Genomic DNA, 72089 nt, shown 5'->3' on the forward strand with positions numbered 1-72089 from the left:
TACTAAATACACCAATCCTTTCTGGAGATGCAAGGAATATTCCCTCTCTAAATAATACATAGTAACAACAATTGCCACAGACAATTTCCATCATATTACAATCCGTCATATTAAAATCTTTATTCTTCGCAAAATTACCAATGCAACTGTAGAAATATGTAAACGAATTCCTTATTTATATACTCTAAAGTACAGTTAGTGTGTCCGTTTTTAATATTTCCACTAGCTTGTGGCTCGTCGTGTTGATATGTAGAAAGAAATTGTGTTTAAATAGTTAAATTAAATTCTTTAATTTAAAAAATCTTTTTAGTAAAAATACTTTCTATCTCTTCAGACCCTTGAAAGAGAAATCTTACCAAAATCCTTCGATATATTATTGTGTATGACGTAATTTACAGGTAAATGTATTCGCCTTTGTCAAGTACATGCATACACGTCAACTAAAACTGCAGTTTTCACAGTGAATGGACAATTTCAGGGGAAATGAAACGTCAACTATTCCGGTGTTTACAAAGACACAAACTGTAGGATTGGCACTGTAGGAGAGCCACAGAGAGCCCAAGGCCAGTCAGTCGGACGGTGGACCACGTCCAAAATGACGTCACTATTCAATTAATCGGCAGCATCGCCAGCGTTGTTTTCCGATAGAGAGGAAAGAACGTTCCACACCACGAAAGTTCCAATACACCACTGTTTTCAAACAATGCAAATAGAATGTTAGTAACTATGTTGTAGTGGAGAAAACTGCTATACTACTATCCATCCGATATCTTAATTTATAAAATACATTTTATGACTAAAATTTATGGCGAATGACGTAAGATGTGTAATTTCTTATGTGAACTCTAAGATACTTTATGCATAAGTATGTAGCGGCAGACTACTGACAAAGTAGACACATTAGTGTTTGTTTACTTGAGGAAGTAGCCCATTAAATTTGATGTGAATAAAAATAGTTTTTAATAACCCAGAGTTCTTCAAATAGCATATTCTTAGCAACTGGCGACACAATGTTTTCCCCCCAAAATCCTACATTTATCATCAAGTCATTCATACGTCCTAATATTCTAAAAACAATAATAAAAATATTTGAACAAATTTTATTGTCATCAAGTTGCATTATTTTTGGATTGTCTTAATGTCAACTCAATACCTAAGGACTGGAAAAGTTACTGAACACATTTAAAAAGGTTTGTACAAATCATATTTTGACACTTGCGCACAATCTCGCACATTTGCTACAATTACTAACTGACAATGCCTTGATACCAAGCAAAGAATAATTTTCATGAACACGCTACACCTAAATCCTTGTTGACACGACATTCCATTTTTTCAGATAGTCCCTGAATATTTTAGCAGCACAGTGCGCCCACTACAAAACTTGAACAGCAGCAGCTGTTAATAATTAATTAGCCGGGGACGGTATAGAAGCGCAGTACAATCACCAACAACCCCGGGCCAGTCGACCTAATCAACTGTCGCTAATAGATCCAAACAAACATCCAAGTTAAAACAACCCCGCCTTAACCCCCCCCCCCGCACCCTCGCTCATCACAACACTGATTGCAGACCACTAATTGCTTGTTTTCCATTTTGCATTCAGTTAGTGGACAGTATTACGTCATGCGCACCTCGCTGCAGGGGCTGCAGTTGAAATTAGAGGAGAACACCAAACGTAAATTTAAGAACAATAATTAACAACCTGTCCTGTCGGATTTCCAACACTCACGATTAACTGTTAAAACTTAAATTAACAACTACAAATAAAAAATAATTATTTATTTTCAACATTAATTTATCTCGTGTTATACAAATTGACAGGACTTTGGAAATGTGTAGACCTCAGAATCTGGTAATCGTGCTCAGGCGACCAGCTATAAGTACAGAAGCTAGTACGATTATTATAACAGTTCGGTATTCTGTTAAAAACAATTTGATAAAAGCCGTATCGCCACGTCCTGAGGCTTGCAAACTAATACAAGATTATGCAAGCGCCGAGAGAGCTCTTGCTTTTATATATTAATATAAAAATAAATTTATGATAATACGCTTTGCATAACATGAACATTTATTTGATTGCACAACCAAGACTTTAATTTAAAGACGAACATCTTTCTACTCACACATTTTCAAATTTAAGACTGTTAGAAAGCTTAAGTCTTAAAAACTAAAATGCCTCACACACATTTTAATAACTTCAGGAACCAATACTTGTCGGGTTCTTCCAGTGTTATGTTTTCTATTACGATATTACCACTTCTTCCATAAATATACTCATGACATTAAAATTACAGTAATTGACATTAAAGTATATATGTAATGGATAACATGTTTAATGTGCAATACAAATAAAGCATGTTTTCGTAAACAATTGATTTTTGCTTTTCTAGGTTTTATCAATGTGTAATATTAAATTACCTCCCCAATCAAAAATTCCGTATTGTATGTATCAAATTAAAAGTTTCGTAGTAATGTTTGGCCACACACATTTTTAAAACAATAAAACATTTGAAAGTAATATTTTAGTTCAATATATATATATATTTATTTATTTATATAAGGTTACACAAAAATATTTTAAATGTTTTAACTTTTTTAATTGATTTACAGCTAAGAAAAGACAAGCTGCAGATAATCCAAATTTCTTAGAAACATCCTTACAAAATAGCAACATCTTTAAGATTAATCAATTTAACGGCGAATCTGACAATGATTTGTAATCTTTTCATGAAATTTGTTCAATTACTCGGTTTCCCCAGGAGTTCAAACTATAAGCCTACACCATCTTTAGAACTTCCAAGGTAAAAAATCTTCGCAAATTTACGTAAAACATCAAAATGCCAGGGATAATCCTAGCGCGAGCACTGTCAACACAATTGTCCCAGATCAGACCTAAACCCAGGCGAGGCACATCCTTAGTAAGGAAGCGTTCTTGCGAGAAAACGTCCACAGTTTACAACAAAAACTCTAGGTGAATATTCAAAACGTTTTAGAGAATAACTCCGTAGAATATGAATTATTCAATGTCCCCAATGTTTTCTATGTTCTCTAAATCTCCATTTTATCTCTAAAATCATTTCTCCGCAAATTAGTATTTGTCGAATTGGCCTAGTCCAAAATTATCAATAAACGTGTTTACCTTACAATATTAATAAAATAATTGGTCTTAATTCTACTAAATAAATGCTCAAGGGCTATTGACCAAATCCGACAGTCACTAAATACAATTATCGAGCGAGTAGTAGGAATGTTTTCTATGAAGTAACAAACCCATCTACTTAAAACTATCAGGAGATCATGTTGTCATGAATAAAAATAAAACGAATAGTGAACAACCTTATTTTAAACCACTTTCTGGCGATGTTTTCAAGATCAAAAAACATTTTTTAATTAACTACGATTTTAAGGAGAACGACGTAGTGGATGAGCTACTTCATTAAACATTACCAAACAAATGTTGTATACGGTCTGGATGATAACTGATCAATATAATTCGTTATGATCACAAACGAAATGATTTAGATGGATCTTTTTAAATCTCATTCTGAGACCAGATGCTTCTAAAATCTTATTCCAAGAACGACAGAGGTAATCATACCACAGAGAAAATGTTGTACAACAGGATTACTTAACACGAATCGTAACCGACATAATCAGAGAGTATTAAATAATATGCGACCGCTTTACACCGATAGTATACTCGAGTATTTACGAACATGGAAACTGTTGCTGCACAAACATTGACAGGTTTTACTACTCTGAGGCAGCTCAGCTCAGCTGTGCGTTTAGTGATTACTTCATTACGAACACAATAACGCCCAACACCGGCACTGTTGCCGTATACTTGTGTATACAAACACTGACGGGATTTACTACACTGAGGCGACTCAGCTCAGCTGTGTGTTTAGTGATTACTTCATTACGAACACAATAACGCCCAACACCGGCACTGTTGCCGTATACTTGTGTATACAAACACTGACGGGATTTACTACACTGAGGCGACTCAGCTCAGCTGTGTGTTTAGTGATTACTTCATTACGAACACAATAACGCCCAACACCGGCACTGTTGCCGTATACTTGTGTATACAAACACTGACGGGATTTACTACACTGAGGCGACTCAGCTCAGCTGTGTGTTTAGTGATTACTTCATTACGAACACAATAACGCCCAACACCGGCACTGTTGCCGTATACTTGTGTATACAAACACTGACGGATTTACTACACTGAGGCGACTCAGCTCAGCTGTGTGTTTAGTGATTACTTCATTACGAACACAATAACGCCCAACACCGGATTAGCGATGCACTGTTGGCCGTATACTTGTGTATACAAACACTGACGGGATTTACTACACCTGAGGCAGCTCAGCTCAGCTGTGCGTTTAAGTGATTACTTTCATTACGAACACAATAACGCCCAACACCGATGCACTGTTGGCCGTATACTTGTGTATACAAACACTGACGGGATTTAGTACACTGAGGCAGATCAGCTCAGCTGTGTGTTTAGTGATTACTTTCATTACGAACACAATAACGCCCAACACCGGCACTGTTGGCCGTATACTTGTGTATACAAACACTGACGGGATTTACTACACTGAGGCGACTCAGCTCAGCTGTGTGTTTAGTGATTACTTCATTACGAACACAATAACGCCCAACACCGGATTAGCGATGCACTGTTGGCCGTATACTTGTGTATACAAACACTGACGGGATTTAGTACACTGAGGCGACTCAGCTCAGCTGTGTGTTTAGTGATTACTTCATTACGAACACAATAACGCCCAACACCGGATTAGCGATGCACTGTTGGCCGTATACTTGTGTATACAAACACTGACGGGATTTACTACACTGAGGCGACTCAGCTCAGCTGTGTGTTTAGTGATTACTTCATTACGAACACAATAACGCCCAACACCGGATTAGCGATGCACTGTTGGCCGTATACTTGTGTATACAAACACTGACGGGATTTACTACACTGAGGCGACTCAGCTCAGCTGTGTGTTTAGTGATTACTTCATTACGAACACAATAACGCCCAACACCGGTATAGCGATGCACTGTTGGCCGTATACTTGTGTATACAAACACTGACGGGATTTAGTACACCGAGGCAGCTCAGCTCAGCTGTGCGGTTAGTGATTACTTCATTACGAACACAATAACGCCCAACACCGGATTAGCGACGCACTGTTGGGCGTATACTTGTGTATACAAACACTGACGGGATTTAGTACACCGAGGCAGCTCAGTTCAGCTGTGTGTTTAGTGATTACTTCATTACGAACACAATAACGCCCAACACCGGATTAGCGATGCACTGTTGGCCGTATACTTGTGTATACAAACACTGACGGGATTTAGTACACCGAGGCAGCTCAGTTCAGCTGTGCGGTTAGTGATTACTTCATTACGAACACAACAACGCCCAACACCGGATTAGCGACGCACTGTTGGGCGTATACTTGTGTATACAAACACTGACGGGATTTACTACACTGAGGCGACTCAGCTCAGCTGTGTGTTTAGTGATTACTTCATTACGAACACAATAACGCCCAACACCGGATTAGCGATGCACTGTTGGCCGTATACTTGTGTATACAAACACTGACGGGATTTACTACACTGAGGCAGCTCAGCTCAGCTGTGTGTTTAGTGATTACTTCATTACGAACACAATAACGCCCAACACCGGATTAGCGATGCACTGTTGGCCGTATACTTGTGTATACAAACACTGACGGGATTTAGTACACCGAGGCAGCTCAGTTCAGCTGTGCGTTTAGTGATTACTTCATTACGAACACAACAACGCCCAACACCGGATTAGCGACGCACTGTTGGGCGTATACTTGTGTATACAAATACTGACGGGATTTACTATATTGAAACGACTCAGCTGTATACACAATGCTTGTATATATTCAAAAGGTGCAACTATCTGGCGGACAGCTATTCGTATCGTACTATTGTATACAACCACCGAGCACTAGATGCATACACTGTACAATTACGCCACGGTTTACGCTTTTATACTAGTGTTGCTGAACCTAATTCTCAAAAGGTAAAAAATACGGCAATCGTTTCGAATTGTCCCAATTACACTATTATTATTATCCAGTATTTTTAAACGTTTATAACCACGGGCTAGTTGGTTCATTGCGATATAATTTTCAGTCACTTGCTGGTCACTCTACAAAGAGGCAGGTGATAGAACGGTATCGTCGGATTACAAACATTCCACGTTGTTCACTGCGACCGTCTTGCTTGTGTTGATTACCAGGAATTTCAACTGCTGGCGTACCACAGGTTACCCTCTTGTCACGTACAGGATATTTGCGAAAGTCAACACTCAAAACAATTTTCAAAAAGTGGAAAATTGTTCTCCAAAGAGGACTCACACTTACTCCAACTAGGTGACCTTATCTCGGTAGCTATAAAACAATACACACAGAAAGGGTCAACTCATATGTTCTACCACGAACAAAGTATTTACGACATTTGCCTGAAATGAAACATGCAGCTTGTTCAAAAAGACGTTCTACAACCCTCTATAAATTTAAATGATGCTTTATAACTTCACTTGGCTGTCTTTGGATCTATTGTATGGAAGTAGCTTCGCCGAGTACGCATTCGTTTTTGTGTAAGTATATCTATAACACTTGCAAATAAATCAGCTTTAGTCGTTATATAATAAATCTTACTTTAATATGTATTTATTCAGTAAACGCTGAGATTTGGTGATCGATATTGTAATATCAATACATTCCTTCTAACGCACCAATATACACTATGAAAGACAGAAGCTCTTTAATGGTTTCGATTAACAGATTTGAAACCCTTAAATTCTGAATACTCTAAACTGGATTAATTATGGAAGAAGTCGATTATATTGTAATTGATTTACATATTATATTAATCAATCTTAAGCAAAATGCAATTACCAACCCCACAAGCCGTTACGAATGTGCTACAGAAGAAACGAAATGATGTTTACATGCAAATACTGTACGTAATTTGTTCCTATATGTTTTACTCTTGCGATGAAAATCATCGGTATTAGTTATTTAATCCAATGGATTTGAAAAACGACAGAATAAAATGCAGACCAAATCGGATAAGGAAGTACACGTGTGATGATGTAAAATGTTTGCCAACTTGAGGGTAGCCGTGTGAGGTAGTCAGCACAAACACTACAAACAAGTGCCACACACGTTCTCTACTGCGTATACTCGTACTATTTACTGTAGTACTGGCCGACGCTGACTCATTCTACTGACTCACACACCACACAATAGTGACTGGCAGTAGTCTTGAGCAGTGATACCAACCGACCGATATGTAAATCCTAACACCGATTTTTACCACATAAATCTGTTTTAAGGGTTAAACACTATTTATTTGAACTACATTTAGATTTACAGTTATATTACGTTACTCTGTCACAAGCATATTCCAATAACGGAATCTTAATCAAGAAATAACAACAAACATGATAGACACAGTCTTTCCTTTATTTATCTTCGGTTGCAAAGAGAATGAAAAACCGCATTTGTTACCTTCTCCAATTAAAAGCATAATTGAGTGGTATTCTCAAAACTTCTCAAAGCTAGGTAAAAGTAAAATGAGAGTTTACACATGGATGCATGTGCGTTGTTTCTTTCTGAATAGGTGGATAATAAACAGTGAGAAGAAGAGGAGAAACAGCGCGGAATACATATTTCGAAAAATGGTCTTATAAGAACCCTTTTTTTAACATTTAAAAATCTAAATGCATGTTTATTCCGGACATTAGATTGCAGATATCCTCGTTCCTAATACAAATTGACCTATAGCTATATTCCCTCTATCCACATATTATAACGATAGCTCTCGTTACAATGGCAATGTGCATATCCCAAGGAATGTCAGTAATGAAAATATAACTCTCTTGAGAATCGGGTGACACTATTCTGTAAAGCTTCTGTTCTGAGAAAAACCAAGCTTCGAGCATTTCGAAAATAAGGTTTACAAAAGAATTGCCTTACCGAACGACTACAAAACATTGGCTAATCTTTATAAGAAATAATAATAAAAAACTGAAAAGAACATTAAATTCCAGAGAACACGGGAGGTCTGCTGCGAGTAGGAACTCCACATTCTTCATGATCTTTATCAACAATTCAATGACTAAGTTAACAATCTGTTTACTGAATGCGCTGTGAGAAATCATTGTAAGCCAACTTGATAAAACACGCATTTCATTTTAAACAAAAACCCACATTGCTTGTACGTAAAATTTAAAATTATTTACGATCACTCCTAATTATTGGCAAAGCAATCACAGTAATGTCAAGTAGTACCCTTTCCTAGTTCCCATGTTCCAATCTAGAGTATAGCACCAATATTCTCAAGTCCCCAACCACAGTGAAAATGTTTAGCTTGGAATCTACATTTCAAAATAGTGATATGCACAGGATTTTTATATTATTATTATTAAATATAACACCCGGATGATTTGCTAAAAAAGGGGACCTCTTTCCTGAATTTTGATTGAAATTTATATTACACGTCAGACAATTTATACTAAAGTTCAGATGTACCACGACCTCTTTATGATACATAAAACACGTAGTCATTTATAGTACTAGTTACACCGTGTAATTAGTAATAATATAATGATAAACGTACTATTGCAGCAATATGCCGATTAAATATAATCAAGCAATGTATAGACCAATGTTTCTTTATACAGATGATAAACTTGTGTTAGCTTCGAAGACTTTATCTTTATGTAATTGGACTTATTACTTTACACCTATGGTAATTATTGTTTGTTTATGCTGAAGTTAGTTTTGCATACCATTAAATATGTTGCACAAAGCCGCACCGTTAACGAACTACCAGGCAAGTACAAGTGAGCTAGCAGGTAGAGAAGGCTTTGGAAAACGGCTTTTTACAGCCGAGTAAATTGGCAAAACTCTAATGTTATATTAAGCCATAGGAAAATAAAGCTTTCAATAAAGTTGGATAGATTGGATAAAATCGATTTACTACATACATTAAAAACGACGGAAACGCAATCAAATTTAATACATACATAATTTATTGTGATCGAAAATTGACTGAATTAAAGAGCATATATAAAGTTATGTGTACAAAAAGATAGTAACATTCGCCACGACGCTAAATAAAAACGGCAATAAAACTGTGACTATCAGTTGCTCAATGCAATCATCACACTAAGTTGGCTGTTAGCGGGCAATATCAATTTCCCCCTCTGTCGACATCAATTTAACGTATTTCACTTTATGCGGCGCCGTGTTTCTTTCTCTGTGCTCATTGAATCGTTCAATTCGAATATTGGTTCTTTTTGTTGAGGGAAAAACCCCAACGCAGAGAGCTGATTTTTACCGACTAAAGGTTATGTAGATTGATTTGAAAACCAATTAACAAAAACAACACATATTTCAATAAGTGTTTCGTAAAATATGAAAAATGGAAATACAAAATTTGCTATTGATAAAATTAACGAAATTATCGTAGACAGACTATATTTATAATAGCACAAATTATTTGTTCTTGTGATAATAGATTTTCATTTGTCTCTATTATTTCTCCCTCCGACTCATTCTTACTTACTAAACAAGATATGTCCTCGAATGTAGCTACTTCTACGTCTTCACGGCGTTTCAGCTGGGATTCATTAAATTTCATTTTTTAATGTTTTTTTTTTCGTTTCAGCACACATATAATATTATTGTTGTAGTTTCAACGCGATAATTTCATAATCTGAAGTTAACTCAAAGGAAACGTAATTATTGACTAAGGAAATGATTGATTTGTTTATATGGGACCAAAAATTTGTGTTTTGAAAAAAAAAATCATTCTCATTCGTTGTTTTTGCGCTGTTACCCACCAGGTACTACGATAAGGACAGAATCTGATGAAGGTGCTTCAGCCCAACCATGTCACCGGGAATTTAAAACTCTACTAGGTAAAAAACGTGAGTAATTCCACTACAAACACTGGCTGAACACCTTGTCTTACAAATGAACAATCAAGGTACATAATGTATCAGGTCTAAGATGTGCGGAGATGCACGTGATCCACTCTAATACGAGACGTGCCGCTTCTTACTACACGGGGACACATTACAGGGTGTTAGTGTGCTTGGGTAACTCCCTCCTCCCCAACTACATCCTACCCTAACGACACGCGACACTGTAATGCCTATAAGCCATATCAACTGAACAATGTTCTCTTCGGGTATTAAATACAAGTAACAATTTTCGTAATACACTCAACACAGGTGGACTACAATGATTCCTTGTTCGTCTTCAGTAATTAGAACCTTCTACTCACAACCCGTTTAATGCATGACACTTGTAATAACATAAATACAAGTAACAATCTTCGTAATACACTCAACACAGGTGGACTACAATGATTCCTTGTTCGTCTTCAGTAGTAATTAGAACTTCTACTCACAACCCGTTTAATGCATGACACTTGTAATAACATAAATACAAGTAACAATCTTCGTAATACACTCAACACAGGTGGACTACAATGATTCCTTGTTCGTCTTCAGTAATTAGAACCTTCTACTCACAACCCGTTTAATGCATGACACTTGTAATAACATAAATACAAGTAACAATCTTCGTAATACACTCAACACAGGTGGACTACAATGATTCCTTGTTCGTCTTCAGTAATTAGAACCTTCTACTCACAACCCGTTTAATGCATGACACTTGTAATAACATAAATACAAGTAACAATCTTCGTAATACACTCAACACAGGTGGACTACAATGATTCCTTGTTCGTCTTCAGTAATTAGAACCTTCTACTCACAACCCGTTTAATGCATGACACTTGTAATAACATAAATACAAGTAACAATCTTCGTAATACACTCAACACAGGTGGACTACAATGATTCCTTGTTCGTCTTCAGTAATTAGAACCTTCTACTCACAACCCGTTTAATGCATGACACTTGTAATAACATAAATACAAGTAACAATTTTCGTAATACACTCAACACAAGTGGACTACAATGATTCCTTGTTCGTCTTCAGTAATTAGAACCTTCTACTCACAACCCGTTTAATGCATGACACTTGTAATAACATAAATACAAGTAACAATTTTCGTAATACACTCAACACAGGTGGACTACAATGATTCCTTGTTCGTCTTCAGTAATTAGAACCTTCTACTCACAACCCGTTTAATGCATGACACTTGTAATAACATAAATACAAGTAACAATCTTCGTAATACACTCAACACAGGTGGACTACAATGATTCCTTGTTCGTCTTCAGTAGTTAGAACCTTCTACTCACAACCCGTTTAATGAATGACACTTGTAATATAACATAAATAAACGCAAATTTAAAATTCCGAAGACATAAAATATATTACAGTTTGTTTACATACTAAATCCAAACATAACATTATAGTTTGCTTTTACTTATCAAATCTAAATTTAATTTTTTGTCACCTGTATTCATAAATATGCTTAGTGTTTTGAGTCGCTTTTAACACAAACAGTCGTATATTTTTAATAGCTTTTGTATTTTAAAGTGTAGGCTAAATACATAATTTTGTAAGTAAAACTACACTTTAATAATAGCAATGATTTCAAGAAAAATTAAGACCTTTACATGGATTTTCCTGAAATTTGAATTTTTCATGCAATCTTTGATATATCCATGTGATGCCTATAGAGTAATTTTTATACAACCTATTGGCAACGTCGTAATACAATTTTAGGATAAAACAGTCAACTATGTACAGGAGTATAATTGTCTATCAGTGATGAGTACGTGTATTATTAAAAGCTATTTCTTGGCTCAGTGTGTTTAGAATATAGACCTATCTACCTATAACACCGCAGGCTGAAAACGCGAATCTCACAACAAACGAAGGCAATGCACCCGACGGGTAGTGAACAGAAAATGAAGCCAACAAAATTGAGTTTATCGATACGATAAAGAGAACGATATCAGAGTGTTAAAACATCGATTCAGGAACCATTATCCAATATACAGCCAGGAAACCGAGCTCAAATGCCACTTCAGAACCGAGATCAACAATCGAGTAAGCAAACTGCTCTCAAGAACAAGATTCCTCGACGGTTACTAATCAAATGAACTGCTTGCTTGACATTGACTATCGCAATGAACACTGCCGTACACTCCAGACAAGGCTACTGGAGGTGTGCGTAATAAAACGAATGGCAAATTGGCAATCGACTAGGTACAGGTTTTCAGGGCCGTACCTACATGCAGGTAACTGGCGGGGGTATAATATTCTGTATGTACCCGTGTACGGGGTATACACGTGAGTGCCAGCACAATGGCACGTTGGATTGACGCGGGCACGTGTTCGTACATGCCCAATACCAACACTATTCCTGGACACGCATTATTCAGTGTTACCAACAGCTACAGCCATAAACACCATTCCTCTCTGAACAAGGATACCCATTAATGGATTTTGAATATCATCTGGCGCAGGGGTCTAACCAATTTAGAAAGATTTGGTAGGACAATTGACTACAAAGTTTGAAATGCCAAAGAGTACCATTCCTTACTGCAAATGAACTGTCTAGCATAAAATATTTAGGACACAAGTAAGAGTATAACCCTTTTTACCAACCAATTTTAATTTATTAAAAATTAAATCAGGCTATTCCCACGTATAAACATTTTACAAATGTAAAAAGTCTTTTGACAGGTATTTTACCTCCCAATCACATGTACATTTGCTTATTTAAAAACATATGTAACGGAAACGGTCGAATACAAAATAATTTAATCAATCGTAAAAAGTAAGGGCTCTGTGGTGTAGTGGTAACATGCTCGCCCGGCAAGCGAGAGAACCGGGGTTTTTTTTGTAATTTTTGCGATTCAATGTTTATTGAAAATAAAAACAGACTATTGCCATGCACACAAATGTAATAAATGCATATATTTATATATTTAAGTATATATTTTTAAACAATAATGAACGTTTAATAGTTAACGTTCGCTGAACGAATTCACTATTAAACGTTATCACTGTTAAAAAAATTCCTTCTACACTTAAGTTGTAATGAAGGAAAGCACGGGCAAGCTTGCTGAATTGCATAATTGCATTTAAAACTGCAATAAACACACAAGGGGATAGGAGTGTGACAGGTCAGTCCAGTACCTACATCTGTGACTTCCGAGTTTGCCCAAACGTTTAATACAGATCCAAGTTGTCATTGCACAAAACAATATACAGTTGTGGAGAGTCCTGACCATGCATTCTGGCAGACATTCCTACTACCTGCTGTACAAAAATCACAACTGAGATATATCTCTTAGGTAGTACAAATATATGATCTAAATATCAGAGATATACAACCTAAGAAGCCGAGGTATATAACTTAAGCAAAAACGATATATCATCTAAGTATATTATAAACGTAGGGTTATCTTTATAATTAATAACAAATGGGATTTAGTATATAATCTATATCCGAGATATGAGACCCAAACTAACTAAAACACGAGCAGATTCCACGGACGGTAGTCATACACGATACACCACACTGTACTTCTACACAATTCATTTGCGTAATGTTACACCCGAGATTGGCTTGTGTTACATAATATCTAAGAATGTAGAACATTTCGTACTGTACGAATCTATAGGTTCTTTAGAATTGTAGAACTTTGTGATCTGTTCGATAAGTTCTAGCGGAAAGATCGATATCCAGGTTGCACCGCCAATAACTAACTCTACGCTTACTTTTCCCATTACACACGTACTTTCCGCTATAGACCGTTCACCCTAAACACGAACCGTACGGGTGGATAGGAGAAATGAATGGTGTCCCTCATATTTTGAAATAAACGTAACTTGTATGATAAAATCTGACACACTAGGTAATAACTGAACATCCACTAAGGTAATAAATAGTTAATTGCCAAAACGGATGGAAATGATTATGGACGCTTTTGGCGACTGTATCATCTGTAAAGTATGCACGCTCGTGGGCAGAGTATGCCGTACCAATGAGTCCGTAACTACCAGAAATCGAAGAACAGGGGACCCAAAACCAGTAGTTACGGCCCTGTTATCGACACTGACCTGCATAACGTCTCTCTGTACCCCCCCCCCCCGTCGTAGTGCGCAACACCCCGCTCTGATCCGCCGCTTCTATTTACGTCACCACATTGTTGGCTAGCCGACAGGCGTTTGGACAAAATAAAACTTCGAATTAATTCGCGAATAAAGAAAGTGGCGCGCCTCTCCTTTCTTCAAATAATTCGCAGAGAAATATTCTCGTTTTAACTTTACGCCCCGCCACGTTGATGCTTCCAACTTCCAGCACATGTCTACAGCACAGATATTTTACGCTGCGGATCAGCTCCTCACATCACAAGATCATTATGTTTCTGCATGTAGCTTTTCTGCCCAGACACTGTCCCTACCACTGGGCGTCCCTACCATACAGAGTGGTACCATATTCAGACTGTTGGAAGCAATTGCCCGTTTTCCCGCCGATCCCGCGAAGCACGATACGTGCTTATTTATTGTTGTTCTGGAGGATGTGCTGAAGAGTACACGATCCTCACGATTCTATTTGAATTGAAATTGAAGTTTGAGGATATTGAATTGGAGTTTGTTGACAGTACTGGACTAGCCTATCACATGAGATGAATCATATTAATGATTTTACACGTTTTCTCCCAATGAATAATATATAGAGTGTCCCACGAGTAACCCGATAAACCTTGCTGGTGGTATTTTCTTCAAAGTAATGAAGAACATTTATATGAATAACATTCATTAACTAAACAGATATTTTCTTTCTTATTTTTCGTATATGTCGATTTAATGAAACATTAATTTTTGAACCATGTGTTTGTTTATTATTGGCCTATTTCACATCACTCTCTTCAAAATTACATTAATTATAAGTTTTGGTTATAAAGTTTGCGTGTTTAGTACCCATTTAATGAAGTTAATGTACTTCAAATCTAAAGAAAGCATGTTTTTCCGGACTGAATTTTGCGTATTTTGTCTGATACCTCAGAAATATGTGGTCTTACAGTTCTGGAAAGTATTTTATTTAATTTGCCATTTAATTTTACATAAAATTCGATAAGTTTAACAACATCTGTTTCGCTTTATTTCCGTCCTTTCCTAGAAAATCGAGCGAAATCTTTCGCTAGCTGTAGCTAGTTAACAAAGCGTTTCCGGACATATGTTTATAAGAACTTTTTCTCATTATTTTGATGAGTGGAAACCACCTGAGAAGTTTGTCGGGTCACTCGTGGGACACCCAGTAACTCGGTACAGTGAAGAATTGATAATGATCATTAACTCAATCAGTTTTGCACAAGCATAGCAACACATCCAGTAGAGTTTAAGAATTCTCATCTGCACTGTAAATGTCGACTGCTAAGTGTTATTAGGTGTTAGCTTGTACATCTACATGAACACCCACACAAACATGCCATCGGTCGAGCGTCCAATTTCTTCCTTTGGATGCAAGTACGAGCTTCTATTTGACGCTCCGGTGATTGTTCTTCTCGAATATTATTCACAATGGATGGGAGAGCGTTATGGCCCGGACGTACTAAAAGGCTCCTACACTATAACATCGTTTGGTAAACTACGAGTACATACTACTTATCATAACTTTCATATCACTCAATCAGGCGTTTTTCAAGCCGCCAATGTACTACTCTGATGACAGACAAAAGCTGAGGGTCGACGTTTAATAAAACCATATATATTCATTAAGTGGTACTGCAGTACGTACTCGTGTCGCAATTAGAGGGAGATAGCAGACAAGGGGGTATCGATTGCCTCACGTTAAAACAGTACTCACAACAATTGGGTCACTCTTAAACACGCACCCTCCTTTCCTCGACCTACTCTTTTCATAGCCCACATTCAAATCAACTCGATTTAAGTCGTAAAGTAAGTGTTTCATTAACCGTATTTAGTGACGTTCTCACAATTTAGCCCACTTTTATGTCATGTTAATACCATCTAATACATCGCAGAGCGGTCTATTGATAGGATATCAATCAATTATCTAACACCACAAGAGTCTAAAATATTAATTTTATTTAGTATAATGGAATAAACCTACTCCAAAAGCCTAAAGACCGTATAAGGTAATCATTCCGTATTTTTTTTATTTTGCAAGCTTCAGGGACAAGGAGGCCAATTTCTGCTTCAGAACAGGTATTACTAAAGTACAGGAATTCTATTGCTTACTAAAGTAGCTGGAAACCTAAGTAGACAATAATTAATGTAACGGGGAACCTAGGGATAAATCTGCGTTTAACGAGATATGAATAAATACTGTTTAGCTTAAACAATCCAAAACCAGGATGGGCTTTATATAAACTTAAAATTGTCTCACTGGTTCTAAGATAACTTCTAAATTGAACACTTGCATGTTAACACAAACGTCACTTCTTGTATGCTCACACTCAACATTTTTTATCACTCAGTAAAATCAAATTTAACCACGTTGGGAAGTGTGACATCTGAATTGGAACAGAAAGAACCAGATCTGGGTTCTTGGGTAGACATGAAAACATTGTAAAATGCATAGGTAAATATCTTTTCCACTGGTCACGTGTCCAATAAACAGGATTTAATTCAGATAACATTGAAGTTAGAGTAGAATACAAAGTAAAGATCGCGTATAGAACGATCTGTACTTGCGTCAATGCGTACAGAGATCGCTAGTATCGTAGTAGTAGTAACCACTTGATCACTGAGGCATTGACAGGTGGGGTGGGAGGGGGCAACTCTATTAGCCATTCTCGCTTAGTCCAATTCGTCGTTAGCGCTTCTGTTGTGTTCTTGATTCGGAGTGATAAATAACTAGCGGTCTGATGCAACTATAAAGAAGACTGACTTAAAAGCTCTTGGAGAAACCGGATAGTTTTATTTTCACTCACGTGATAACACAGAACTGGCTTGACGGCCTCATCTCGATCAGTTGTGTTTTTATAGTATACGGCAGTTATAACAATGACGTCAATGGGATTATTATACTACTTGACTCGCACAGGATTGCTTGACTTGGTTCATACATGCACTGAATGAACTTTATTTGTACTTAAAGACATAACAGAATCGGCTTAAGATAGTGTGACGTGAGTTTTCTCCACTGAACTTACGTGATACTGACCTTCTCGAGTATGCTAGTTAACTTGATAATAAATTAGTCAACTGGTGACAACATTTTTTTTAAAATTTACATATTGTACTTTTTGGGGGGATATTAATTCCGAATGGAATATTCTTTGCAACTCCACTTAAAACAATTTTTGGTAACACATACGTAATGTGTTAACCACTCACCTCAGCTCTCTCACATTCGAATCGTATTAGGTTCCTAAACCATATGTAAAAGTGTGGCGAATCGGTTTAGTAAGACGGAAACCGACAACGACATTTAGTTAATAAAAAATAATAACAAAAAATTGGACAAACTACCCCCACTACATTTGTTTACTTCAAACTCTGTTTTAGATCTCGATTCGAAAACAGTTACCATCCATAAGATTAGCTGCATTCGGATAAACTTAGCAAACAATTAACGCTTGGGAGGGGAGAGGCACAGTGCAGAACATGGGACCCAAAACGCAAATAAATAAATAAGGCCTTTATTCTTGAGCGGATTTCAGTTTACAATCTGTTTTACAAATCGACTCACGTCAAACTAATCATAACAGTACAATTCGTAAATAAACTTGTATGGAAATTAATCTACTATTAATATGGAATCCCGTGCTTTAAACTCATACTACCAAACTAAACAAGCATTTCTATACAGCCTAGAACACTAGTCAAAACTAACCAAAATGGGCTTCAAAGTGATTTGTTACAGTAATTGTTATTCAAGTAATTAATCGAGTAAGGACTCGTAGCCCCCCTTTCACCCGTTTAAATACGGCCCATGGACCGAGTGTATCTGATTTCAGCCACACCACACCTCGGAGTCTGAGGGTATCACATTGCCGGCGTGCGGTCCTCGCCCTACTGTGGATACACTGACACTACCGCAGTATCGCTCTCACCCCACATCACAGCAACTGGTATGCTCCTGGGCTCAGTGTTAGGACCACTTTTGTTTGTTAATTAAGTGCAATCAGTACATATTATCACACATTGCTGGCGTGCGGTCCTCGCCCTACTGTGGATACACTGACACTACCACAGTATCGCTCTCACCCCATATCACAGCAACTGGTATGCTCCTGGGCTCAGTGTTAGGACCACTTTTGTTTGTTAATTAAGTGCAATCAGTACATATTATCACACATTGCTGGCGTGCGGTCCTCGCCCTACTGTGGATACACTGACACTACCACAGTATCGCTCTCACCCCACATCACAGCAACTGGAATACTTCTGTGCTCAGTGTTAGGACCACTTTTGTTTGTTAATTACGTGCAATCAGTACATATATCACACATATTATCATTATGTCCACCACTATGATGATAACACATATAACGTAGTTCTCCATCTTGAACTCAGATGCCACCCGTGCCGTGGAGTAGACTAAGAAATACGGTTTTAATATTGGTAGTTGAAAAATAACCTAAGTTATACAACAGAGAGTTACTTTAACGTGACTTTGAACAGAAATTGACTTATAATAGTTGAAAGTTTTCCATTATCTAATCTAAAACGTTTGTTACGAGTCCTGTGATTCAAGGGAACATCTCTCTTATTCACTTCTAATATTGAATGAATGAATAGATAATTTCTTTATTTGTACAAGAGTGCAGAGGCAAAATCAGGGCCACGTGGTTTTTTCTTACATTTTACCTCAAAAAAGAAACTAACGAATACATAATTAAAGTTACAAAATTGACAACTTAAATACGGTTAGTGTTAATAAAACGTTAACAAATTAACATAAAAACTAAAATGTTATATTACTTTGCATAATAACATATAGTATATAACAAACAAAAATGCCTTTTAAAACCCATTCACAAGTCCACTCGCTTACAGCCACGTCCACACCATCTGTCTCAGCAGCCGCTGTCATCGGATCTGAGGAAGTTTTTTTAATGCTGAATTGAACCGCGCCCGGCTTTCAGTTCACCCTTACCTCACTAACAAGTTGATTTGCTTAATGGTACCTGGAGGGGAATTCCAAAAACTCCATGCGGTATCAATGCAGTATTGATTATATATTGCCGTTCCCGACTTACATGTCATAAAAATTAAAAGGTTTCAATATTTTCACTACTCGAAAACGACAATCCTAACAATCTGTTTGTTCCAGCCTATTTCCAGGATCCATATCAGCTTCTCATTACAGCTCCATATTCCTCACCAGAGTAACTGTATTTCAAATAAACGTTAGTTTTGTCAGTCTATCGCGCATCTTGAATTCTCTCGTTGACACAATCAAATGCTTAGAAAACCATTAGGCTACCGATTTGCAGATTAAAATTGAAAATTTGTTTAGTCGGAAATCTGAGCTGGATGAGTAATAGCGGGTGTTGGGGTCATAGTGTAGATTAGCAATCTGTTCTATAAAATTTGCAATATACAAATAAAAATACCGTCCACTTAAATATTTGTTAATTAGTTCAAAAGCGTTAATTCCTCATCCAACAATCACGGTTGATAGGATTATCTACAATACAAAACCTGTATTTCATTTACATATTATTTCTCATTGCGCATACAAAGTAAGAAATAGCTCAATTGGTCTGACAGTTAAGCAAACAAAACAAAAATAATAAAAAAATATTCTTTTATAATTACAATTCTTTTTTTTTAAATGATAGTTACTGCGGCTATCGAAATGAGCCATACATCTAAACATATACTTCTTTTTTCGTGCAGAGAAACGAGATGGAAATTTGCCCATCAAAAATGCCCAACGATCGCTACACACAATACAGACTTGCGACTGAGGCGAAGCTTACTTTGTCTGAAACAGGCTGGCCACACGAGTACGGTGCACCTAAAAAAACGCGAAGAAGAACCGATGACGGCGTTGTAGCGGCAATCAGTGTATGTCGGGTGTGAAATCCCGATTGTACGCTTGTCTGCCCGAGAATATTATTTATGGGAATTCGGAGTCGGTATGAAATTGATCTGCACCGCGCGATGATGTCGGGAAAAACCGCTCGCCGCCCGCCACACAGCTCGCCTCGTGCGCTGGGGCAGCTCACACTGCCGGCGCGACGCAAACAAAGACGGTTCAAGAGGTCAAACACGTAAAGATGGAAAGGTTTACAACTGGTCATATCAGTAATGTCGAGGAGTTCGGATTCAATCAGCATAAAAATATAATGGTGACGTTTATGTGAGGTTAGGAAGCTGGTACGAACCCGGTCAACCTACTAACATTTGTTTATTGGTCCGAGATGTTACAACAACCCTCCCTATTTTAGGTGCATTACAGATAAATAAATATTGATTTGGTGAATTCAAAATAAAAGACAAGAAGTATTAGCATGAGCAAAATGATTGGAATGTAACAGTTGACTGCAACTATAGATGTGTATTGATAAACCAGAACAATAAAGTATAAATCAATTTCCGTAGGTACTTAATTGCTGCAGTTAATCATTTAATGAAACATATAAAGCGTAAGGGGAGGTAATTAATTGACGGGGGAGAGCGATGTTTCAAAGCAGCATTGTGCCACATAGGCAATATACTCTGCCGTGCAAACATTAACTCCTTTGGTTTCATATGCTTTATATATAGTTTATCTATTTAATATTTCGTTTGTTTCTATTAGAATGTAAAAATTTCGTCTTTTTTTCTACACCACTGTCTATAATGTTTGATGCAAGGAACGGACTTACGTGCAAACGACTGATAGCCCCTTACAACTGAAAAAAATAATAGTTTCAGGATTGAATAACACAATTACCTAAGCCGCAATAACTACATATAGACGTTGCGAATGTTGAGCTTAGCTCCATTTCACTGAAATCTGATGCTTTCGCAGACTGGCGATTTCGATGTGTCTGATGTCGAAACTATGCAAAAAGTTGGATTTGAGCTTCTTCATTCATCTTCGCCAGCTATTTTTGGATCCCTTCAGACGAACGTGACTCCAGATTTCAAGAGGAACTACACCTCAACTCAATATTCACATTGAATCAACCCTTTCCCACCGTAGCTACGATATTTGTACATGTATACGATGTATACATGCTTTCAAATTACTAATTACGGTTAGTAACTAAATGGGATTGTGTCATATTGCTGCAATATTACGGATTTACTGTACCCTCAAATTTAACGTAGTCGTTGACTAGTTCAATACTGGTGCTGAAATCGACGAAAGCATTCTAAAAAATGTCGCCTTTAGATAGACAAGAAATCGAATTCATTTGGTCACTGGTAACCACAAAAAGACGAACTGAACTGAAGTGTTATACAGTAAAACAAAATTGAAACTGAAGTGTTACAAAGTAAAGCAACAACTGAAACTGAAGTTTTGCACAGTAAAGCAACAGCAGAAACTGAAGTGTTTCACAGTAAAGCAACAACTGTAACAGAAGTGTTACACAGTAAGCGACGACTGAAACTGGTGTTACACAGTAAAGGGATAAAATTGAAGTGTTACAAAGTAAAGCAGCTACTGAAACTGAAGTGTTACACAGTAAAGGGACTACTGGAAATTGGAAATGTTCACACAGTAAAGCAACGACTGAAACTGAAGTGTTACACAGTAAAGGGATAAAATTGAAGTGTTACACAGTAAAGCAGCTACTGAAACTGAAGTGTTACACAGTAAAGGGACTACTGAAATTGGAAATGTTACACAGTAAAGCAACGACTGAAACTGAAGTGTTACACAGTAAAGCGACAACAGAAACTGAAGTGTTACACAGTAAAGTGGCGACTGAAACTGAAGTGTTACGCAGCAAAGAACAACTGAAACATAAGTGTTACACAGTAAAGCGATAACAGAAATTGAAGTGTTACATTGTAAAGTAACACTCGGCGCGGGGCAGCGCATCGCCACGGTACACAAGTGTCGGGAGCAATGTACTCGCCAGGCGGCCATGGCGGTTGGTAGGTAGCCTGCAGTGGCAGTGTTTTACGCGCCGCTATCAAAATGTCCTCTGATTAACGACTCGATAACAAGAGCAGAAACGTTTTGATTTCAGCGCCTGCAATAAACACTTCAAGGTGATAAGCTTTCAGTAACACCGCCAACTTGGTGTGTGCTCCACAAGAGAGAATATTTCATTAAAACCGAAAATTGCGTTATTGAATCGGTAGGGTGCGTGCGGTAATTAAAAAAAAAAAAACACAATCCCTGAACACGTATGGTAATTTTAAAACATATTATGTTGTTCTGGGTGCGTGACAGAAAATTTAGTAGAGAAATCATTTCAAGCCAGGCGACACGAGTCGCAGACTTCAACTTGTTCAACTACCTTATTTAATTCTGTATATCAGTGTTTGTTCGTTGATATATCATAAAAGAATAGAACATATAAGACATGTCAACACTCTGAGCTCTCCTATCTCCATTATTAATGAAAATATAAAAAAAGTGCCAAGAATAAAAAAGTCTCAAAACACTTTTCTATCACGAATAATAACAAAATACAGAGTGATCCGTAAGGAAAAGTTGACCACCATATGGAAAGTTTGGAATGAATATTTTTTAAATGGTTCAAAATACAAGGAAAGGTACCCTACTTAAAGTTTGCTGTTGGATTTATCGTTTCAGAGATCAGGATGGCAGCCCATTAAAAACATCACCTTGTATATTAATTTATTATAATGCAGATATAATATGTATTGAAAGAAAGTGTATTAAATGTATTTAACATTTAAATTATACTATGTTATTTCTATTTTCAATCTGTTTATTATACTCGTATTTCTAGGAAATGCTTCTAGTTATTGCTTTGATAATCTGTTGAATGTGAATATGTTTAATTGATATAAACAACGTATTTGTTGTTGTTGTTGTAAGGTTCTATATTTTGTTTTGTTCAAATAACACTCAGTAAGAAAATTCAAATTCCTCTTTCGAAGTCTTGACTAATTTTAAATTTATGCCTACAGAATTGCTAGTGTTATTATTATTAAGTAGACCTAGTCCTTGTAATTTCTATGATTGCTGTAGAATCTCAAAGAACCTTGAAACACGATGTAAATGTTAGTCTGGCACTAGTGAACATATTGTTTCTAGTACAAATAACACACATTACACGAAATAACATTCAGAATACAAGGGTTGTAATGTATGTGACAGTGATTTGAAGAAATCGTTGGTATTTATAAAAAAACTAAATGACAAGTAAATTGTATTTGGTTATGTTTAATTGTCAAAACAAATGTTTCAAAGATTAAGGAAGGCAGTATATTTTCTATATCATAACTAAATTACATCGAAAAGAAATTGATTTAAATATAATCCTAAATTAAAAATGAAAACTTACCCAATTGCGCACATGGAAAGATTGGTCACTTACCTAAAACAAATATGTTTTTATTAGAATTCATTCACAAATACATTTTTATGAAGATAATAAGAAGAACATAACACTTATAGAAGACCGTGACAATCCAGCAGAAGTTAAACAGATTTGTTGTTGTGTAGACACCAAAAAACATAAATGTAGATGAAATGTTAGGACTAGAGACTAAAAACTTGTCTTGCTCTACTCTCATGTTTCTAGCCTACGGCCTAGGCCTTAAAAAGGGGTCTATAACAAGTAACAGTGTGTAATTGTTTTATTTGGTTTAACATGATACCTTGCCCCACGACGCAACGGACCCTTGTAAAAATAAACTTTAGACTCAGTTGTGGAAGGTTAACAGAAACTCCTTTAATAGTAAAAAAAAAACAAATGCCAATATTTTTACAACAGAATAATAATAATTTGGAATAATTTGAAAACATGAGTATTCAATAAATAAATTTAAGATTTTTGAAAAATATGCTGTCACAAACTACAGAAATTCCTGTAAGTCATGAAATAATATTTTTTTTTTATTTTGTATTTTCATTTTTAGGGCCCTTAAGACATAATGCAAATTTAACAAGCATGTACACAAGCAGAATAAATGGTAAGAGTCCGTAATAACAGTAAAGTTGAAAGAAATATCTATAAATTAAGAGCTGGCTTTAAAGGCGAACGTGTTGATTTCAGCCCCATAAGACAACATCAAATACTTTTAAAGCCCAATTATTAATTTTTCGAATATTTTATTGCTTTTGCAGGAAGAGAAGAATTTTAACTCATTTGGTTACGTATTAATTATATCTAAAAAATACGATAAAAGTGTTTGAATTTCAACATTTCTCTTTCAGGTAAAACTCAGTAATGTCGTTGCATTACAGCCGGCTCTACCTAACACCCAAAATTCTCACACATCTCTTGATATCACCATTGCAGTTTAGTATTGTAGAAACTTCAAGGCGAATACTCACACGCGGCAGCGGCAAGCTGTGGGCGAATGAGACGTTTACCACACCCGACTGTACCCACTTGCCCGCAGCCGTCTCCATTATTACCGGCAGCGACTGTACAAGGGGCTCAGTTAATTACGTTTATGGCTCTCTATACTTCGTTATCGATCTGCAATGTTGCATGCGGAGCACAGATTTTATATTTGCTCAGGGCGTGCTCATGATCGCACAGCGCTGCCTGCCTTTGAGTGGTTATTGACACAGGATAGCATATGCGCGTTTGTGACTCCAAAGTGCACTCACATACGTCGTTATCGATCTGCAATGTTGCATGTGGAGCACAGATTTTATATTTGCTCAGGGCGTGCTCATGATCGCACAGCGCTGCCTGCCTTTGATTGGTTATTGACACAGGATAGCATATGCGCGTTTGTGACTCCAAAGTGCACTCACAATACGTCGTTATCGATCTGCAATGTTGCATGTGGAGCACAGATTTTATATTTGCTCAGGGCGTGCTCATGATCGCACAGCGCTGCCTGCCTTTGAGTGGTTATTGACACAGGATAGCATATGCGCGTTTGTGACTCCAAAGTGCACTCACAATACGTCATTATCGATCTGCAATGTTGCATGCGGAGCACAGATTTTATACTTGCTCAGGGCGTGCTCATGATCGCACAGCGCTGCCTGCCTTTGAGTGGTTATTGACACAGGATAGCATATGCGCGTTTGTGACTCCAAAGTGCACTCACATACGTCGTTTTCGATCTGCAATGTTGCATGCGGAGCACAGATTTTATATTTGCTCAGGGCGTGCTCATGATCACACAGCGCTGCCTGCCTTTGAGTTGTTATTGACACAGGATAGCATTTGCGCGTTTGTGACTCCAAAGTGCACTCACATACGTCGTTATCGATCTGCAATGTTGCATGTGGAGCACAGATTTTATATTAGCTCAGGGCGTGCTCATGATCACACAGCGCTGCCTGCCTTTGAGTTGTTATTAACACAGGATAGCATTTGCGCGTTTGTGACTCCAAAGTGCACACACAATACGTCTTTATCGATCTGCAATGTTGCATGCGGAGCACAGATTTTATATTTGCTCAGGGCGTGCTCATGATCACACAGCGCTGCCTGCCTTTGAGTGGTTATTGACGCAGGATAGCATATGCGCGTTTGTGACTCCAAAGTGCACTCACATACGTCGTTTTCGATCTGCAGTGTTGCATGCGGAGCACAGATTTTATATTTGCTCAGGGCGTGCTCATGATCACACAGCGCTGCCTGCCTTTGAGTGGTTATTAACACAGGGTAGCATTTGCGCGTTTGTGACTCCAAAGTGCACACACAATACGTCATTATCGATCTGCAATGTTGCATGCGGAGCACAGATTTTATATTTGCTCAGGGCGTGCTCATGATCGCACAGCGCTGCCTGCCTTTGAGTAATTATTGAAAGAGTATAGTCTATTTAGCCACTAAAATATTTAAAATAAAACCAAAATAATAAAAAAATTGGAAATAAAATAATAAAAATTATTTAGTAGCCAATTATCTATTATCCCTTATGAAATTATAGCATGTTCTCGTTAGGTCTTTCTTTGTGCAGTTGTTACGCATAATAAATAGAACCTGATTTCCAACAACAATTTTGTTCTTATTGGACTCTACAGGTTTCCAGTTTTGGGATAATTGTTGGAAATTAGTTCAACACTATTGTTACCAATTAAAATGGCGATAGTGTTTAGTTTTTAATGTAAAGGAAAAAGACCAGTTCTTAAAGTTCGTTCTGTCAGTTCTGAGGGAACTATAAGATCGTAGCTCAAAAGGGGATCTAGAACGAAGACGGTAGTTCTCAACATACTTGTCAAAATCAACTTCATGCCCCGAGTAAAACGCAAAATCTTCGGAGAAGCTGAAACGTGTCGAATCCACAATCTCACTATTGACTATTCCATCGAGAGATGGCAGATACGATGGTAGGAGGTGGGGGGAGGGGGGCAAGGCCACAATTGCTCGACCTTGGTCTCCGTGCTCGGTTGCCCAAGTGACTCATTCCGCCTCACAATTACTGAGAGAGGTGAGATAATGGCACCTCAGCATTGATTGGGCCATCCGGCACCACAACGGTGCGGTTGTCTTGAAATTAAAATCGAATGAAAATACATTCGGATCGTAATCGAGCTCATACCATATAAAACTGCGAGGCGGTCACGAGTTCAATTTATTCCTTGAACGAATGGTTGATCATTCACAATTCAAATTAGCTTTACAGGACACGACATTACAGTTTGATACAATTATGTATTGCTGCGTTAAGCCACGTGGTGTAATTAGGATGTGTATACAACTTCAGCCTTCACTGAAGTCGTATAAACAACTTTTTAAGTTTATACCTACATATCTTACTGCTACATGTTAAAATTTCATAGGATTGTACACCGTATGTTTCTATATAAATATATTTACTCCGCTGTTTTCTCGTGGCCATACTGATTACCTATAAAACAAATGTAACATATTCGCAAACGCTCAGTCCCAATTGCTCACTCAAACCCCCATGGAGTGTGGCCATAATGTTACCCATAAGAAAAATGTAAAATGTTCCCAATTGCTCACTCAAAACCCCCTGAAGTGTGGCCATACTGATTACCCATAAGAAAAATGTAAAATGTTCTCAATTGCTCACTCAAACCCCATGGGGTGTGGCCATACTGATTACCCATAAGAAAAATGTAAAATGTTCCAATTGCTCACTCAAACCCCCTGAAGTGTGGCCATACTGATTACCCATAAGAAAAATGTAAAATGTTCCCAATTGCTCACTCAAACCCCCTAAAGTGTGGCCATAACTGTTATCCATAAGAAAAATGTAAAATGTTCCCAATTGCTCACTCAAATCCCCTGAAGTGTGGCCATAATTGTTATCCATAAAAAAATGTAAAATGTTCCAAATTGCTCACTCAAACCCCCTAAAGTGTGGCCATAACTGTTATCCATAAGAAAAATGTAAAATGTTCCAAATTGCTCACTCAAACCCCCTAAAGTGTGGCCATAATTGTTATCCATAAGAAAAATGTAAAATGTTCCCAATTGCTCACTCAAACCCCTGAAGTGTGGCCATAATTGTTATCCATAAGAAAAATGTAAAATGTTCCCAATTGCACACTCAAACCCCCTGAAGTGTGGCCATAATTGTTATCCATAAGAAAAATGTAAAATGTTCCCAATTGCTCACTCAAACCCCATGGAGTGTGGCCATAATTGGTAACCATAAGAAAAATATAAAATGTTCTCAATTGCTCACTCAAACCCCCTGAAGTGTGGCCATAATTGTTATCCATAAGAAAAATGTAAAATGTTCCCAATTGCTCACTCAAACCCCCTGGAGTGTGGCCATAATGTTACCCATTAGACTAATGTAGTGTTCGCAAACGCTCAATACAACCCGATAAGAATGTGGCCAAAATGGTTACCCATGAATTTCTAATTTCAAATGTTCGCAAACGCTCAGTCAAATTCCAAGGAGTGAGACAAGCACCATCTTTGTACTCGATGATGAATATAAATGAAGCTTCATATAACATTTAAAGTCTATTTGATCATACGGATACATACAAAAATATACAATCTCTTATGTTAGCCAACGCTTAGCCAATAAGGATAAATACATACTCGTACTAACAGCAACTGCAAACAAGACTTTAATATTTATATGTCATTTGGAGAAGAAAATTGATTACGAATAATACTGTGATAGACAACACAGTAAGGCTGTTTTTAAAAGAGGATACAAGGGAAAAAGTCAATATGATCATAAATTAGACCACGGTGCGATCCTTGTCTGCGACGGTTGACCGTACCGTCTCACCATCGCAACCAGCCGAGGACCGGCCAACAGAGACGCTAATTGGCCGAAGCCTGGGCGAATTAATCGTCCACGCTCCCGGTAATGGACAATTTCCCGCCAACTACCTACCCTTGATTTGTATTTCAATGTGGTTTAATTATTGCGCAGATATAAGTGGACTCGGAAGTGGTAATTGTTGCCGCAGTAATTGGCCGGTGTGCGGGCCAGTCCTCTCCGGGGATCCCGCTACTCACTGCTGCTCCAGACACGAGGCCTGTGGAGAGGGAGATTTACATGTGCAATAGTGGTCGGCAACATGCACTATGACCACATACAAATAATAGGACAACACGACTAAGTCTAACAATGCTTACAGAGTTTGAATCTAATTCTAGTCAAATAAGGAGCGGAAACAAAATTGAGAAAATGTTGTATAACTACAGGTAAACTGTGACCTTGCCCCTACTTTGCGGATTTTCTCGGTAACAATGTCTGACGGCTGTCTCCACGGTGTATTCTCTTGTTCAAATTCAAGTTCAAACTCATTTATTCAGAAAAATACATTTCACAAGGCAAGGTGCGTGCGGGAATGCAGTTGACATTTTAGTCTTTATGTTGGCACTCCTTCCCATTGGCATATTTAATTGTAAAGTACATTCTGCGATACTATTACCACTACTACTAATTAATTTACTCCTACATTATAATTTTCTATAGCACACCAATGACAATGTGAACCAATGTGTAACAAATATGTAATGTTTATAATTAATAAACATAAAATTAATAATACATATAACAATAAATAAGACTGACAATAGTAAACAACAATATTGACTATAAATAAAAAAACAGCAACAATTAATTAATAAATAACAATAATAATAGTAAATACAATACAGAAATCATTAACAGGCATAGCCATAATATACGAGCATAATATAATATAATAAATATAAAATAATAAATATAAATAAATTACCGTACTGCACACTGTGTAAACTAAAACTAGCAGAACTATGTATTAAATTAAATTGTGTTGAATTACATTATAAAGAGGTTACCATTAACAGCACAGAGAATTTAAAATTATGAGCTATGGCAATATTTGAATAATACAAAAATGCACAGTACCAGTTGTTATGAATTTACTGACCAAGGCTTAATATAAACTGCACAGCTTTCATATTAAATTTGGGTTTACAATCAAGAAATACACTGTTACCATATACTCTAATAACCCTGTTAAATAAAGTTAACCCTGTAAAACAAATCTGTGTTTAAATTTTTCAGTTACATAATTTGGCACATAGAGGAGATCATATTGAGCGGTTCTCGTTAATCTTGTATCTGGAGATATTTCCAGCTAGTCGACCGACTGATCGTGTACAAGTCTGCGTGTTTCTGGAGACAAAATGCTGTTTTCCAACCAAAGAGTGAGAAAGGGAGAGAGAGGACAATAGAGAGATTGCAACCCTATGCGCAATATTGTTAGTCGTATTATCTGTTTGGATATTTGGTATGTCTAGTATAATTAATAACAATAGTTTTATTGCCGTAGACAATTGCAATATTGTATGCCATGCGTCAAATCGAATACAATATATAAATAAAATTAACAAATAAGTAACCTCAAATACATAAAAAAGTAATTCTATAACACTTATAATTGTAAAGGTAAAAAGTTAAAGTGCAACACATAACGGGACCCCCAAACCAACAGAATTGATTAATACTCGTGATCCGCAAACTCACCTACAGAGTAGTATGCTCCTTGCATCAGTAGGCACCTTAACTTCCTCGTTAACAGTGGTTTATTATTTTCAACAAGTTTAGGGCCAGTTTAGCCCTTACCTCAGATAGCACATAGCTTTGTAAACCTGGAGCCTGTGCTGTACAGATCGAAACGCATCCCGCCCTCTGGTATTCTACTCATGAACATCCCTGCAACGTGTTACCTCACATTTGTAACGACAGCACAGGACGGTCTCGTGTACTTTTAGGACCAAAAAGATTAGCAAATCAGGCTCTCGGAAACAATCCCTTCAGGATTCTGCGATTCCTATATTTGCATGATTTGTATTGCTTTCTTCCGAAGGACGAAATAAGATTGTTTTGCAATTTTGTCTTCTGTACTGCAAGATTTAAAAGAGGTACTCACAGTTACAGGAAGTCGATTTGTGGCTAAAATGGAAGCCCTATAGTGCGTACAAGTCTTTATTATCTTTGCCCGAAACAAGCTTAACAGAATCTAAAAATCCGCAGTAGCCATCCTTGTAAAGTTTTATATGTCTTTACTCTAAGATCTGTTAGATGATAAACAAGAATGTGCAACAGTATGTTTGAAAAATAAGACATTGTACGTTCTATTGTCGCCGAACATGACGTTTGAAACAGGCCAAAAGACTTAAGGAGCGTTTACACCAAAGTTGACTACTAAAAGTTTTCAAAGAATGATATGTGGAAGACTAGAAGTTGTCAACTAAAAGTAGTTCTTCTCAAATTAGGAAAACTAGTGGAAAACTTATTTCCAAAGAATAGGCGCGAAAGGTTTATGCAGTAGTGTTAAGGATATGAGACGAAGAAGACGCATTTATTGCCGCCACTGCCTGTGTCATAAAGTTCAATTAGTTCACTGGTTTTGGTCCTGGTCGATTCGTCCTCACTCCAGCCTTCCATCTGGGCACGAACACAAAGAAAACACACACGAATCACCAAAAACACCTGCAGCTGAATTATTCGTGTGCACTACGATTGAGTATGGCAGAGGGGGGGGGGGGGGGGTGCAAGCCCCCAATATCAAGTCTAGGGAGCGTGGAGGGTGAACAGTACTCCACTAGTTCCCTATAAGTAGCTTTTAGTTGCCAACGTTCTTTGATCTTTATGGACAATCCACGGGAAACCCAAAATTCAGTGGAAGACAGAAAAATTTGCTGTATTTGGTAGAAAATGCAACAAATTGCCGCAACTTGTGGAACATTTAATGGAAGACTTTAGACAAGACGCCAAGTGGAACGAACGTCACTGGACGGAAACTGCCAAAATTCGAACGGAGCCAGGTGTGGTGCGGGATGCGGGCTAACCTCAAGCGCCGACTACTATCTCCCATTACATTGCCAGTGTACACTGAGATGCGGGATCGACAGCAACACCTGAAGCCCGCGGGCTGGCCAGGCGCGGCGTCAGTGCCGAAACTAGCGCGGAGTCAAGGCGGCGCGGCGCGTGGGATTGATCGGTCCGTACACATGCGGGTGCTCACCTGCCGGCTCTTACTGTCCTGGGCCGTACCTACTAGGAGGGCAGCTCCCTCTGGCCCGGTATAAAAGATATTGAAAATTGTTTGTAATACTTAGAATCTCCAAACACCGCTTCAGATCAAACACAATGCATCAACTGTGACTTCTCCAAAATGGAAATGAATACTTCAATATCGAGATCTTTATAAAAAAAATTGGGCAGATTTTGTTTTTCTTTTTTTATTAGAACAGTACTCTTTATAACGATTATATAACGCAATATGGTTGGTTCTAAAATTATGATATAGGTAAGTAAATTTTACCATATTAAGAAAACAGGATTTTCCGGACATCTGCCATAGTTCAGTGATAAAGAAAATCAGTAACACTACGTTTCGAGATCTGCAATCTGGTTGTCTTCTTCAGGTAAATAACTAACCTAACACATAATTAATTACAAACTAGGATAAAATAAACAAATCATACCAGAGCGTTGTGATACTCACAAGTCTGGAATCACAACCATCATGTTTGTGTTGTGTGTCAACTTCCCTAACTGTAAAACATGAACTTAAGAAAAAAGAAATCAAAACATTATTTATTAAAACCGAACTATAGAATACAGCTCACAACAGGTCTGCATTCGCCGATCAATATTGAAGTATCAAGAAACTTTTGTTATTGTCAGAGTAACAAATTAACATGTTTAATACTGTTCTGTAATACTCGTATATTTATAATTACTGTTTCTTTAGTTTCCTGTTCCATTGTAACAACAACGTGTATCTATTAATTGTATATTATTATAGAGTGTTCCTTGATTAAAGATATTACTGAAAGGATAATACAATTTTAAAAATTTGTAGAAACTTTACAAAAAGTACATCACTACGTTTCGAGGATTAAAATCTTTGAGGATATAATGTGTAAAATGTTATGTATTAGTATTTTGATGACACCTGAAGAAGAGGGAGGATTTCACTTCTCGAAACGTTGTGTTATTTTTTTTGTAACGTATAACGATGGCAAAAGTCCAAAATCCTATCATACTTGCAAATCATATCTATCGTCCAAAACACACGTTAAACTAAGGTTCTACTTACTAATGAATTAAAATTAATTTGGTGTTTTTTGGGATATTTTAGAACATTTAGATAACGGTGTTAAATAAATATTTGGATTCACAAATCTTTGAAATGCCTTTAGACGCACTTTTCGTGTTTGCTTATGTGAACAGCGCACAGAAAATACTTATATTCTTTCGGTGTCACCTCAAATTTAAAGTGTTACTATGATGTTGGGATAGTGACACAAAATGTTGAAAATTATCTGTGTAAAGTATTGAAACAAAGTGTCTCGTAATAACCGTTAATGCAAGAAAGACAATATAATTGTTAGAAAAGACAGCGCGTTAAAAACGTGAATCAAACCACTTCCCACTAAACGGAATTGAATATCGGGTGGCTTTGAACAAAGCAATAAAGGGTGGCACATTGAATTGGCTATCCGGTTGATATGTTACCGATATTGCAACATAAATTGCGCAATTGCTGCTTGATGTTTGACGATTTAATGGCCGGTTCTGCATCATCATTTGTAACAAATGGTTTGTAGTGGTACAGCAGTAATGGTTTTGTTTTGGACTGTACCGGCTCCGCCTTTGTGTCCGTTTTCATAATTAGTGAACATATCCATTAGTAAATAACGTCCATAAGTACGTTTAATGTATAATTGGTTTTTGGTGCGAGTTTAGAGTGAAGTTTTTGGTGGCGTTAAATTATTTTTTTTATGATCGATTAATGAATTTGATACTATAGTTTTCTTGAACTCGTTTGAAACGCTTTTTAGTGTCACAAACATTTAATAATTTTGACGAGTTTTTGGCATATAATTGAGAGACCACCAATTGGAAAAACTGACTGAATTCGTCGCTGGATGTAGGAATTAATTGGTGAATGAATGCATGTAGGCAAGTTTGCAAATTGTATGTTTGAATGAGATTTATTGTGGTATGTATGAAAACAATTTGAGCAAGTAAAAAGTTAAAATTTGACTTTTGCCATGCGTTGTATCCGGCAATAAAACTCTGATTTGATTTGATGTATTTTCTAATGAATATTAAAAATTAGAGTATAATAATGACCTTCACACTAATTCCGATCAGTTGTGGTCTACACAGTATTCAGCACTGTAGAATGGACATATATCTTCAGAAATTCCGCAATTAAAAACTAACGGTTAAAACACTTTCGAAGAAAAACCCCTGGTACCAACATAAAAAGACTCGCAAGAAAAATCGTGTTCGATAACATAGGTGTGATGACCCCTGGGCAAAGATGTCTATACTTCATTTAACCGCTACCGTCTGGCCGTGGAAAATTGGATGCGGCCAAATTATCTATATTAAACTAATTACCCCAATTAAAGTGCAAAAATGCAAATTGCAGCACTCCCTAATTGGGACAGGGTCCCCGGCAGAGCTCATCGGTCCTCGGCGTTGAGTAATCGGGCGGGGGCTCGGGAGCCGCTCTCCTGATAGCGGTGATAAGAATGGTAAAGTGTGATGGCGTGTTGTACACAGAGACCATTTTGTGTGTATATATTTATAATAATGGGCCGCCACCGCGAGCAAGTGCCCTAGGAACTTGTTCCTGATCGCTTATGATAGGCGGGCGGGCCAGGAAACGCGCAATATCGGCGGTTAATAACATGGACCGGTGTGCAAAATTAAGCCGTTGTATCATGAACAAAGTGCGGCGAAGGGAGATTTGTCAATACAGACGGAATAAAACCACCAAACGTCTTTGCTAAAATTAGTAAATTTTTAATTTAGTTTATCATGCATAAAGTGCCTTACTTCATTTTAATTTTGACGGAGTAACCTAGTAGGTATTTTGGGTGCGTGTGTTCTAGTTGTTTGTGTTTGGTAGGGAGGATCTGTTATAGAGTTACTAATGTGGGTGGTTGTGCATAGGGAGCTATGGGATTTGTGGTTATGAATTGGGGTTCAGTCTGTTTCCTCCTGTTGGTCGGGTTGTTGAAGTTGGCGAGGGGTGGTGGGGGGGGGCGTGGGCGGGTGTCAGGGAATGTTGGGGTGTTCTGTTATTTGTTGTTGGTTAGGTGGGTATGTGTCTTTATTGTGTTTTGTATGTTTGTGTGTCTTGTTTGTTGTGATTGGGGGGTGTTTTTATGATCTATGTGGTTGGTCTTTGTGTGGTTTTGGTTTGTTGTCATGGTGATGTTGCCGTTGGGTGTTGTTGCTGTCGTTCTTTTGCTTTTTGCTATTTTAATTCTATATGGGTGTAGGCTTTTCGGGGCGGTTGGTCTGTTGCGTGTGTGGACTGTTTCTGGTTGTGGTAGTTGGTTTGTTTTTCTGTAGATGAGTGGGGTAAGTGATGTGTTTTGTGTGCATGTATTGGTTGGTGTGCTGTTTGGGTTTGAGCTAGTATTCGTGGTTTCGTGATGCGTGCTGCTGGGTTGGGTTTTTGTTGGGATATTTGTGTTTTGTCGTTTAGTGGGTTGGGATTTTGGAGCTTGCTCTTTTTATGTCTGTAGTGTGGGTTTGGTTGTTTGGGTAGGTGAGTTGAAGATGGGGTGGGGATTATTGCGGGTGGGTTTGTGGTCACAGGGGTGTGTGGGTGGGGTGGGAGGGTGGGGGTGGGGCGAGGTAGGAGAGGGGGGGGGGGGGCGGTTGGGGGTGGGTGGGGCCCCGTTTTTTGTTGTTTTCGTGTGTGTTGTTTGGGTTTTATTGTTGGGTGTGGTTTTGGTGTGTTGTGTTGTTTGGTTTTTAGTGGCAGTTGTTTGTTTGTTGCTTTTGATTGGTTTTTGGATGTGTTCTGTTCGGTTGTTTTGTTTGTGATGATTGTTGATTGTTGATGGCATTAATGGTTGTTCTTTGGTGCTGTTTGGAAAAGATGCTCGCTTATGGTGTTTTTGTTAGTAGTTGGGTGGTGCTGTTTGTTGTGGGCGATTGTAGGTGTGTTGTTGTTTTATGTTGTTCTGTTTTTATGTTGTGTGACTTTGTTTTTGGTGGGTTGTTGTGTGGAATTATGTGTTTTGTGTGCGGACGAGATTTTGTGTGGTGTGTTGTTTTGGGATATGTTATTGTTGGCTTTTTGTGGGGGTGGTTCTTATGTTGGATGTTTGATGTGTTCTGTGTTCGTTGTGTGTTGTTGATATGTTCTGATTTTGTTTGTTGTTGTTGGTTTCTGTGTTTTAGTGAGTTTGTATGTGATGGTGTTTTTGGTTACAAAAGTTTTGGTTTATTATTCAATTTTAGACTTGTTATATTTTTAGGCCAACCGGATATTTTCAACCTTTACTATTTAGATAATCTACTTTAGTTTAACAGTTTTTTAGCGGTAGAAACCATCTCAATGCTTATAACACACTTAAAAAAAACAGTGGAATCAGTAAATAGGGTTACAATAGTATAATTTCCACTTTACACATCATGACAGCCTTTGCAAGAGGGATCCGCAATGTTCCAAGAGAGGAAAGAAATGTGGTAATCTTCATTTACCCTTCTAGATCGGAAGACTACACATTTTCGCTTTTCCTTCAAACACTATGATACTATTTATTAGTACATCCTTTTATTTATTTTACCTATTGAGTATGTCTTATATTATCCTAATTTCCTCGTATATATAGGCCGGCGCTGTTTGTTGGTACTTACAGTAGTTATCAATAACGGTTCTATCCGTAATTTAGTTGCGACCGACGATGACGTCACAGTTCGCTCCGCGTCACTGTGTTACGCCTCGAGAAATCATTGGGCCTGCTTCGCCTCCTCTATATACAGAGTACGACACGAGTATTCTCCACAAACCGATTATTTACCTTTTGGTTGAAGTGTCACTTGTCGAATTGGTTTTAGTAAAACTGTTAAATACGTCTTTAATCGCAAAACTGACCAATTAAACCGGCATTATTAATCATTGAATTGTTGTGTAGTTACCATAAGCACTGAGCCTATTTCTCAATATCAACCAGGATTACAATTAGATTATTGTTACTTGGTAAATAAAAATAGTCAAGGTGGTGCATTTTCTGGTTGAACACCGTCGAGATATTTTTAGATATGCCACTGGGAGGAGCTTAACACTTGGGACTCGGTCCTAGGAATGCGGTTTCCCAATGGTGAAGAAAGTGGCAACCAAAACTAACAGCCCGAATATTAAATCTGGTAACGGTTCGGTATAGGAGGCATGTCCATAAATTACGTTAGTTAAGAAAATCGTAAAACTGAAACTGATTTCGTACTCTTAAGTTTTCTTTCAGTCCTTCTAAGAACGTCAACTATATTATAAACCGGTTCTCATAAATTTCGGAAACTTAATGACAGTAAAAATTATGCCGGGTTTTTAATTACGAATTTTGAGTTCAGGTCTGTTTCACCTTCTGCTTAGTAACTTTTTTACTGCAGCGTCTGAATCTTGACCAGTCACAGACTTTGACTCCTGGAATCTGGAGTCCAAAACGTCCGTCCGAAGAGATCCATAACAAGTCGGCGACGAAACAGCTTCAAAACGAACAGCTTTAATTCGTTTCAACATCGAAGACACCTCTGACAACAAAAACATGTAATCTAGATCAGTGGTTCTCAACCTTTTTAACGCTGCGACCCCCTTTTTAGGTTGAACATTTTGGCGACCCCCTTCTTGTAACATCGTAAAGTAAGCCTTTGTATGCAAAAAGACAGCAATAATTAGTTTTAAAAAAACACTATTTGTGCTCAGTGTTTGTGTTTTATTAGGTATGATTGCGGTCACTCTATTAAGGAAAATGTATTATTTTGTAAATCTTTGCCAGACCATGCCACAGGTGAAAGTCTTTTTAAAGTGTTCATTGAGGCAACTGAACCATTTTAAATTGATTGGAACAAATGTGTTTCAATTTGTAGTGATGGTGCAAGAGCCCTTTCGGGTAAAAACAGCGGATTGATTGCCAGGTTGAAAACGTTAATGCCAAATGCAAACTGAGTGCATTGTTTTTTACATAGACAAGCTTTGGCAGCTAAAGGAGTGCCGGATGACTTGCGTCAAGTTTTGGCTGAGGCTATCAAAGTTGTTAACTACGTCAAGAGTCGACCATTGCAGAGTATATTACTTGAAAACTTGTGTGAAGAGGTAGGAGCCCTGCACAAACATTTGCTATTCCACACCGAAGTGAGATGGCTGTCCCGGGGTAACGTGTTGAGTAGGCTGTTTTCACTGAGATCAGAAATGTTGCTTTTTTAATTGACAGTAAACATGAACTTTCCCATTTTTTCAGCGATGAAAATGGTTAATAAAGCTTGCTTACTTAGCTGATATTTTTTCTCATCTCAACATTTTGAACTCATCCCTACAAGGACCAGAAACAACTATTTTGTATGCTCAAGACCGAGTAAATGCATTTGTAAGAAAATTTACTCTTTGGAATACAAGAATAAAAGATGAAGACTTTGAAATTTTCCAACTTACACAAGAATTCAAGGAGTATGTCTCAAGTATTGGTGACACATCCATTGAAACATCATCTCTCTATTTACTCATATCATCACACCATGAAGCCTTGATAAAGCAGTTGAATGATTATATTCCTGTTAAAGATACAAGTGGATCTGTGAGGATAACAAAACCATTTTCCGAAAAAGCTGAATTGAATGCTGGCCTCCACGATGAACTGATAGATATATCAAGTTATCAGTCATTGAAACTAACTTTTGACGGTTTTTTCCCGACAAGTTTTGGCTAAGTATAAAGAAGGAACACCCAGAATTGACCAAAGTAGCATTGAAGATTTTCATACCTTTTTCTACTCCTTACAATTGTGAAAAAGGATTTTCCACAATGGTGAATTTAAAAACCAAACAAAGAAATCGTTTGGCACTGGAAAATGATATTATTTTGTGTTTGACAAAAATCAACCCAGACATTCTACAGTTAGTTAATTCAAAGCAGGCTCAAGTTTCTCATTAAGTCATTCTGCTGGACTTAAAAAAAATGTATTTTTTGCAATGTATTTTGTGTAGTGTGCCTTTTTTAGAATAAACAAATTTTGTCTCACAACAATAAGGCCTACGTTACGGTACAAGCGGCGCGGCAGGCACCATCATTTTTAGCAGTGATGTTGAGTCATTTAGAGCTCCATTTGTTCCTTTTTGTTAGTTATAGTTGTATTTTAAAATAGTATTGATTAATTGTAAATTGATTAAATATACTTATTGTATTTAACAAGCGGACTCAACTCAGTTTCTAAATAAGTACATGGTCGCTTCATTTAATATTCGCCGCTCATATGGTATATATGGCCTGAGTTTTTTTAGTTTTTTTTTCATTTATCACCTATCTCGCGACCCCCCCAGACCCGTCCCGCGACCCCCCTGGGGGTCGCGACCCACCGGTTGAGAACCCCTGATCTAGATGAAGAGGTGTCCTCATTGTCTCATCAATGAGACAATTACTCAGTTGAGCAATCGAGTTTTCTACACATAACGTAGCTGTGGTGGGAAGGGTTGATTCAAAAATGTCAAACGCTGCACTTACTGGTAGGTAAATGCAACATGCGAATTGAATCCACCCTTCCCTTCATAGCTACGATATCAGATTTAGTCTTTTACGTATAAGAACTATTAATTATCAAAAGAAAGGAGTTTTATAAGAACTATTAATTACCAAAAGAAAGGAGTTTTATAAGAACTATTAATTACGAAAAGAAAAATAGGTTAGTAATTGAAACTCTAATAGGAATTAAAATAGCGCATTTGAATGACAGGTTTAACATAGTCTGGATTTTCCAAACATTGTCACAAAATTAGATTTTTAATTAATGTTCCGAAGTCAGCTCCATCGTCTTCAATTATTTGAAGTCGGCAGCAGCAGGCCATATAAGTTGTCAATATCAGTGTTATGTCTCTTACTCCTTCTGACAAGGTTATAATCAAAGTGGTTGAATGTATGGACAATTTCTTTATTTGTACATGACGTGCAGAAGCAAAATTAGGCATAAGTTACAGGCCAATTGTTTTTTTTCCTAGGCGTCTTCTTACCCATGAAGAAAGGTTTTACCTCATATTAGGAAACTGTCTTACAACAACAAAATCTAGGGGAAGAGTTTGATATGGATACACTGTTGCCGTACAGGTTACAGAGTATCGGGTGGAATCATTCCCACCCCCCCCCCCCCCCACCCCCCCCCCCCCCCACCCCCCCCCCCCCCCACCCCCCCCCCCCCCCACCCCCCCCCCCCCCCACCCCCCCCCCCCCCCAATCTACACTGAAAAATACAAATATTAAGAACTTTAGCTGAAATATTACAACAACGATGATTGATAATCTGGGATGAAAGTATCAAGGCTCACAAAGGCAGCAATGAAGCTCCACATACAACTCTCTAAGATCTCAGAGATTCGGTTGTTGGAGACTTCATACAGGAAATCATCTTCATCGTGGCCACATACTTACTGGCCCCACGCAAAACCCGTATTGCATCTACAATCCATCAAGGAGACTATGGATGGTCTCTCACAACTATTAACAAATCCCAAGGGCAGTCATAAAATTAGAAGGAATCGATTTAAGAAAAGACGGTTTCTGGTACGGACAACTCTATAATGCTTACTCTAGAACGGGGAACACCCAGAACTATTTCTATCCACCAGGGCAAAACAAAAACATAGTATACAAAGTAGTTTTGACGTAATATAAATATAAAATTAAAATTCACCTTAACATTAAATCCACTTTTAATATAGTTTATTTAGTAAAAATTGTTACTGAGACTGTAGCTGAATATCAGTGTAATTATATTCTATTTATAATTTATTCATACGAGCACGCTAGTTAGTAGGTCGATTTGAAATAGTAATACCAAATTAAAAAATAATCTAATACCCTGTAGTTATTCTAGCAGTTATCAACTTCTTATGCTATTTGCACTCGATCTGTAAATTAGTACGAGTGATAAGCTTCGCTAATGTTCAGCCAAGTATACTTTTTAAAAGTATGTATACGGTATGTAACAAAATCTTGATGTTACCGCCGCATAGCAAAATACTTTTTCTCCTTCATGTACAGCACTCAAATTACTAGTGCATTTACAAAAATCCAAATTACAAAACACTACAAGTAAGCATGTAAATGAGAATTGATATTATTCATGAATGGAAAATGGTTAACATTTCCTTCTGGAAAGTGACATAAGTTTCTATATGAAAGCAATTATTATATAGTAAACACAAGTACTCGATATCTAATACGTAACTATAAGAACTATGTTTAAATTTACATGCCAAGCATTGGTAAAATATATAATGATGCCATGTTGCATATGAGTACAAATATTGAAATCCAATACGCTCAATAAGGATATATTTAAGGAATCGATCACTCATGAATAGTTAACAGATCGTGAAGGAAAGACCATAACTGTAAAAGTTTCCACTGCCGCTGCCAATATTCCAATAATAAAAATAAAACTACTGAAGACTGACATTTAATTCAAACGGTCATTTATAGTCTTATCGATATTCTGAATTCCATTAGCACCGAGGATGTGACAGACTCTCCGACCAAGGGAGAAGGGTGAAAAGTAAACAGCTCACTCTTTCTCGCAAAGGTCTTAAAATCTCTTACAGACCGGGAGCCATAAATTGGCGAGTCCTCTGAAATGAAGGCGGCCAGAGAGAGAAAGACAGTCCTGGCAGAAGTGATAAAAGTGACAATAAAACAAAGAGGTTCCCACAGAGAACGGTTTACGACGAGATGGCGTGACTTTGTATCACTGTGACTTGGACTGACTTGCTCACAACCCTGCTCACTGTTACCGACCCCAAGTTACGTATGAGGCAAGCATATATATATATATATATATATATATATATATATAAAGAAAACAAGACACGTTTCTTAACTTTTAATGCTTGATATTTCGTCACTTTCCAATAAAACTTGTAGAAATAAAATATAAAAAGTTAGAAAAATCGAGGTTATAAACACATTGCAAACAACAATAACATATGGTATCGAAGCAAGTAAAATAAACATGTTACTTTTCCTAAACACAGAGATAGATCAAATCGTTTGAATAATTAATTTAAATTAACTATGCCTCAAATTTAATGGAAATGGTGATTTTGATTGAAGAGCCAATATGTTTCCCTGTTCATATCTTCTTCACAAAATTAGAGAGAAAAAAATGTTCATAGGTTTTATTGTGTTTGCACAGCATGTCAAAGTAAATTTTGATGTCGAACATCGGCACGATGGTTGTTCATCCTCAGCCTAAATAATGTAGACGTTTCTCCAATGTAGTCTTTAGGGCAATGTTGACAGGATACTTTATAGACTTCATTTTCGCTGTTACACGTGATGTCTTCTACAATAGAATATTTTTTGTGCGTAATGCAGCTTTTGTAACATGTTGCTTATCCCACAGCGTTGATTATTGCATGGATGGAGTTTGTGTTTGAAATTTTGATTATTGTCATTATTTTTAATAGATTTTGGATGAACTAATACATTGTTTTTAATTTTGTGACCTTACAAATAATTCTAGGAAGTCTATTAAGAAGTTCCTTTGTTTCTGGAGATTGCTCTAATATTTTGTAGGCGGTCTTATAATTCTGTTTACTCAGTGTAATCCAGGATGATACAGTTTTCCACAACATTTAAAACATGGTTTTGGTTTTTCGGTTTAGCCATTTCACTGTTTATCAATTTTGTATCCTCTGTTAATTAATGAATTTGATAATGTTTATTATATATATAAACATTAACACGCGCGCGCGCGTGCGTATGTTAATTTTTCATAAATGTAAAGATTTATTATCATTTCATTCTTTGAACTTTACATTTTGTAATCACTTCTGATTATTAGCCAAAAAGTCAACAAGTTAATAGAACCCTCTCTACAGAACAGGTTGTACTGAATCTTCTACGGTTGACAAAATTGCTGATTAAAACGAACTATTACTATAACAAAATTTATGTACAACTATGAGATGTTATGATTATGAATTCAAAGATTTAACATTACTCTGCCTTGTTCCACTCTTTAGACTTACAAATACCGAAAAAATATGAGGATAACTCTGTCCATGCCATACATACTGTAATAGCGTCCGTCGGCAGTAACAAACTGTAATAGCGGTCACAGAACTGTGTTACGATTGACAGCAAGCTAAAGCCGTCATAAGTACATCGCATACAAGCACGGCCATAGCACAATTGTAGGACATATTTTTCGGGCATATTCTGAATAAAAACACTGCGATCATCCTACTTAATAAACCAGATAAAATAGTGTCCGATTAAGAAGAAACAACCGGTTTTATGCCTAACTATTATTATTAATTTCAGTCAGACAGCCCTCAAATATAAACTATCCTAAAAACAATATGAGCTTGTTAAATAGATATTTTAAAGAATTTTATAACCGAGCCCAAGGAAAGACGGCTGGAGATAGGGACCTAAATTGTTATGTATATAAATTATGATCTCACGGAAAGGATTTCTTTTATGATTTGCATCTTTAGAAAATATCATATTTTTAGGAATAAGGCATGTTACCAAGGAAATTACATTTATATACACGTACAATAGTGTCATTCAGTTCCATGATCTTCTGTCTTCTTCTGTGCGCCTGATTTTAAAATGTGTCTTAAGCACAATTTCGAATGATTAAAATTGCTCCTCTAAAATTTGTTTCTGTATTTAGGCGAAGTAAAAATGCTTTTTTAATAAACACGATGGTACGAACTTAAATGGAATTCAAATCTACTGCCATATAAAATACTCACGTGTCAACACTGGATTTGATTGTGAGTTAATATACAAGTTGGGCTAATTTCCTGAACAGAATGTCTACAGTTGCGGCATAACGATTGACACAAGTTCCGAACCGTTGGAGGAGGAAATGATTTGCATGTAAACAGGCCGATAGGTGAAACAAACAAGTGTGCTTAAGTGCAGGAGACAATATCTCCGGCCACTACGTACTCGTGTTTAACACCGATATGAGCTAACGGGAAGAAAAGCGAACCGAATATCATTGTGGCAAATTGTGATGGGAAACACGTATGGCAATATTCAAGCTGGGGATACATTACGAGTACGACAGAAATTTTACAATTAGTGTTACAGATCTAACCTAAAATCTTGCTTGCTGCTACAGGACCAAGAAACGACAAAGGAATTCAACAATCAAATCTAGATAGTTCTTTCTTGACACAATAATAAGAAACTATGCGGATTAAAAGGATTAAGCAAGACCAATTTTCACGCGTGGGCTTAATTTTTTACCCAACATACAAACTATATGAAAAAAGATAAAACTAAAATGTTTAATGAAATTTGTCTGATAAACAACGTTTTTAGAGTTGCCGGACGAACTCCGACTTCACTAAATGAGTGGAAGTACGACTGAGTTATGTAACGGTTCAGTAGCGTGAGGTCGATAATTACTATCAACGCTACAAAGTATTAAATCCTATTAATACCGCTGAAGCGTTTCTTATCATCACATATAATCCTCAGCACTTGACGAATGCAATTACAACGTATTGTTGTGTTGGCGAAGAGATAAAACACTGGAAACATACCGTCGCGGTAGGCCGATGGTGGTGAGAAACACATAGGACCGACCAATTAATAATGGACAACGAGAACACTGCTACAAGCTATATATCAGCTATTATACAGTACCAGATAGAACAAATCTATTGTTATAGAACTCTAGAAATTCATTTACGATTTCTATAAAGTAGTGCTAGAACGTTCACACGGAGAGAGACGAAAACGCGGTTCTTGTAGTGATGTCTATTATTTTTGTTGTATAAACACAACACTGGCAAATTCTGGTGTAGCGAACAAAAGCAGCACATATCCGGTTTTGGAAAGTGATCATAAGACGAGATAGCTTTAAGGAATCCTTTTTTTTCTCCATTACTCGACGCTGTAACGTTAGAAATAACAAGTAAAAACAAAGTGGAGGGCTAAAATTGGTTATTTTTTATTCTTTTTTTTCCAGTTCCGATTTGTCCAGTTTCCAAGGACGAACACAACCTCAGTTACGACATTTGGAAACAGTGGAGTGGGTAGCAAAATGCTACGCGGGTCAGCTTCAAGAATCAATTTGTCTCCATAAAACGGTGCTAAAACTTTGCCATAAAGCAGACAACATGGTAAAGGGAAACGTATTATTCCTACCGCATATAATAGAGTCGAGTTCTGACGTGTGGAAGACGAATAAAATCTCGATTAGGTTTTGAGCATTACGAGAGCGTGGGTGACGAAGTGCTGCGGGACTCGGCTTCAAGAGTCCATTTATCTCAATAAAACGGCGCTACAACTCTAGCGTCAAGGGAACAACAAAGCGAAGACTACAACGATCATTCCCGATGTGTACTCAGTGCAGAAACTCGCTTCACCTGAATGATAGGTTGTTAAAAGTTAAAATCTTTTTAGCCCATCGCTAATTACAATACCAACGATATTGCATCGATCAATAGACTCAAGTACAACAGCAGATAATACAATGTCACCACTTGGTATATTCTGCGAGCTGAGATTCAATTAGCACACAATTTTTTTTAACCGATAACTAATTTCTTTAAGTCAAAAAATAGTCGTTGTCCTGACTAATTAATTCTTAGCGAGCGTCGAGTTGGCAGGGGATCGAAATCGCTAAAATACCACGATATACTAAATATTTTCAGTGTTGATTACCATTTACCGACTTATAACCAAGCCAGCACCAACCAAAACGTCGTAGACTGATCTCCACCATGGCTCGTCAAAGCCTATCAACAAGATCTGCATTCCAAACAAACTATAATCACAATTTTCTTGCTAATTTGTAACTATTTGAACCTTTTGGTAGTAGGGATCTCTTAAGTATCCATTTAAAGTATTAATTGAAAAGAACAGCTCGTTAGAAAGAAAAGACCATTTACATAAATTGAGAGTAAATACACAGGAAGGATTTAGAAGTGTTTATATCTTCTTAAACATTTCCTGCAACACTTGAGCTTGTGTGGATGATGACAATTACCGGTTTGGAATGATCATTGAAGATCAAAGAGTGTATTTCATGAGGATATAATATATCCTTTATCAATATTGGCAAACAATGATCAAATCCATATTTTTCATCAAACTCTTTAAGAGATGGGTTCTAAAGAGCCAGCTGTACTGACCGAATTTCAACCAATGGCGTTAAATGTGATTTGTGAATGTGAAGAGCAGGTGCAGCTCAACAATCTATACCCATCAGGACTCTGAAAACGAGGCCTGGTGTGTAGGTAAGAGCGAGGGTAGAGGTGGACTGAAATCCAAATCAGAACCTTGGAGTCTGAAACATCGTTCTCTCCCCAGATAAAGCCATTCCCAGCGACCCCCTCACCTGTTTTCATCCGCCAGATGTCCAACCCTCACGATTTGTACGTCGCCACCTGCCTCCCCCACCCACGGTAACGTTTAGTGCCAAGCCTTCCTCAACACAGGAACAGCGTATCTCATTTGTTTGAACTGTAATAATACAACCAAAGAGATCACTCATTAGTAACGAATTGTATTACTCATCTGTTCACAACTATCGGAGCAAAATAAATATATTTGACTTTTTAATAAAATCCTGGATCGTCAAGAACATACCGAAAGGATCTCTGAACAAAATTGAAAATTATTTCCAAAAGGACAACATCACGAAGGTTACTAAAACACATCCTCCAAGAATTATATACACTGCTTGTTTAGTGTAATAACAAAATTTACTAATGTTATACAAGTTACAAATTGCTCATGGTCAGAGAGGCATAGTAAGTTTCAAAAAATTAGGTGTTATTACACAACAAATTTTAATCTCGTCAAAACCCTTAAACAACGAAGCAGACAAACTTCGAGAACATATGTAAATGAATGTAACATAGGAGAAATCATACAAAGGGCAAACAAGAAATGCCACTTGTAATGTACTATTCTTTAAACCAAGTACAATACATGATATTATTACGTGATGCCAATTAGAACAAATTCAATTTTCATTCCTCCAACTATAACCATGTAAAGAATATGAAAATATGTATATAAACATTAAAAACACCTACGAACCCATTCAGGAAAAGATTTTAAATTGTTAAACAAGATATGCTTCGAGTTTAAAGTTCACATTAAAATGTGTTTTTTTTTTTTTTTTTTTTGGAGGGATTTCCAATGGGGTTGATATAGTAGTGAAAATATCGTAAATTTAACCTAAGTAAGTCCCCTACAAATTTACAAATGTCTGTTAACCAATAACAATTATAAAAGTGTGGGACATGAAGTGATTACAGGTCAGAGCATAGCGACAATAACAAAAACAGATTTTTATTCGGTTAACCAAAAACGTGTAGGTAATAATAAAAAGTTTCTACAGGCCATAGACGAAAATACATTATGGCCACGTATTTAAACTTAAAATGTAGCATATAATCAAACAAATGTTTTTTTTTTTTATTCGGATAAGGACATTCATGTAATATGGAGTGTACGTGTAGAGAGGAATTGAAGATGGTGATATGTTTCAAACTTAATTTATAACAAATTACATTACTATATTGATTTTCCATCGGTAAAAATATTTTTGTAATAAGGAGAACTGATGGACGGGATATTTTCGTAACTTACTTTATAGCACAGTGTCCTAATAAATTAATTTTCGTTCAGCTAAACATATTTGTGTAGTAAAAAAGATTGCGAAACATAAAATGTTTGAAACTTAATTTATAGCACATAGTCCCACAAATTTGATTTTAAATTGAGATGAACATTTTCGTGTAGTATGAGGAATTTTGGAGCGTACTATGTTAGAAAAAAAGTGTAGTACCTATAATTGCCAATAGTTTGAATTACATTCACAAAGAGCGAAAAAACAATTGCAACCTTAGGTATTTTAAGATCAAGGAGTAGCCATAAATTTGATTCGTATTTAAACAAAAAAACTGATAGGACCTGAAAAACACCCAATGCGCTAAAAAAAATATTGATGTGAATGAAACTCACAATTTGCCTTGTTTCACATAAAAATGAAAGCCCGGGATCAAAATCGATAAACCATTCCGACTTGCAGGAAAGGTTGCACGTAAATTACACGTTCGTTACTTTCTCCGAATGATCAGAAACTAAAAACCATCCCAACATATTCTTACATGACGTACCACTAAAGCTGGCCATATCTGGCGATTATACGTACTTTAAGCCGTGACTTAATTTTGGTAAGGCTAAAACTTAGAGTAACTGCAGACATTACCAACGGACTGGCTTGTGGACAAAGACCGGTTAACCATTCTATAAGCCAAGGATTAACTAGTGAAGCAGTCCGCTTGCCCGCATACTATTTATTACTGGTATATATGCCGACGGACAAAAACTCAACAATTTTTAACACCCCAGGATTTTACCAGGATCAGACCATCAAATTAGCAACTATAAGAAAGTAATTTAAAATAATCAGAAGAGAGAACAAGTAAAACGATGATTTTTGTTTCGGAATTATTGGATGTTTGGTCCCGTCTCAAGTTACACAGTATGAAAGGTGAAAATGAAATTTGCACGTAAGTTGCGCATAAATGTCAAGAGTCCATTTGCATTTGGCATTGCTCTCTGGTTTACTTTATAGTAAAAAAAACTTGTCTTGGTGGTTTTTTCTTCTCGGACACGTGTTATGCTGATGAGACGTGGGCGAGATCCAAACACTGGATAAATTTAACTTTTACAGATTGCTGCTGTCTTTACCTAAAAAGACTTGGATTTCCGTAAAATATCTAGTTCACAAATAAACCGACAAACTAAGACTAACTTGCCATAAAGGTATTTTTTTAAATCCTTTTAATCCATCACTCGAGTCCGCTAATCATCCACTAACAATGTAGGATTCTCCAGTTGAATTTTATAATCAAAATGAACATGTACAAATTTCCTTGTTAAAAAGCTGGATAGTGTAGAAAGGCGCACAAAATCCAGATGTTGTGTGAGCGGTTGGGGGGGGGGGGGAGATGACAGATGCTGGCGATCTTTACGCCGGATGATACTCGGAATGTTCCAGAGTCTGATGTGAACCAGATGTACTGACTTCAGGTACCGGAATGATTCTGAGGACTATAGTTCGGATTTTATAATACTAAATAATGGTTCTGCGTTATTATTATACTTCTCTCATATGGTTAATTTATTACAAATACATTGTAATTGAACATTTTGAATATTGTATTATAGTTATGTTATTAAATGACAGAAGGAAGAGGCGCGGTATTTTCTAATTACTCCCGTATGAGGGAACACTAGTAAGAAGAGTTTCTACTGATGTAACATGACATGTGAAAGAATATTTTGATATCGTTCCCGAAAATGTTCAGGTGCAAATCCTAGTTTTATAGAGCAGTAATATTTTGTTCAATGTGTGACAGTTTGGCGAACCTACTCCCCAGTGGTCCGTTACTGACTAAATACTTACCCTAGTGCGTCCATTCTAATGGAAGGCACATTATGCCACGTACAATTGCGTAGGTTGTAAGTTCAAGAACCTGATAACGTTTTTTCCGTATGAACAGTATTAAACTTTGATCACTTAAGGCTCTTATATTTGACCGTACATTTACGAAGATATCTAATATTAAATACGTAATTAATATAAATCCAGACGATACAGTACAAAAATATTTCAAATTTTCACCAAAAATGTTTTCATGTATAATGTTATTATTGGTGAAAACTTCAAATAGTTTTGCACATCAAACACATTTTGATACATATTATGTATATTCTTATATGAGATAGTTCAACGACTTACTATCATGGAATTTAACACAGATCTTTTAAAACGTTCTCGGAAGAAATGATACTAGTTTCTAAGGGGTTTGCAGTAATAGTTTTATTCTGTTATTGAACTATTACGTGTATATAGTTCGCATTGTATATGAGATTAATTGAGATGATTTTCGTGGTTACTTCATGTATTGAACAATATAATGTGTAACATGTGTGAAGTAAGAAATAATTTGCCACACAAACATACGATTGCGACTACTGCCCGACCAATTTGAGAAAACGCATAAAAGAGACCTCCCATTTGGACGGGGAAATTTCGTTTGGGACAGACATGAGCTACATCACTGTGAAGGGAATTCTTTTCTCAACAAGAATATCTGTTCTTATTCTCTCAGACCCAATAAGAGTCTGTCTGTGAACATTGTTTGCGTTTCTTTTTAAACAGCAAAGAACTAGTTTGTAGTTTTCCCTTTCTAATAGCGTTATTCAAGAGTGTTACTGTTGTATTGTAACAGTACTCTCTGGTTTACCTTATCTTGTTTTATTATTTCAATTTTAAAGAAAATAAATTATGTTTTTTTTTACTTAATTTAAATATTAAGTTAGTGAATTTTGTACATAATAACTGGTTAGTATAAAAAAGAAACACAAATATGAGTGTTAATCAAATATTTCCAAAGATTACCCTTTCTAAAACATAAACTAATACAATGGTGTACCAAAGAACCTGATAGAACGTAATGAAACGTAAAGGACAGGCGGACAGAATGGTGTTTAACTTTTTGATTTTAAAAATCAATATGGCTCTACCGTGGACCAAGAGGATATAATGTACCAAGTTTAAACTGTGTAGGATATTTCTATCAGAAGTTTTCGCATCAGACGGACAGGCGGAGGCAAAGCAGACAGGCAAGCTTTTTGGCCTTTTCATTCCAAAAGCAATAGGGTTCTTCCTTGGACCAAGAGAAACCTATGTACCAAGTTTAAACTCTGTATGATATTTCTATCAGAAGTTTTCGCACAAAACAAAAGACGGAGGCAAGACAGATAGTAGTCAAACCTTTTCACTCTCTAAAAGCAATAGGGTTCTTCCTTGGACCAAGAGGAACCTATGTACCAAGTTTAAACTCTGATTGATATTTCTATCAGAAGTTTTCGCACAAAACAAAAGACGGAGGCAAGACAGATAGTCAAACCTTTTCACTCCAAAAGCAATAGGATTCTTCCTTGGATTAAGAGAAATCAATAAACAACAAAAATACTCCGAGAACTATTTTCTGTGTTTAAAAAACTAGCGGACTCGTCGCCTAGGATTGAGGCATACAGTACATCATAATGGGAGCATTATAGTGCAATGTTATTTAACATTCAATAAAATCTTTATACTACTAATAATAAGTACTATAACTAAACAGATAGAAAATTAGAAAAATAGGCTTTATTTTTTTGTATTTAATAACTACAACTACGTAATCGTATTTGTGCTTGCTCCTATGACGATGACAAAATTATTCGAGATATTTCTTTACTTAGTAAATAAAAATATTGAAAAAGAAATAAAAACATTTGGATACGCATTAAATATACCTTGAACTTCGCATAGTTCTACGTTTAAGTGTTCGAAGTAGTAGTACGCATGCGTAGAAGTCTGAGCTCGCTAGCTGCCCACATTTCTCTCCTTATTAATGGCTGCGTGGCGGGATGGATGCATAATGCGGTACCAAGTTATGTAGATGTAACGACGTGAAGGCGAACTTGACGTCATTCTTTTATTACTGCTTCAAGAGTGGTGAGCTGAATGTAAGAGGTCGTTCTGCTTCAGTCGTTACGTCACAAAGTTGCTAGGAGCCAAAGCCTTAGCTCCTTCTGCGATGTTAAGTAACATATGAAGGCGTTTGAGTAACTACTGTTTTCAGTAAACTGCAGTTCAATGTTAATCAAACCCTTAAAAAAATGAAAAAGTACATTTTGACCGAAGTGATTATTATTTGGTCTCACTGAAATACAAAATATGACACGATGATTTTCCAACCCTCATTATATTTTCTCTAGATTGATACACGTAACTCTGACCGTTTATACGCAATAGTTTTATCAACATCTGAAAACTGGATAAAGAGACTGGAAGTTGCCTATTTATTGCTCTGTATGTGGTTAGTTGATGCTAATTAAACATTTATGTACGTAACACTGACCGTTTATACGCAATAGTTTTATCAACATCTGAAAACTGGATAAAGAGACTGTAAGTTGCCTATTTATTGCTCTGTATGTGGTTAGTTGATGCTAATTAAACATTTATTTGCGTGACTGACGGTTGGTTTTAAACGTGTTAAGATAAGAAAAATATGATCTAAGAAATAATTAAAGCTTTATATTTTTAACCCGTATTAACCCCCACTAAAGTTAGGGCGACTGACAATTGATCTCTTTCTTAGGGAAATTTCCTCTACAAATTAAAAACCCCAGGTCGTGTGTCAATAAGATTCAAATACGCTCTAGACTCCTGGAATACCGCTAGAATAGTTTTTGTACATTCACAACATGAAAGCTTCCTTTCAACAATAATTCCTTTAACTTGTTACACAAAAATATGGTCGGCAAAGTCGACACTACAGAAACACCCCTAAAAGACACTGCAGGTAAATCGTCAGCTGAAATATAGGGATCCATCCTTAAGGTCAAATCAGACATTTTTGGAACTAAATGATAATGTAATCAAACCAACAACTATGGAAAACTTGAAAAGTCGTCCCATGACCTTTGAAAGAACGAGGGCGACAATTAAATACTAAATATAACTAACAATATACTAATTATATTTTTAATAAAAATTTTAGAGATTAAAGCCTTAATCCTTTTTGTATATTATTTTTAGTATGCTCATATATGAGTAAATGGATAAAATCTAAAAATACACAACTTTTTCAATTACCTTTTTTTTGTTTTCAATATTTTTTTGTTCTCTTAGGACAAGAAGCTTATAAATTGCACTTAGTCCTGTAAGAACCTTTGCGCTGCTTCCGAAGTGACAGGATATTCAGGATGGGTAAGGTTAGGGAGTAGGGGCCGCCTCCTATCCATGAGGAAGAATTAGGGCACTACATCTCAGTCATGTCCCCCTGGAAGAAGGGGAGGCCAGCTCTGAACCAACCTCTCCAGTCGAAATAGGCAAGGGGTGGCATACCCTTGGTGAGGTTAGCAACAACCTCTGAGGTTAGGGAACAGATCCCACCAACTCCAACAGTCATCTCCCACAGTAGACTAGACCTATAGAATTGCCCATGAACCCCAGAATCTCGACATACAGGTATGCGGTTAGTGACGTGCCGTTCCTGGACATCCATAAGGTTGCCCAGATTGAAGTGACACATCGGTTTTTGCTGTGCCCAGTGGTGGGTTCAACTGGAAGGTATAAGCCAGCCAGAAGTGATCCCTGCTGGGTTTCAATTACCTTAACTACAATTAAAACTATTATTGATATACAACAGAAGAAACACACGAAAAAGCAAATCTCAAAGTAGAAGAAATACCGAATTGTAGAAAATAACATATACTTACCATTGTTGAGCAATTCGTAAATACAAAAGATACTCAAAATTACTTACCAATTTTGGATATTATTTTTAGTAAGCACATATATGAGTAAATGGATAAAAAGAGTCTAAAAATACACAACTTTTTCAATTACCTTTACTACAATTAAAACTATTATTGACATAAAACAGATATAAACGAGAAAAGGATTCTCAAAGTATAAGAAATCGAATAGTAGAAAATCACATATTCTTTCCACTGTTGATTTTATAATAATAATGTTGAACATATAAAGGATGCTCTAAATTACTTAGGACAAGTGGGTAATTTTAGTGTGAAAGTCATTACATATGATTCAAAATTTATTGCAGAACAGCAGTCGCCATCAATCATTCGTGACATAAACAGCCCGTGATTATTAAATCATGTTTGACCAAAGAAATGTGCAGTCAGCGGCTAGTTACGGCACATTATCAGAGTAATTACGCTAGGACAGAGGAACGATCCTTGCAGCCCGGGGCGGGGCGTTCCTGAGTCATCCTGCATCGTCACCTCATCTGTCGGTTCATTTCCCACATTCCTCGTCTCACCTTGGCATTTCCCCCAGTTAATTGCTCTTTATGTTCCCGCACTGCCCCCGCCTCAAAGCCACCGTTCCAGGTTCAGGATCCTTTTAAACACCGAACGGAATTGGAATAAGTAATATTCCATGTGACACACAACGCTCAAAAACTACATAATTGTTATCCATCGTGATAACAATGTTTTTTTAAGGAAAGAAGCACTAAAATTTACCATTTTAAAACGTTAAAATTAGTTTTTATTTTTTAATGTAATTATTTGTAAGATTTAAAAATGCTTCAAATTACGTTATAGTTATTTTTCCCTGATAGCCGATGTACACACCTACATCTAATCGAGTTGACAACATTCTGCTACGCATACTTCTTATGATTACAAAAACTAGTCTCATTAACAATGAGCCATTTCAAATTTTTATTAGCCTACACATCCCCTAAATACAGGGTGCCAATTGAGTCTAGAACCGGCCTATCAGCTGTCGAACGATTACACATAAGAATATACAACTTAAGTTTATCAATATTATACAAAACAATACACATTTTGCCCGGTTCCAGACTTAATTGACACCCTACAAATAAAAATAAAAACTTTAGTTTTACTTTGTAAAAAATAGGTACACATATATGTAGGGCAAAACCTGGCTTATTACTAAAACTTTAATTATGTTCTACTAGTTTCTACAATACATAACCGCGACTTCGCCCGTAAATTCTATGCAACATACAGCGTATTTTATTAACCCTAGAGCTGGTATGAAACGAATTTTCTTCGCCAAAGGCCCGTCCGATTTAGCAACGACGAATATTCGTCGCCAAAGTAGACATGTACAGTTATTGAAATTTTAGCCAATTAAGGTCATATAAATGATTTTTATTTGATATATTCTGGAAGAGCAATAACTATAGTACCGATTTACTGTTCTTACTTCGATTATTGTCTTCTTTGTTTACCGTAAAACATCGTTTTTTTTGGACAGCTGACGTGAACGTAGTACGGGTCAACCACATTGTTGAGAAACTGTAAACAAGTGCCGGGTTTTGTGTTTGAGGTTACGAATCCAATAGTATTTGGTGTTGTTATTATTGTTTTTTTTTAGCTTTCTTAGGTTATAGTTTTAGTTGTTCAGTATGTATTGTATGTAAATAAGGTAAGATTAAAATTTATTATTTTATTTTATTTTTGTTTTAACTGTAATACTTATATAAGTATAAATGCAGTCAAGAGATTATGTTTACCCACGAACAATAATATTTATTTAGAAATGTACGCATGTTTGAAAATAAGTAAATATGGGTGCTTTTTCATACAAAGCCCTGTAACACATACGTTTTGAGGTAAAAGTTACAATAATTATATATTTTTGGAATCAGGACAAAATTTCGAATAAGTTATACATTTACGGTTTTTATGTAAAGCTTATTGCTAAGCAGTTACACAACGGAATATTTACAAAAAAAATTCCAAAAAACATTTTTCTTACATTTTGTAAAAAAAAAAAATAAAAATGTGTTTCCATGGAAACAATAAGATATTGTTATTATAATGTTCTCCATATAGTTGTGAATACATTGACATATAATAGTTTATATTTGGACTAACAGTTATGAAATGTGATACATTATAAGAAACGTCTGCAAGGCTGTTAAAATAGAGCCGCCAGTACAGAGTGACACCATTGCCAGTTCTAGGGTTAAAGAGCTCCCACGATCTCGGTGATATACTTGTACCAATGTGTATTGTAAACCAATTTGGAGGAACTCCAAAGTCGAAGTTCATAGTTTTCTTAGTGAAAACACTTAATAATTTCTTTAAAAAAATTCTTAGTGATATAATACGACACGGTCCTATGATATTTTTGAAATGGAATTAATTGTAAATCATGCATGAGACAACCATCTTTCAATGATCAGAGGTTAAGCGAAATTGCAAATAATTTTTATTTAATGTTTTTCTCGTTTAAGAACATTCTGGTTCGAATTAATTATAATTCCAACACCAAATTGCAGTTTGCTACTTTACACCGATAAACAATATTCATAAATCTATACATTATTTTGTCGTAAGGTTGGATTATAAACAGTAAAGTTTTTTATGCATATACTCGTATATATATATTATATTGCTATTGAAAATTAAAACTTATGACGCCAATATTGAGTTTGCAATTTTGCCACGATCAACAAAATCTATATACAATTTTATATTTATTACCATTGTAATTTTCTCCGGTATTAGTATGTTTTGCTTTGTTTCACAATCATAAATATATACGTACCCTAGTCTGGGAAGCCTACTTCTGTCAAAAAACAATTAAAATGGGTTTTATAACAGTCTTTGAATTTATATTTATCATTATAACCGAACTATAAATACCCAGGAACCCCCCCCCCGCGATATATTATGCAGGGGAACTTTGTCTCTTATACCCGCATTACATTACTCATCAAACCTGCATACTTATTTATTTTTTTCTAAAATAAACAATTAAAAGTGCATTTTACTAAAACTTCTTTTTTATAGGGATAGTTTCTTACACTGTGCTCAATAGCGGTTGCAGAAAAGGTTGAAATACTATCAAGCTTACTGTATGCTTTCAAGTCTATACATTAAAAAGAATTGAGAATAGTGGGAAAATTAATAAAGCATATGGTTATGCTGTCATAATACAATTTTATAAAAAACAGTTGGTAACATTTTACGGGCTCTTTCAATTAATATTTCACAATCTTAGAGATCAAGATGGGATTTTTAACTGCTTTAGTGACCAGTGAGGGGTAACCCGGAGGGATTTTCGAAATAAGAATAGGCTTATATTCATGCCCGGGACCCTAAGAATGGCCATGTAAATTTCAATACATCGATTGAATCGTTTATGCGTGGAATCAAAACAAACAAAATTACTTTCGCATTTTTAATACTTTTAACATTTCGAATGATGTAACAAAAGTAAAAATCAGATTGTTTTGTTTTAAGGCAACCAAAACACCATTTTCCGAATAACTAATTAAATATAAAAACTTGTTTAAGTTAAGTAGTAATAAAATACGTTTGAGATTTAATTGTACGTAAAATAGCTGTTCTTCATTGAAAAAAAAGCATATTGTATAATAACAACCATTTTCAGTAGAGCATTCCACCAACATGAGAGTTATTTGGAAGTTCTCAATTGGGAATGCCGATAGGCCGAGCGGTCTAAGACGTTAGACTGAGAGTCTGAGTTAGAGATAATACAGGTCCGAATCCTGTCTGTGACAGTAGCACCTTTTATCGGTACTGTCGACCTTGAACTGTATCGACTCTCCCCCTTATTCTGTTTGATAAGATTATCGTACGGGTCAGTGGCCCATGAGGCAGAATAAGGCTTAAAAGGGCGATCGACTTTCCAAAAAAACTAATAATAAAATGTATTGTTTTTATTGATAAACTACTTGAATAAACATTGTTATGAGCGTAATTATTTCGTAGCCCAGCGTTAATTGGATTATGAGGACTTAACACAAAAAATATACAAATGTTGTAAATAGAGCCTCACAAATCAGTAACCGATTACTTGCAGTCCGAACGGAGTAATGTTTGACAGAGATCATGTCACGGCAATAACAGTCTCGGCAGTTTCGGCAGGATACATTTAAATAATCATTCCAATAACCACATTAACTGGTATTTCTTGCTAGCGTACATTCGCCCTCTCTCACCGAGGCCCATGAGACACCAGCAGGGATCTCATGTTCGTATGTGCAAGAAGCAATGAGATGGACACACGACCCCGACGGTGTCCAATAATTCTCCGAGTACTCCAGACGCTGACGACGCATTCGGTGTGGGAGGGGGAGGGGGTCTGGAAATTTGGACATGAAAGGCACACCTGGTCCGGGGATCGATTAATCTGATCTGACAATGTGGCCTAACCCCATCCATCATACCGCAGCCTCCCTCCAGCTCTGCAGGTAGAATTCCACCACCTTCAGGCGGTCATTCAGACCCGCCCGACCGGTGATAATCCGGCATCCCTCCGGTCGTCAAGTCGGAGCGGACGTGGAGGATAAATCAACATGTCTGCAAGCGCTGCACTATCAGTTCCTTCAGGAAATCTTATGAATAGTTTGTTTGGTAAAGTTGTCGCTACATTGGTTTCCGAATTTCTAGATCGTCCTTTACATATTTTACCTATTTTGTTTTGGAAAAACTTTCAAATAAACAAATAACATCTATAGTAAGCCTTTATAGTAAATTATTAAACACTTGTTTGAAGAGACCATCTCATTTACACGTAAATATTAGGTTTCGGCAGGAGTATATTTGATATTTATTCTAACAATCACACTTTTAACTATGTCCGATCAAGCACAAATCCGAACTCTATTAATTATCAACTACATTACAGTAAGGACACTATAGAGACTACCACGTTTTACATGAATATTACTTACTTGCTAGACTGACACATTTATATGGTTTCGAAAACGTGATGGACTGTTAAAATTGTATTGGTTTGTAATTGAGTTATTTTCGATAAATTAGTTAACCGGTTCTAATGGATTTGATTAAATTTTACCATTATATGATATGAACAAATGTAGTAGACAACAAAGCTCATTTCCATCAAAATTTAAGTGTAACATTAATTGTAAATTTTGAACTACATAATTTATATATATATATATATATATATATATATATATATATATATATATATACATATTCTTACGAATTTTATTACGACTTCAAATTAACGGTGCGATTTCTTTGCAACAATCTGCGTGTGCAAATAATCATCTATTCTCCGGAGAACATAGAGCTTTTAGCAAGTAAAAAAGTAAGAAGAATTAAACAGCTGATACTGTAAAAATGTAGACAAACGGAAGGTGTTAGCATTCAAAATAAGAGTAATGGAAACGGAGAGGTTTTGCAATAAGACAAATAGATTACTCCGCAAACACATTAAAGACTTAAGATCACAGAAGAGGATTGCTTGTGTAACAGATTTCCTTTACATTCATGAATTGTTCAGCAGTTGGCCGCACCCCACCGCTGATCCAGTTCAATTTATAGCCTTTCAGTTTACTTAAGCTATTCTCTATTAGCCTTTCACTTCGGATTCCAGCTCTACGAAAAGATTAGGATGGAATACACCGACAAAATACTATATTGTTCGTAGCGTATTCGAACCTTTATAGTTGTCATTTTTAACCGAACTAATCTAAACTAGGGAACGATAGTGAAGCCGCATGTTATTTCTTAAACAATCTAACCTATAGACTTACAATAATTTTGAATCAACGCGACCAAACATATTAAAAACTTACAATAGATTAAGATAAACTCCGAATCACTGAAGGACTGGTCAGACTGTATTGATTAGTTTTCAGATGGATGAGCTGTGACTGAAATGTCGTTCCCTGCTTATCAGACTTGTAGTAAGGATTAAATTATCAGAGAACATCGAGCAATTGTTTTAAGACGATCACACCTATCCTCCATAGATTTTGAAAGTAACTGGCTTATTATTATACAAGCGAACAGAAAACATCTAGCCAGTGGTTTTACCACGATCGCACATAACCTACATACATTTTGCAAAGAACTGGCCTTTAATTACGTGGATTACAGCACTAAAGGCATGAGTACAGGCCTGATATCATACACGGAAACAGGGAACATACCTGCTGTCATCTAGCCAATGGTTTTTATCACAATCACACATAACTGCCACATTTTTCAAGTAAATGGCCTTCCATTACGTGGATTGCAGCACTAAAGTTATGAGTACAGGGCTGATAATATACACGGAAACAGGGAACATACCTGTTGTCATCTAGTCAATGGTTTTACCACAATCACACATAACTGCCACATTCTCCAAAAAGCTGGCCATTCATTAGGTGGATTACAGCACTAAAGTCATGAGTACAGGCCTGATATTATACACGGGAACAGGGAACATACCTCTTGATCATCTAGCCAATGGGTTTACCACAATCACACATAACTGCCACATTTTCCAAATAACTGGCCTTCCATTATGTGGATTACAGCACTAGTCATCAGTACAGGTCTTATATTATACAAGAGAACAGTACCTAGATACCTGTTGGTCATCTAGCCAATGATTTTACCACAATCACACATAAATGCCACATTTTCCAAATAGCTGGCCTTCCATTACGTGGATTAAAGCACTAAAGTCATTCAGTACAGGTGTTATATTATACAAGAGAACAGGGTACATACCTGTTGGTCATCTAGCCAATGATTTTACCACAATCACAACATAAATGCCACATTTTCCAAATAACTGGCCTTCCATTATGTGGATTACAGCACTAGTCATCAGTACAGGTCTTATATTATACAAGTGAGAACAGTACCTAGATACCTGTTGGTCATCTAGCCAATGGGTTTACCACAATCACACATAAATGCCACATTTTCCAAAATAACTGGCCTTCCATTACGTGGGTTACAGCACTAGTCATCAGTACAGGTCTTATATTATACAAGAGAACAGTACCTAGATACCTGTTGGTCATCTAGCCAATGATTTTATCACAATCAACATAACTGTCACATTTTCCAAATAACTGGCCTTCCATTACGTGGGTTACAGCACTAGTCATCAGTACAGGTCTTATATTATACAAGAGAAACAGGGTACATACCTGTTGGTCATCTAGCCAATGATTTTATCACAATCACACATAAACTGTCACATTTTCCAAATAACTGGCCTTCCATTACGTGGGTTACAGCACTAGTCATCAGTACAGGTCTTATATTATACAAGAGAAACAGTACCTAGATACCTGTTGGTCATCTAGCCATGATTTTACCACAAATCAACACATAAATGCCACATTTTCCAAATAGCTGGCCTTCCATTACGTGGATTACAGCACTAAAGTCATCAGTACAGGTCTTATTTATTATACAAGAGAACAGGTAACATACCTGTTGGCCATCTAACCTATGGTTTTACCACAATCGCACATATAAATGCCACATTTTCCAAATAGCTAGCCTTCCATTACGTGGATTACAGCACTAAAGTCATCAGTACAGGTCTTATATTATACAAGAGAACAGGTAACATACATGTTTGCCATCTAGCCTATGATTTTACCACAATCACACATAAATGCCACATTTTCCAAATAGCTGGCCTTCCATTATGTGGATTACAGCACTAAAATTCTTCAGTACAGGTCTTATATTATACAAGAGAACAGTACCTAGATACCTGTTGGTCATCTAGCCAATGATTTTACCACAATCACACATAAATGCCATATATTCCAAATAGCTGGCCTTCCATTACGTGGATTACAGCACTAAAGTCATCAGGTATGGTCTTATATTATACAAGAGAACAGGTAACATACATGTTGGCCATCTAGCCTATGATTTTACCACAATCACACATAAATGCCACATTTTCCAAATAGCTGGCCTTCCATTACGTGAATAACAGCACTAAAGTCATCAGTACAGGTCTTATATTATACAAGAGAACAGTACCTAGATACCTGTTGGTCATCTAGCCAATGATTTTACCACAATCACACATAAATGCCATATATTCCAAATTAGCTGGCCTTCCATTACGTGGATTACAGCACTAAAGTCATCAGTACAGGTCTTATATTATACAAGAGAAACAGTACCTAGATACCTGTTGGTCATCTAGCCAATGATTTTACCACAATCACACATAAATGCCATATATTCCAAATAGCTGGCCTTCCATTACGTGGATTACAGCACTAAAGTCATCAGTACAGGTCTTATATTATACAAGTGAACAGGTAACATACATGTTGGCCATCTAGCCTATGATTTTACCACAATCGCACATAAATGCCACATTTTCCAAATAGCTGGCCTTCCATTACGTGGAATTAACAGCACTAAAGTCATCCATACAGGTCTTATATTACACAAGAGAACAGGTAACATACCTGTTGGTTATCTAGCCAATGATTTTTATCACAATCACACATTTTCCAAAATAGCTGGCCTTCCATTATGTGGAATTACAGCACTAGTCATCAGTACAGGTCTTATATTATACAAGAGAACAGTAACCTAGATACCTGTTGGTCATCTAGCCAATGATTTTACCACAATCACACATAAATGCCACATTTTCCAAATAGCTGGCCTTCCATTACGTGGAATAACAGCACTAAAGTCATCCATACAGGTCTTATATTACACAAGAGAACAGGTAACATACCTGTTGGTTATCTAGCAATGATTTTATCACAATCACACATTTTTCCAAATAGCTGGCCTTCCATTATGTGGATTACAGCACTAGTCATCAGTACAGGTCTTATATTATACAAGAGAACAGTACCTAGATACCTGTTGGTCATCTAGCCAATGATTTTTACCCACAATCACACATAAATGCCATATATTCCAAATAGCTGGCCTTCCATTTACGTGGATTACAGCACTAAAGTCATCAGTACAGGTCTTATATTATACAAGAGAACAGGTAACATACCTGTTGGCCAATCTAACCTATGGGTTTTACCACAATCGCACATAAATGCCACATTTTCCAAATAGCTGGCCTTCCATTACGTGAATAACAGCACTAAAGTCATCCATACAGGTCTTATATTACACAAGAGAAACTGGTAACATACCTGTTGGTTTATCTAGCCAATGATTTTATCACAATCACACATAAATGACACATTTTCCAAATAGCTGGCCTTCCATTATGTGGATTACAGCACTAGTCATCAGTACAGGTCTTATATTATACAAGAGAACAGGTAACATACATGTTGGCCATCTAGCCTATGATTTTACCACAATCACACATAAATGCCACATTTTCCAAATAGCTGGCCTTCCATTACGTGAATAACAGCACTAAAGTCATCAGTACAGGTCTTATATTATACAAGAGAACAGGTAAACATACATGTTGGCCATCTAGCCTATGATTTTACCACAATCACACATAAATGCCACATTTTCCAAATAGCTGGCCTTCCATTACGTGGATTACAGCACTAGTCATCAGTACAGGTCTATTATATTATACAAGAGAACAGGTAACATACATGTTGGCCATCTAGCCTATGATTTTACCACAATCACACATAAATGCCACATTTTCCAAATAGCTGGCCTTCCATTACGTGGATTACAGCACTAGTCATCCAGTACAGGTCTTATATTATACAAGAGAACAGGTAACATACATGTTGGCCATCTAGCCTATGATTTTACCACAATCGCACATAAATGCCACATTTTCCAAATAGCTGGCCTTCCATTACGTGAATAACAGCACTAAAGTCATCAGTACAGGTCTTATATTATACAAGAGAACAGGTACCTAGATACCTGTTGGTCATCTAGCCAATGATTTTACCACAATCACACATAAATGCCATATATTCCAAATAGCTGGCCTTCCATTACGTGGATTACAGCACTAAAGTCATCAGTACAGGTCTTATATTATACAAGAGAACAGGTAACATACCTGTTGGCCATCTATACCTATGGTTTTACCACAATCGCACATAAATGCCACATTTTCCAAATAGCTGGCCTTCCATTACGTGAAATAACAGCACTAAAGTCATCCATACAGGTCTTATATTACACAAGAGAACAGGTAACATACCTGTTGGTTATCTAGCCAATGATTTTATCACAATCACACATAAATGACACATTTTCCAAATAGCTGGCCTTCCATTACGTGAATAACAGCACTAAAGTATCCATACAGGTCTTATATTACACAAGAGAACAGGTAACCATACCTGTTGGTTATCTAGCCAATGATTTTATCACAATCACACATAAATGACACATTTTCCAAATAGCTGGCCTTCCATTACGTGGATTACAGCACTAAAGTCATGAGTACAGGCCTGATATTATACACGGGAACAGGGAACATACTTGTTGTCATCTAGGCAATGGTTTTACCACAATCACACATAACTGCCACATTTTTCAAGTAACTGGCCTTCCTTTAGGTGGATTACAGCACTAAAGTCATGAGTACAGGCCTGATATTATACACGGGAACAGGGAACATACTTGTTGTCATCTAGGCAATGGTTTTACCACAATCACACATAACTGCCACATTTTTCAAGTAACTGGCCTTCCTTTAGGTGGATTACAGCACTAAAGTCATGAGTACAGGCCTGATATTATACAAGGAAACAGAGAACATCTAGCCAGTGGTTTTACCACGAGCACAAATAACTGCTTCATTCTGTAAGTAACCGGGCTTACGGATATTATAACACTAAAGAAACAAGTACTGGCCTATTTTTATACTTGAATTATAATTAATTATGTTTTATCCCGTCAATTGAATCTGCTGGGATGGTCTCGATTATTATTATGAAAATAACGAATAAAACATTATTTAATATGAAAATATACCTAAAGTACAATATGCATGGCATTTCTTTAATGCTAACTCATAATACAAAAATTGAAGTCTTCAATTATATTACGGCTAGCTGAAACTTTTAACTATTTATTTAAATGATCAGAGTTTGCTCACAATTACTTGACAACAAAACTGGAACGTAACGTGTAGAACATGAACCGTGCGGTTACACCAAATCGGTTGACAAATAGTCGATACCAAAGTTCACAACTTGTAACTTGTACCAACAAAGAAAACAAAAGCTTATCCAAACAGTAAATAACGAACCCGATAACGTATTGACATTTTTCTCACGGTATCACAGGGGCTGTATGTTTACAAACGGTTTTATCTGGGAGTACATAAATCACGTGCATGACTACTTACAACCCGCGGTACACGATCGCTTGTGCTGTTACAATACGGGGTCTTTTAGAATGTGTTGGAAACGTAAGATTTGCTCGTGTGATCGCATTATGAATACTCAATATAGTGAAATAAACCAAAAATATCTTTTTAATATGTGGTTAACACGAAGGGATTGCTTCTATATGGCATTTCTAAAAAGGAGGGGAAATATGATACATTACTACATGACTACATTATGTCTCTATTGCATAAATAGAGCTTACACTATATCTCATAATAAAAAATTAAGAATTGTATGTTAAATTAAATTATAATCCTATACATTCCCAGTTTTGCTACTGTCCATAATAAAGGGATGTATTAAATTCTAAAAAAAATACTACTTAAATGGAAATGATTTTTACATTGTGTGTAACTATTCTGACTATGCTTGTATTTTAAATAGCCATAATTAATTGTAATTAATTAATGAAGACTCCTAAATATCCTCGAATCTAGCTATTTCGGTTATACGGAAAAGGGGATTTTCAGTTAACAGTACCTACCCCTAGGCATCAAAAACATAAGTAATAATAATTATAAGATTCACATTGAAGCATATACATTATTCCATGACAAATTACGTAACTTTTTTATTATTTTTTTGCCTCTTAGGACAAGAAGCTTAGTAAATTGCACTTGGTCCTATAAGGACCTTTGCGCTGCTTCCAGAGTGATAGGATATTCAGGATGGAGGTAGGGGCCGCTTCCAACCGAGGTTCATGAGGAAAATTTTCAGGCATTATCTCAAGTCATGTCCCGTCTGAAGAAGGGAAAGCCAGCTCTGAACCAGCCTCTCCAGTCAAAGCAGACAAGGGGTGGCTTTTATTGTCCAGGCTGGCAAGAACCTTTGACTCTTAGGGAGCGAACCATACCAACTCCTCCAAGAGTCATCTCCTGCAGTGGACTAGACGTATCGAATTAACCTTGAACCCCAGATGATTTGGCAGTTGCCCAGATTTAGGCGACACATTGGTTTTTGCTGTACCTAGTGTTGGTTCAATTGAAAGGTATAAGCCAGCCAGAAGTGAACCCTCTGGGGATAACTACTTTTATGTCATGGTGATTAGTAAAAATATGTATGTTCTAATAACTTATTTCAGTGTATTATAAACATTAAATTTGTTAGTTGGAGTGATTGTTAGTTAGAAGTTATTCAAATAAATCATGCTTCTTTGACCAACGGATGCCATTTGAGACCAACAGATGTTTCATTTAAACATTTAAATAGATCGATACAAGGTAATAAGGGTATTCTGTTATTCAAAAATATTATTTCTAAAAATAAATAACGTATAATGTATTAGTTTTATTTTATAACGGGTAAAACAGTTTTTGTAATGAAATAAAATTCTGAGTGTTTATTAAGAAATTGTGTACTACTAATGAAAACTCCCACGGGGTACTTACAGCTGGAAAAGGTTCATGAAAAGATAATATTCCCAATTTTATTTAGTTTGGAAATAATTGAACACTGTTTTCCTTTTCGACTAAGAACGAAAATCACTTGTCGTACCTAGAACAAGTTAAATTAGACTTTGTATAGTATGTTTAGTATTTTAGGTTTCTAAATATTAATACATTTTTTACAAGCAAAACTACGAATTTTCATTTTCTGCGGTTACACTGCTTACAATCAATATAGATATCGATAATACACGAAAAACAAATAACGTTTTTTAACAAAAGTTTCACATTATTTCTCTACAACGCTGAATAAAACTCGATCAGTACCTATACGACACATTGAATCGACATCCATGCATAAACACTGTTGTGACGCAACAGTAGTTAGTTGCATTCAGCCCAATCAATCCGGATTAACTTGTGCATTGTTCCGTGTTTAGCTGAAATCAGTGCGAGTCCGAGCCGGACTGTGCGTGTACATGGATGCACATCCATACACAACACAATGTTGTGACGCAACAGTAGTTGCATTCAGCGCAGTCGATACGGATTAACTTGTGCATTGTTCCGTGTTTAGCTGAAATCAGTGCGAGTCCGAGCCGGACTGTGCGTGTACATGGATGCACATCCATACACAACACAATGTTGTGACGCAACAGTAGTTGCATTCAGCGCAGTCGATACGGATTAACTTGTGCATTGTTCCGTGTTTAGCTGAAATCAGTGAGTCCGAGCCGGACTGTGCGTGCACATGGATGCACACATCGCACTACGTCAAACAAAACCAATCACAGCAATTCATTTATCTTTTTATCTCAAGTTTTGTTAATATAACATGTAAAAATTCCATTCCATTCATTACTCACACAGCGATTTACTTATCTCCATACTACAACATTGTTCTTATCACCCATTCTCGTCGTCCAATCAGAATGTATGCAATACAGTTCCTGTGTATCGCTTTATTCACATAATATACCATCAGTTTGAAAAACTGTTTGGTCTTAAAAAGTTATGGAACATGTTAGTTTACATTGATTTATTTACTAGCTATTACCCGCGGCTTCGCACGCAATCTTTAGAGCCGAAGTCCTTATATTACTTAGTAAAAGTAATTATGATGTAATATGATGGAAGTCCTATATGAATTTTAAACCGTAAGTAGGCCATAAATCAGGTAGATATTATTTAAGTTCATGGTAAATAGTATCCGAGTTTAACTTAATTATTATATCATGTTTGGCACGTGTAGGAGCATTTCTGATTCTAATTAATTATATACATAACGTCACAGATGAATCTGCCTTGTAATCCCGATCAAAAAAAACACAAATCTCGGATCACACAGGTCTCGGAAACTTACTTCGGTCAAAAAGCGTATATTTCCAGTCCTTGTCATATATTTCAGGTCTAAGATATTTCCAGTACCATAGTAGGGTTTGCCATGTTGTTTTGACGAAGAAAAAATATGTATACTTACGTAGGACCGAGATGCCTACTTCCCTTAAAAAGTGCCTAATTGAGACCGTTTAATCTCACTTACCTACTATGTCACAGTTTAGCTTGCCATATTGCCTCGATCAAAATACTATATACGTTCGATTATCTAGTTCTCGGAAATCTATTTTCGTCAAAATCGTGTTGACAAAAATTCTTACCAACACATTTTGAGATTCATTTTTATTTATAAGATTACATTATTATCCGGATGTTGTTAAAGTATTGTAGTTGTTGATTTTTATGTTTACTGATTGTAGACTGGCTTCTTTACAGCCATTTCTATATAAAAGATATTATATTAATTATAGATCATAATTATCGTAATGTTTAGTCTTATTTTTTTTTCCTTTTCGTATGGTATGAGTATATTAAATTGAAATAGCAATCTAACACTACCATAAACGAGTTCTTGTCGGTTTTTACCTAAAGGCGTTGATAACCTAAGTGTTTTTCACATTAAATAAATAAGGAAATAAAAGAATATTACGTGTTTAAAAAAGGCACTATAGCCGATGTAAGCTAATAAAAACGCACATAAAAGGCGAGCACGTGCAGGTTTGTAGTGTTCTGCTACGCTCCTGACACCCTCATACTTCGCGGTTTGCGAACGCGTTTATAACGACACGGACGCTGTTTTACGAGATCAATGCGCAAATAAGCGCATCGGTGTTGTGTCTACACGGCCCTCACAGACGCGACACGCCGCAGACAGTCAGTCAACTCTGTGATTAAAACGGACGTAAAAAACATTCGCTAGGTGATCAAACTAAACTGCATCGCGAGTAAAACGACTGGTGCATTAATAAAGCCGGCAGTAAAATGAGTCATTCCACGTTTCATAAAACTTTTAACAGGTCCGATAACTGCTTCGACTACCATAAACGTGTTAATGCTGAGTCGCACACAATGGAACACCGAAGGGGTGACTGTCGCAGGTGGCGATATCGGCTTGTTGCTCGGAACAAAGGAAGAAGTGGACTGGGCATCCTCACAGGACCCAGCGCAGAATTTGAAGCAGACTCTCGCCACCTTATTGGTCATAACATTGAAACAATGTCCAAAACTGGCGCTAACGTTTAATACACCGTATTTCAGCAAAACTGCCGGAAATCATGCGTTACAGTTGTGCATTAAAATTATTAAATTTTGTACTCGTGTGCCAAAAAGCATATTGGCATTATGACATGCATTTTAGAAACATGGGTTTTCCGGACATTTGCCACCGTTCAATAGGTGATCGGTCGACGAATGCAGACCTATTGTGTGACCTGTATTCTATAGTTCAGTTTTAATAATTAGTGTTGTTTAGTTTTTTATTAAGTGCATGTTTCAGTAAAGTTGACACACAATATGGTGGTTGTGATTCCTGACTTACGCGTGTCACAACGCTCTGGTATGATTTGTTTATTTAACCTAGTTTGTAATTATGTGTAAGGTTAATTTTTTACCCTAAGAAGAGATCAGATTGCAGATCTCGAAACGTAGTGTTACTAAGTTTTTGTATCACTGAACTTATATCCGGAAAAATCCTGTTTCCTTCACAATCCCATCTTCAAAAACAAAATTCAATCAAAGCGTTTTAGAAACTTTGGATTTAGTTAAATGTTTATTAAAAATAAACTATAAACGTTAGTAAACAAACTTTTTTCATTAACTTCAAAACAAAAAGTACTTCTCTGAGAAAGTTTTTAAATATTTTGTCAAGAAATGTTTGTCAGCAAGGAAGTTGTTGGAAAAGTGTTGGATACAATTTGTTTTCTTCACATTTTTCATAAACTGCGCAGTTAGGCTACAATCTACTTACTAATTGGCAACCCAAGTCTTACCGAGACAGTATACATCCAACATTGCACCTCTATTAATAATGATAAAACTAGCTAATTAGTCTTTTCTGTGAATTACGAGTTCCTAACTAAAATGAAATCAATAAAATTGAAGATAGAATTTGTAGATGCCAATTTAATAATTATAGTAGTATGGAGTATTTCAATAAAACCGGTAACATAAAAATCCTGTTGGAGAAATAATATTATAATGAACTTTTTTTACATATTGTGAATGGATAGTTAATGAAAACAAATAAGTGTATATATATTAACAAATTTTTTAGTTGGTGCATAAAATATTCCTAAACAGAGCATATTAATTTATTTTATTGATTTGTAGCCATTTTGTCTCACTAGCTGTCGGTAATTATTTACGCTATTTGCGATTAGTCTAGCTTTGTGAAGCTAAAACTATGACCTGGAGAAATTCTTTATATTTTAACACTTTCTATTCCTTCCAATTTAATTTTTCACTAAAACTACTACAGCTGACAAAAAATTTATTTCTGGGAAATTCCTTAACCTAGCATTTCACGAGAAACTAAGTAGTAAAATCCACATTGGCTCTCGTTCCTAGACTCTACGATGTACGATTGTTCTCCCTATTTCCTCTGTGATAGAGAATATGTGTGTACCGCTGTGCACAGCAACTAGAAACTGACTCGTCACCACGCACAAGCCTCTATGGCCCATGTGGGACTAATTTCATTCATATTATGTGTACTATGCTTGTTTGCAAATTTTGAAATAAATTTGATTTTGATTTGATTTGTTCTTAATGTTCCGGAAACTGATGTTGAATAAGTGTGAAACCACATGAGCGTTTAAAAATCAGAACGCTACCTTTCGCATACTCAATATCAACTTCTCAGTAGCGATTAACGAGATCGATGAATGTAATGTAGGTGCAGAGTATATCTTAAAATTAATTCATAAAAGAACAAACCCTGCTATTGCTCCATTTTTTACAACAAATGTCAAAGAGAGGGTTTAACACAAAGAGAGTAATTCCGAAAACTTTGCATATCCAATAAACGCAATAACTAGGTATTGTGACATTCTATTGTTATTTTATTAGGAAAAAGGAAACAATAAAATGTTTGGAACGAACTGTAGGAATGTATTAATAAATAGTCATTCTTGGAGTAATGCAAAAGATTTACAAGACAGTCATAATCCTTAAACATTTATAAAAAAACAAACCAAAATGTATTATGTACGACTTCAATATCAGAATCATGGGTTTTGGATTTTTGGTAACAGGACCAATATATTCAATTTTTAAAAGTGGACAGAATTCTAATAATCATGAAATTTGGAATAATCAATAAAATATTAATATTAGTAAAGGACCGATCTAGCAGATATTGATAGAACTGTAGGAATGATCGTAGTTAGACGATTGCTCCCGGTTCTTCAGATGGGATCAAAGTGTGTGGAGACACGGTGTGATTGATGATCGTAGTGATGATTGTGAACCGCTACAATGATCTGAAAATCTGGTAGATCATAAGTTATACTTCATGTAGTGACAAGGTTATCAACATACTCAATTTTGAAAAGTGGACAGAATTCTAATAATTATGAAATTTGGAATAATCAATAAAATATTGATATTAGTAAAGGACCGATCTCGTAGATATTGATAAAACGGTAGGAATGATCGTAGTCAGACGATTGCTCCGGTTCTTCAGATGGTGGGATCAAAGTGTGTGGAGACACTGTGTGATTGATGATCGTAGTGATGATTGTGATCCGCTACAATGATCTGATAATCTGGTAGATCATAAGTTATACTTCATGTAGTAACAGGGTTATCAACATACTCAATTTTGAAAAGTGGACAGAATTCTAATAATTATGAAATTTGGAATAATCAATAAAATATTAATATTAGTAATGGACCGATCTCGCAGATATTGATAAAACGGTAGGAATTATCGTAGTCGGGCACTTGCTCCAGTTCTTCAGATGGTGAGATCAAAGTGTGTGGAGACACGGTGTGATTGATGATCGCAGTGATGATTGTGATCCGCTACAATGATCTGAAAATCTGGTAGATCATAAGTTATACTGCATGTAGTGACAAGGTTATCAACCACATTTAAATATAAAACAAAGTTTTAATGCTTTTAAAACACATGCAAATTGGATAAAAGGCATGTTTTTGGATATAAATTGAATAAATTAATCTGGATCACAGGTTTGTGTAATCTACAAAGATTACAAATTCCTTTATAGTAGGCAAGTTTTTGGATATAAATTGAATAAATTAATCTGGATCACAGGTTTGTGTTTGTAGATGATAAATTCCTTTATAGATTATAATACCAATAGGTACAATAATGTTTGCTAGATGGGTCATTGTTAATAAGTAAATTCAATTAATTACAAACTGATAGAAGTATGATTCTAATAATGTATGTGTCAGTAATGGCACAAATGATTATGATTGAAGGTAATGATTTCATGTACATTATAAAATGAGGTGCTATTAAATCTAAGGTCACGAGGAGCCAATGCAAATAGAGTGTAAACTAACATATGAGAAATCCTTGTGAAATGGTTGCCTCTGCAACTCTCATAAACCCACATATCTTAATTTTATAGTTACTTCTAAATAGGCATTTCAGTACGAAGTAATATGTTAATAATAGGTTTTTAAGAAAACTCTCAAGAATTACTCGTATTAAAATTGCGATAAACATTTAAAGCTTCAGTTAATGTAAGACGAGTAAATATTATTTCCTTTTTAGATAATATTATTTAAATGAGACGTCGAACAGAAAGTTTTATTCTTTATCAACCTTTCACTTATTGATATTATGAAATTATAAACTTTCAACACTATAAAAAAAAGTTATTAACATAATTTGGAAAAATATTTAATATCTTCTATTATGAACGATTATATGTTCCTATCCTAAAGTAAATGGGTGCAGTCAAATGTAAATGTGATATAATGTGTTTTCTTCGTTATTAAAAGTAAGAGTTGAATTTAGTCTGTGACGAGAAACAGTAAATTAAACTAACATTAAGTCTGTACGTATTCCGTCAAGTCACGAAAT

The sequence above is a fragment of the Homalodisca vitripennis genome, chromosome 6, assembly GCF_021130785.1.
Source record: "Homalodisca vitripennis isolate AUS2020 chromosome 6, UT_GWSS_2.1, whole genome shotgun sequence".
Taxonomy (NCBI): Eukaryota; Metazoa; Arthropoda; class Insecta; order Hemiptera; family Cicadellidae; genus Homalodisca; species Homalodisca vitripennis.